General features: G+C 41.7%; 1 protein-coding gene across 1 annotated transcript; it reads left to right on the top strand.

Annotated features, from left to right (window-relative positions):
* The first annotated feature begins 1517 nt into the window (after positions 1–1517).
* On the top strand, positions 1518–31774 carry ADTRP (androgen dependent TFPI regulating protein). Its single transcript, XM_040075760.1, has 6 exons — positions 1518–1681; positions 8947–9081; positions 10557–10658; positions 21133–21248; positions 24976–25127; positions 31058–31774. Exons 1-6 carry the CDS (start codon positions 1529–1531, stop codon positions 31099–31101), a joined length of 702 nt encoding a protein of 233 aa, XP_039931694.1. The 5' UTR covers positions 1518–1528; the 3' UTR covers positions 31102–31774.
* The last annotated feature ends 29174 nt before the right edge of the window (positions 31775–60948 follow it).

Here is a 60948-nt window from a genome sequence, read left to right as displayed (position 1 = left end):
CATAAATGAGGCAGCAATAATTCACTGGGATTGTGGTGGCTGGAATGCCTGGGGGATCTGGATGCAGGCAATCTGAATTAGGGGAGAAGTCAATGAAACTCAGGAGAATACTGAAGTGCCTTAGCACGAGGTCTGTTTCCCAACATGCATGCACATTGCTCTCTGAGTTCATAGGAAATTATCCCACATGGAGCCTTGCATCCAGTAGAAGTGGGAAAAAAAAAAACAAAAAAACCAAAAAAATATAAAAACAAACCAAACCAAAACAGAGCAGATTGCTCAACACTGTCTGTAGGCCAGTTAAAAGGGGAGGAAAAAGAGATCTCTTAGTGCAGTCTGCTCTGCCAAAGCTGAGCCTTGCTCACAGGGCAACCTCTGCAGGGGCAGGAAGAGCATCTTGCCTCCCCATCCTGCATGGGGAAGGTTCAGCTGTGGGCTGGGGTGTGATACCTGCTCCCTGTCAAGGCCCCCACAAGACACTCAGGTGGCAATTACCGCTGAGAGCGCGGCAATTATGGAGACCCTAGGAAATGTTCCGTGTGTTTTCTAGTGCTGGTTGTGGCTGCTTAGTGAGGCAGGAGGAGAGGGAAAAGCAACCATTCTCATGGGAATTTTTTTGTTGCTTCATTTTAGGGTCATTTTGTATTAGTTCTCCTCTTCTTCTCAGCCCTGATGATGCGATGATGTAGTGCGAAGGAAGAGGGGCTGTCTGAAGGTCAGTGGCAGCAAATGAAGAAGCAGAGAGGCAAGACATGTTGCTCAGCACTTCCTGTTTGTCACCCAAGGCCTTTGCCCTGTGTCTCCATCCCTGCCAGAGCTTCAGAGTGACTCAGGGTTTGTCCAACTTGCCATGCACAGCTGTGATGGATCCCAGCTACTGGGAGCAGCGCAAAGGTGGCAGAGCCTTTTCCCACAAAAAATGTTAAGAGCCATAGAGATTTTTAGCCTCAAGGACCTTTGCCTATGAATCCTGTCAGCTTCTTTGCCACCTCCATAGCCTATCAAAAAATCAACTAGATTTTTCTTTCACAGGCTGTTACATTTCCCACTTTTTTTCCTTGGCACAAGGCAAAAACAGTCACAGAGGCTTCCCAAGCTGAGCTGGGGACATGGCTGCACACAGAGCTAGAAGTGAGGAATATGCTGCTTTTCACTCTCTGCCCGACACATGACAGGCTGTTACACAAAATCAGCAGCAAAACTCCCCCCCACTTTTGCAAAAAAATAACCCAACCCCAAACTTATGTAACTCTGCAACTAATCTTTGTTAATCTTGAGCAAGGCATTTAAATCCAGGGAATAAGCCTATTCTTCTCATCCCCCCACCCCCCAGCCTATCTGTACAGCGAAAAGGGAAACAAATAGAAGCAAAGTTCGCAGCCTTGCGATTTTTCCTTTTGAGAAGAGCAAAGTGGCATTGTGTCCCGAGACTGCTCTGAAGCCCTCCTGCCTTGTCTTATCCCATGCACCGAGCACCTTAAGACAAAAGCTGCTTTCAGAGCAGTTGTCAGTTTCTCTTGGCTGAAGCATGGAAATCTCTACGCTCGCCGCGTACCACTGCCTTGCTTTTGTCTGGTATTTTTTCATTGCCTATTCCATCACACACATAAAAATAGAGGAGCGGCCATCTGAAGTGTTCCTTTACGGTGGGCAGTGGAAATATTTGACAGTCCTCAATCTGGTAAGCAAATCGTGTTGTACAGTGATACCAATATGTCTGTTTGTTTGTCTGCCATCTGCGCCTCAAGACATATGCAGCTGGTGTATTTGCTGCTGTTAAACTGCTTCCTTTGGTGGTTTTTACCCCAAAGGAAACTAAAGAGGCATCTGTGCTTGTGCTGTGAAATGTATTCGCAGGTTTCACGCAGAAAGAATATTGACTGGTGAGATGCTTGGTTTTCAGAAAGTACTTTGAAGCTATCTGCCTCCTTGTAAAAGAGACATTGTCAGTGAGGAGAAAGACAGAAAAGTGGGGGCATGTCCAGCCAGTGCCTGTTTTCTAACCTTTGATTCAAAATATTTCAACACTGCTTGGAGTTTACTTCAATTTTTTTAATAGTCTTTTATGCCCTCTAAATTACAGGAAAAGTGAAACAGAGCAGAGCACCGAGCTATTTTAGCCATTCAGAGTACCTGCTTCATTTGACAATCTGTAGAGAACACAAGGGAAAGAAATTCCAGCCTGTGGAGAGAGGTGCTTGTGATATTATGACATGAGTTTCAGCAGTGTTATCAACTGGTTGTACATTTCCTAAAAGCGCACAGAAAAAGAAGGATTGTGATGTATTCTGGTTCTTCTAATGTGCTAACATTTCACAGGATAGAAATCAAAGTGAAAGTACATGAGATACCCAGGAGAGAAGGCTTGTTCAAAGTCCAAGATGTTCATCAGCAACTTGGGGAAGTAGTGCTGGTGGGGTGGAAAAGACCAGGCTTGTGGAGATGTTTCCTACAAGGGAAAAATTTCAGGCACACTTGCTAATTTGAAGGATGACCACAGGGACCTACACAGCCTTTCATCCATCCTGCGAGACCGCCAGACTTAAATATCGGTGGGAGGTCTGGTCTGGGTCATGTTTGTCTCTACTTTTACCCTTCAGAAGGAGACACCCTATGCTGGAGTTCAGTGGAAGCCTAAAGGCTCCCCAGCTCCAAGTGGGGCCTTTTGGAGACCTTTGGGGAGGGGGAATTTGGTGCTCTTCCATCCTCAACCATTCCGTGACTCTGCCAAACATTTGCAACCAAGAGACAGTGAATGGCAAGTGAATAGGCCACAACTATCCAGGGATTCTGGGAGCCCCAGCGCTCTCCTCAATGGCCAAGCCAGCTGTGGAAGGATGAGGACACATATATATCCTTGCAATCGGGTGGCATTCGTACAGCTAATTGCGGTGTTGTCTGTTTATCAGTATAGCCATTTTGGGAGGATAGATGACCTCATTAAAAGACCACCCAAAATTTCAGGCAAAATAGCATCTCCACTCCCATCCCCTGGCACCATTATAATGAGATTTACCACCCAGCTCAAAAGCATGAGATCAAAAGGACAAAGCAAGTAACCAGTCTCTCAGTATTTTGGGAAATATCATCCATCTTCCCTTAGTGACCAGCAGTGGATGGTCAGGGAAAGGCTGCACAACACAAGAGCACGTACAAGCGTGAAATGAAGTTTCTATGGCTTTACTGTCCCAATAGAATACCAAGTAACTCAGCTAAAAAAAAAAAAAAAAAAAAAAAAAAAAAAAAAAAAAAATCCAGGCTAAGGTAGCTTATACCCATTCACCCATTCTAAGCCTTCCGTTCATCTACCTAAAAGAAAGACATGCTTGTTCATACTTCCGGTACTTTTCCTATCATCTGTGCCGTGAAGCAAGTGTGCCTTGTGTGAAAGAACAGTTCATTTTGTTGGTGTAAACCTAATTCCTTGACAACTGAACTGGATGCCTCATTATTTCTGTGTTGTAATCTAATCATCCACCCCTGCTCATGTTCATCTTGCCACTCATTAGAGCGGCATTAGATTATCCTCTCAGTTACTCTTTTCTGCAAGCTGAAAGTCCAAGCCTTTTTCATTTCTCTTCATAAAGGGTTGCCTCTTTCATTAAAGCATCCATGTCACCCTTTGCACCAGTTTTTCAAGTTTCAGGAGTGGATAGGTGGGGTGGTCTGCAGTGATCAAGTTATGAGCATATATGGTTTTATACAGTGGCCTAAAGGCGTTCCCTTGTTTGTAGTGTAATTCTTCTTGACTACTCTTAGCCTTCTATTTCCCTTTTTTGATCACTGGTAGGCATGAAGACAGCAAGTTGAGAGAGCTATCCACACTGAGTCCAATATTTCTTTACAGGATGGTGATAGCTAATATAGAGCCCACTGCTGAAAAATATATAATTGAAGCTGCTTTTTAATTTTTTAATGAAATGCTTTACATTGCACTTATCAACACTGATTTTTGCCTACTGTTTGATCACTCAGGCACTCAGTATCCTGATTTTTTTTTTTTTTTTTTTTTTTTTTTTTTGTCAATTTTACAGCCAGGTTTCTTTGACAGGGAAAAAAAACCCCATCAGATTCACAAAAGTGTACCACCTCAGGGTTTTCTCCCTTTGCCAGCTTATTTACAGATCTGCTGAACAGCTCAGGTCTTATTAAATCTCCATGTGTGAGGGCTCTTGCTCCACTTCCCCAGTCCTTTAACTCCCAACTTTTAACCACTCATTGATCTGATCCCAGTGCTAAAATGGAGCTGCCAGCCAACAGGGAAATGGTTTGGGCTGAAGATATTGCCTATCTCTCATGCAGAAAATGTGGCAACAGGACAGGGTGTGCAAAATTACTCCTTCATGGAGTCCTTCTTCTTCAGAGATTTATTTATTTCAAGAAAGGATTGCCAAAAAATGAAGAGGGATTAGGGAAAGAAATGCTGTCACCTCCCCCTTCTCCTGCTGAACTGGGTAGCATTTTTTGGTAAAGCAGCAGCAAAAGGGTGGCAAAAGGTTCTGGAGCTGCTGTATGAGAGGAAGAGGGTGAGAAGACAACATGTCCCACATGCAGTGGCCCTCTCTGTGGGGCTCCACTGGACCTAAAAGACTCATCCCGTGGCTTGACATTAAGTCACTCCTTGTGGTTGCTGAGGAACATCGAGGAACGAGAGGTGCCTGTCAACCCCCCTTGTCCCCTATGTGCACGCATTGAATTTCTGTCAGTCTGGACACAGTCCTAGAAAGCACCTGGGGATGTCAGGAGCTTTGGTCATGGGGAAGAAGAGCGGGCAAGAGCTTCACTCTGGTTCAGTGGATCTGCTGCGCTGGGCAGTGCCTTGGAGGCTTCCGCAGAGCCAGGAACACAGAGACAGCCTTTGTCCAGCTCTTCTGCCTGTGTCCTGCCAGACTGGGATTGCCTGGCTTCTGACACTGGCTGTCTGAATCACTTGGAAGATTTCCCTCCAAAATTTCACTTATCTCTTTGGAATAGCATTTAAAAATTTCCTTCTGTGGAAAGCTGCTCTGGCCGCCTCACTGTGATCTGAAACGGAAACACTGGGAAAAGTAACATTTTCTGGGGCTGGAAATGCTGCTTGTCTCCCAGTTTTGCTGGAGAGATGCTGGAAGAATTCCTTCTAGATATGACCTTCTTTTAGCACCTCATTCAATTTCTTGCTAGTCATGTGGCTCTCCCAAGAGAGCTACAGCTCTGACATTGCTTCAGATTCATTTTCTTAATGATTCTAGCCATCAAGAGTCAGAGAGGAAATATTTTTGTAGGGGGGGAAAAAAAGGATAACTGGGCTTTGTATCAAGGAGGTTCACTGACCCATTGTTGAAGAAGCAGAAATGACAGATAAAGCCAGTTTTGTATTCATTTTATTCATCTATGACACAAAACGGTGCAAGCGGAATCATTCATTGCCTGAAATATCTGAGCTCATAAAAATCTGCTCACTGCTGTAAATCCATTGGTAAATCACTGCATAGTGAGCACACTGTACCTTTAAAAACTATTAATTGCCTTCCTGCCCCAATTTATTCCTTATGCTTTTGTCTTTAATAATGGAAATACTTTTCAATTGTCCTGAAAGCTGCTTTGTATTTATTTCAGAATAGGCCCAGTATTTAGTAAAGATGTTTTCCAGGACACTATCATGTGAATGGATGTGTGTCTACACTAAATGTTGACTTTCATGTCTAATAACTTGCTCAGAATATTGGATTTATCCCTCCCTAAAGGACAGAGCTTGGAGCCCAATTTATTTGTACTAGTTGTAGATTTCAATATACACATATGGCAAGATCTTATACACAAAAGTAAATCATGTCAGGTTAGTTAAACAGAAACACCCTTTTGATCACTGCACCAGATAAAAATTGAGCTTTGTCTTTGTCACTGTGAGTCTCAGTTTGGAAAATTGATCTGGCCAAATTAAATGTTTCTACAGCACCCAGCACCATGGAACTCTGCAGGGTCTAGCGGGGAAAGCAGCCTCTCTCCAGCAGGGATAATCATATCCATATTCTCCTCTTTGGGTTAATCATTAGCTTTCTGAATGCTTCCAGTCTTCCTTCTGTTCGTGTGGGAACAATTTAGGGAATCCTTTCTATTTACAGCCAGTGGATTTATATTCCATGAGCGCCTGCAATGGATTTGTGAGCGCCAGCAGTGCTGCCTGGGAAATTCACAGGACATCTGGAATAATTTGATGTTTTCACGGATTTGTTTTGTTTTGTTTTTGTTTTTTGGTTTGGTTTTGTTTTTGGGTTTTTTTTTTTTTTAATGTCAACATTTTCCCTTTAGTGGAGGGCTACAAGATTTGGATGCGCCTTTCTTACAACAATAACCCCAGTGGGTTTGGAGCTCAGATTTTAATCTACTGGGGGTGTGCAATGCCTGACTGCACAGTACTAGGGATGATCCTAGCTAAGTTCAGTTTTCTGATTTGAAAACTACTTGTATAACCTTCCATTGCTCTTGGAAATACAGGGTGATCACTAGAGTGTCTGAAACACCTTTGAAACCATGGTGATGAACAAGGGTAGAGCTACAGCAGCCCAAGTCCAAGATCCCGAGGCTGAGTTCAAACTTCTTCAGTTGTTCTCCATGTTTAGCCAGAGAAATGGGTCAGGTTACACATTCAGATAAGAATTTTCCATACACAAGATAACATTGTCCTCCCCTGTGTATAACAGAATATTTACCAGGCTGAGAATGTGGCTGCTTTGGGACTGTTTCTTTTCAGTAATGTTTATTTTAGTTAATTTTGAAGCGGGGAAAGAAGCAGCCTATCCCTGTCCCATGATTAATGTAAGGCTGACCATGAACAAGATAATAATAGTCCCATCCTCTGGGAACCAGGCTTCTCCCTAATTGCTTTATTGGCAATTAGTCACCATGTGTCACTGACTGTCACCACCCTCATGTTCATTTTTCATGCCTTTTACAGAAAGTTACTGCTGACTCTACAGGGTGTAACAAGAGCTTCTGTTTATTACCAGGCTTTTCTTAGCTCTTTGAGGACTTGGTATTGGTGTCCTGGTTGAGGCCAAGGACTGGGACAGACATTTGGGCTGAACATGGGTTTGTGTCTAAGTACACCGTACCCCAGCACGGACTGAACCAGACCCATGACTTGGAGGGCTGAATCCCTACTGACTGAAATGGTGCCTGCTAATTGTGATAATGGGGAGGGAAACATCACACCTGAAAGAGCTGCTTTGAGTGCCTCAGAACTGAACAAAAACCTGTGTGGATTCTGATAGAGCCACTTGGGTTTGGTTTTTGGTTTTTTTTTTAATGTAAAGATTTGTCTGTTCACCCTAGGCCTTGATAGGAAATGTGGGGCTTTGCAGCTGAACTGGGTGAGGCGCAACCTCTGATACCTCGTCCTGGGTGAGCCAGGGCTGGTTACCCAGCCTGTGTCAGCACCTCCCTACCTTCACTGCTGTGGGTCTGCACAGGGAGAGGGACAATCCAACAGTGGTACTTACTGGCTCTCTTAGTGGCTCTCTGGGTTGTGGAAAGGATAGGGAAGGAGGACTCTATTTTTCCCCCGTGCTGGGAAGAAACAAAATGTTTGGGTATGGTTGCAGAAAACTGCAAACTATGGTCATTTTGTTGCCCAGAAAGACTCAGTCTCTGGAAACTAAAGCTTGCAGAAGCCCTTGTTTGACAACAACCATGGTGAAATCATAGTCTCCTCCCCCCCTCATATATTTTGATAATAAAGGAATTTCTGATGGAAAAACATTGCACTAATCCTGTTCCCTCCCAAGCACCACCCTTTTTAGCTTTTTCAGGAACTGATGAAGTAACCAGCCACAACTTCAGAGACGTTGCTCTAAACAAATATCTGATTCAGAGTAAGATCATGGCAAAAGAGATCTCATCCTGAAAGCTGTAGCCCTCTTTCCATTTAAGCATCACTAGCTGATCGAGAGTTTGCAGTAGGCTGCATTTCCCATATTGCATCACTTTGGGACAACATAGCCTTAATAAGTGAACTGATCTGACTTGGTGCTAAATGCAGGACAGTAGAAGTACTTTTCTGCAAGGTTCTATTCTGCCTTTGTGTGTCTGACAAATGTGGTTCATCTTGATCTGCTGTGTAGTGTTAGGAGAGAAAATGAAGCAATTAGAAAAGCAATATTGGTTCAAACCACAATTATATGACAATTTTACACATAATTTGTGCACATATCTAATTCTTTAACAAATTCTCCTAGTGTCCTCCCCAAAAAATCCCACCTTCACTATCTATAAATGATTTAAAGAAAGAAGGAAAAAAAAAAAAAACTTCAAACCAAAACACAACCCCTCAACCCTAAAATTTGTTAGCTGTAAATTGTTTCATTTAAACTTAAGGAAAACTTCATTTTTAGTTAGCAATGTCTGGATCTTTGCTTTTAAGCACTTGAAATCCTTTATTGAATCCCTCTGAGTTCAGCAAAAGAGGATCTGTTTTTGTAACTTCTGCACCTAATTCTCATCTTAGATCGTTTTGAGCTGCTTGGCACAGAGATCAACTGCACTGTGAGTCCCTAGAAAGAGGAACCTGTGTTGGCTAAATAGTGGAAGAGCTATCTAGCAGTTGCTTTACAGGAAATATGTCCTGGCATAATTTGTTCTCTCCTGCTCAGATACATCCAGTTGTCAACCATTAACACAAGAAGCGTGACGGAGCTGCCTTTCAACATGTCCCTTCACTTCACCCATCTGAATCACATCACACATCTCCATTTAGTCTGTTAACTGGAATACTGTTAAAGTTATCTCCTGACCAACTTTATTTAATCAGTTTGGGTTAGTAAAAGAGATTTAGCCAACAGCTATTTCCCTCACACAGGCTTGCAGCTCACGAACAAAACAGCTCCCTGAAGAGCAAGAACAGATTTCATTGAGGAACATGCTAATGAAAGCTGGATGAGTTTCCCTCATTAGGTGTAATTACTTTAGGTTTTGCAGGCTGTCTTCTATGGGGTGTCCTTCCTGGCTGATGTGTTGAGACTAATTAAGAAACTGCGATGTGCTAAAAGCGTAATTTCCAGCAGAGACCTTCTTTTCAGTGTCCTGGCTTTCCCAGTGTCCACAGTAAGTACCCTTTGTCTCTGTATCTGAAAATAACAGTTGCATAAATGGTTAGGGGTGTATAATACCAGAAGTATGTGTATGAAATAGATAAGAACTAAGGGCTTTCTTTTACCACTGAATCTGGAATGGATTTGGACCGTTTAGAAGAAGAAACAATGCTGAGCCTGTCGTGGTTGAGAGCAAAGCCTCTTGCACAAACATCGGGGTTGCTGTCCTCAAGTGGACACAGATTGACCCCAAAGGGTGAATGAGGTGTAACCTCTCTGTTAATCTCATGGTCCGAATAGCTGTGGATTTATCAACTTAGGGTTTTTCTCTAAAGGGCAGCACAGGTCAGGAGGACACGAGAGGAGACCTAAGAGGCAGCAAAACCTCACATCTCCTTCTTTGATGGCGAAGCAGCTTTAAATAAGCACTGGAGAGAAAGAGACTCACAGAAAAATAATTATAGTCACAGCCTACGTCAAATTCATCATGGATCACCTACTCCCTCACAGACAATGCTGTTTATCAAAATGCCGTGGGCTGGACAGGAACTGATGGGTTATTTATACATGTAGGTAAGCTCTGTGAGAGCGATGCCTGCAGCCACCACTGAATCCCAGAGAGCTGAGAAACACTGCTTAAACATGGTCCACAAGCAGCTCAGCTAGCTGGCTCCATAAAAAAGCCCTGCCAGGGATGGAGTCAGAGAGATTGGATAATTATCTTCCCTGCACAGCAGCGTTCACTATGCTGCTCTCATATACCCCCAGGCATCCTCACCATGCCCACAGGACTGTGGCATAGTCTCTCTCTTCCAGCATCTCACACTCCTGATTTCTAACCCCAAGCACAAAGTGTGCTCAAATACAAAGCCGGGCCAAAAATTGCAAATAAGCTTTCAGGTATCAGTAAATGATACCAGGGATCATTTCATCCAGTTAAGTTGTTCCACTGTAATTCCTGCTCAATTGGGGGGAAAAAAAAAAAAAAAAAAAAAAAAAGGGGTGCCCACAGTGTTCAGCTTTCACCTGTAGTTTAGGAATTAGGCTTAAGAATTGTGAAGGTGTGAAGGTAAAGGGTAAGCTTATGTGAACTGCCTTATCAAAATCTGTTTTTACTTTGTTACTGAGCAAAACAAAGGCTTGACAGACAGTCCCTTGAGGAGAACTACTTGACCATCAAAAGATCCTGTCTGCAAAGGGAAAGGGAAAGGAAAAAAAAAAAAATCAGCAGCTAATCTCAGATTCCACAGAAAATGTCAGTGTTGGCAGTTTATAAAGGAAGGTTTTTTCCTCTCAGTATCAACACAGAACACTGCATCTCTGAGTAAATGTGAGATAACATGAGTTTATCTGGTAATGTCATAATTTTTCATGTAAAAAACCCATGGAGACATTTTGCCTTCTCAGAAATTAAAGCCTTAACCAAATCCTATCAGTTATGTTTGTCTTTCATTTTTAAATTTCTTTCATTTTGCATTTTGGTTCCAGTTTGTGTGCATATCCTTTTGGACACTGTATACATACAACCGAGAGCTGGTTTACCCCAAAAGCCTTGATGGAGTCATCCCGCTCTGGTTAAATCACGCCATGGTGAGTAAGAAACACCTCAGCCTCTTGCAGAGAGAAGGGAGACTTTGCAATGTGTGCCCCACCACACCACTGCATTGGGCCGTTTTCCAGAAGAGCTTCACAGCTTTTCCTTTCTCACCTCCTCCTCCCTGCTTATCTGAGTCTGATGTTGAGCTGTACGCAGCAATCAGATGCGTGTGCTTGAAGCTGCCTCAAGAAGCCTTTTAGCACACAAGGAATGTCAGTGAATCGGTGCTTGTCAAACCTCTGAAGTCAATGAAATGATATGTAGTCATAAGGAAAGAAAATCTCACGTATTGTGAGGTCAATAAAGAAATTGTGTCTGCTAACAGAGGTCTCTGAAATACAAAACGGCTATGAGCGTAACAAAGCAGCCCTTAATTTTTAAAAAAGGTGAGATAACAAAAGAGAATCTGACAGCTCTACAGCTAATAAGCTAATGTGTGCACAGTTTTGAATAGCTGGATTGCAATGATTGTTTACAGATTTTCTATAAATACTTTCCAGATTTCTCCTTCATTTGCTCTGGCCGTTTTTATGATGTGTTGAATAATCACATATTTCTCATCAGTCAAGTGAAGGGAGGCTGACAGTAACATGGAAACTGTGGGTGGATTGCAAGGTCAGAGAGGCCTCATGGGGCGAATGGGAAGTGGGAGAGAAGGGAGAGGTTCAGCACTAGGCTGAATCAGAGAAGCCAAAAAATATGAAATGATTGCATGGAAGACTCATGTCTCTCCAGACTTCATTTCTTAAGCACAGTGCCTTGCCATCCACTGCAGTGGTGCCCAGTAAGCTTTGAAGGTAAATCTGGGAGGGTTTGGGGTGTCTGGCTGAGGACAGCTCAAGGTTTGAGCAGCCCCTTGATTTAGACAGGTGCATTCAGAGTCGTGTGACTGGAATCCAAACACACAGAGGCATGTCCGCATTGCTGACACCCGAGTGGTGAACCACGGCCATCATGCACTTTTAACCTCATCACCTGCTCTCTGTCCAACAATTAATTTCCACCAGGACCTTTCTGTGGCTGTCCAAACCTCTGCACAGGTGCAAAAGGGCACTGCTCTTTCTGAAAACCATCACCCTCCAAAATGAAAGATTCTTCATGTCCTCAGCATCATGCTGATCTCAGGCCCAGGATTTAGTATGGGCAGCTGGTTTAAAATCCTCACAGTGGTGAAGGCACTGGGCAAGGGGGGAGGGGGGGTAGCCCAAAGTGAAGCTCAGAGAAAATAAGCTTTGCTGCTTGTTTTAATCCTGGTTCACAGCTGAGAATTTGCCCTTTCCATTTCCACATTTGTTTATGACATGGAAAGGTTGAGAGGTGTTAGGACATACATTTTTATTTCATGTCCAAAAACTCTTTGCAGGAACCCCTCAAACACATAAGTTATAACTTCTTCTTACCCTACCTACATCTACATTTCATAACAGAGTTATTTTGACTACAACAAAAATCTTTTCTGTATCAGAAATGTCAGAAACTAGTGTTAAAAAAGGAAAAACAATTCTTCCTGAAAATTATTTTGACGAGAGAGAAACTTCACATATAGCAAACCTCTCTCACAACCTGGTATTTTATTTCTGAAGCTCTTAATACACTGCAGACATTTTGTGCTTGACAGTTCCTGGGTAGGAAATTTCAGTCACTATCAAGCATAAAACATCTGCTACCAGCATAGACTGATCCCTGCTATCGACAATCCTTGTGTTTTAGAACACCTTCCAACAGGTGCCTTCAGGCTTAGCTGAGACATTTCTTTCTTCCAACACAAAATATCCACTGGGAACACTAGGGAGATCCAGGGACGTACCAACACTTTAAGGGACAATCTCCAAGGTCTGACTGCCAAGCAGACACTTTTTCTTTGGGTTCATTTCCTTGCATATTGCTGCTACATTATGGCTCTGAGATTATAGGCATTTAATGACAGATTGAGGCAGCATATAGCTGGCTTTGGAGGAGAAAGACATGGGTGTACCAGTAGTAACCATCAGTGCCATACCATTTGCAGTGGGAGTTTTGTTTGGTTTTTTTTTTTTTTTTTTTAATCAATCTATTTTAATGTTGTAAATAGGGAAAGCATATGTTGTTATGCAACTGGAGAGTGAACCTAAAAAATAACCATGCAAAAGCACTTCAGGAATACTGAGCTCCTTGGCTTTGTAGTGATACTACAGCACATTCCTTGCAGAAATGAATAACCACCTTTTTCCTCACATGGCCTGCTCTTACAATGGGAAAGAATTGTTGTTTCCCACCTGGTAGCCCAGAGCTGCAGAGTGAGCATTAAAATTTAGCCATATTTTTGCACTCTGAGCAGAAACATTTTGTTTTGCAGACAGTATGGTTAATGGTAGAAAGGAATTTTGCTCATATTTGAAGGAGACCAAATATCTAGGACTATCTAGGTTTCTCTCTTTGCTTTTCTACTGAGTTTAACCCAAAGGCTGGGCCTCAGTTTCCACTTCCATTTGCCTGGGATAATTATGTTTCACCATCTTTATACAAAACCTTGACCTTCGGGGGGGAAAAAAGTCTGCTCTACTTATGTCTCAAGCACAATTATTTTATTCAAACAAGAATTTTGAAGTGGAAGATGGCTGAGACAAAAGATAGGCTGGCCAATTTGTCAAGTGAATTTGTTTATTTCTTTCCCAGTCATCCCTTTTCAAGCAACATCTGGATACTCTCCAGAAGGAGACTAACTGCTGGAGACAGCTTGGATTAAACCATATGCATGTATTATTCAACTTAATGGCAGTATTGGGGAACATTATACTTTGAAGGGTCTGACAGAATTGAATGCTAAATAAAGCGGGCCATTGGTGGGTCAGAAGAGATAACTCAAAAATATTTTGATCTATAACAAAAGATACATATAAATGTTGAGCAGATGTGTTCACAAAAAAGTGTAACGGTACAATTGTGTTTTTGTAAAAGAGGTTTTATATTTTCAGTCTCTTGGTACAGTTCTTCTCAAAAGCACAATTTTCTTTATTTTCAGATTGCAGCTAAGTTGAGTTTGGCCACCTCTTTTTCTAATTTACCCTGTAGATATTTTACCCTTTCACCTTTACAAACCCCAGCATTTTAGTTCCCCGGGCACTCTGCTGACACATGGTTATGAATTGTGCATGTTCAGAAGATTATGTAAGATAAAAAGCTGAGAATGGACAAGGAAAGATGGCAAATGGAGGCTCAGAAAAAAAATCTCTTACCTGGCTGACTTTCAGCAAAGACGGCAACAGATCCCCCACTGCCTGAGCTTCTGAAGCTCCTTTGCACTTTGCCCTGTTCTGGCTAAGCTGCATCTGAAAATAAAAGGAGAAAATACAAAGGCATGAGAGAACAAGCAAGGCACATACAAGCAATTTTCCTCCACTGAAGCAGGCCATCAATCCCCTGACAGTAAGAATGTCAGCAGGACTCACTATATCCCCTCTCATCTTGGAGCATCTTGGTATATACGAGCTGCTTGTGTTCTGCCTACCTAGCTAAACCTCACCTTCCCCAGTGTGCACACAGCTACATCAACAGAAATGGTGTTTTGGATCAGTGCCATTTACTTCCATTTGGAAAAAAATGTAAGTTATGTGAATATAAGTTCCTGTCATGTGAGGGTATCTGTGTGAAAGATTACATCTCACTACAGCTATTTCAGGAAGCTGCTGCATCACTAACCAAAAAAGGGGGCGCAAATTCAGTTTGTAGAGCAGAACCCTCTCGTCCAGGCCACTCGAATTCAACTCCTGTTCCAGGTGTGTACACAAGAACAACCTCAAGTTCATCTTTGACCATCTTAAATGATTCTCTTTGCAAGCGTTATTTAATGCTTAATAATTCTTGCATATTTACACAAGGGAGAAACATTTCCATTTGTTTGCATTTCACAGTATCTCAATTTTAAGCTGTCTGGCAACTACGGACATTCACAGATTGCCAATTATATTCAGCTTTTGGCAAAAGAAGAAGAATGTGTGTGTGAGGAATATGGCACACAAAATTAATCACCCCACACATTTAAGAGCAGAGATGCTTAGCTTTTCCCAGCACTATGCAGATTTTTTTGAAGTTTGCATTTTTGTTGACATAAGCCCATTTCCTCAGGGAGAAAGTATGTGTTTCACAGACAAATGTTATGGCAGGGAATCTTCCCGGGCTGCTGCTACCCCAGCGTGCACAGGTGCAGTCTCCATAACCCTCCCCACAAAGGAACAGCTGGAGAAAAATATTCCACGGCAAAGGATGTGTCACTTCAGTCTCATGTCAGCTTCCAGATGCAGTGCAACATCAGTTTCTTAGACTGCATATCTAATGTCAGGGAGAAAAGCAATTAAAATTCTGGCACTGACATTGAGACAAAACATTTGCTAGTAAGCAATAGGATATTCAGCCAGGGTCTTATTCCCAAAAATGCATGTGTGCAGGCAAGAAACTTTACCTCTGAAGCTCTTTTACCTTTGATCATACAATTGGTCTAATGTTTCATCCATTTTTCACGTTAACACTCCCAAACTACCTACATGTCTAAGAAAAAAGTATTAATGTTGCTATACAGGTGAGCATGAATGGATCTGGAAAGGGCAGAAACAGATAGCAGCTGATGGTTCAGAGAGGAGTGCTGCTGGAATTAAATTGAGCAATAGCTTCCTCACTAATCTGCTACACACTTGCCCAGTAACAGGACTCCCTGTGCCTCCTGCTCTATCCATAAAATAAATCTGTGGTTCCCTGAAAATGTACTGATGGTTGGAAAAACAAAAGACATAGCAACCATAAGAGAGAATGATTTCTTCAACTAAACATGGCAAGGTACTAGTAAAAGAAATAAAATGAACAGTAATTCCTAATCCCTTTCCATCCTGAAAAATAGAGGTTAAGAGAAGAAGAAAAATGTATATGGAGAGACTGCAAAAGAAAATTTTGAAGGAGGCATTTGAACACAGGCAAAATAGCAAAATAAATCAAAAGAGGGAATTAGTTCCAAAATTAAGCCAAGAAAGGAGAGACCATACAGAGATTTGGAAAATTATGAGTGCAAAACTAAACAGAGGTTATGGTGACAGGAAGCTGTTTAGTTTTATTATGCTCAGATAACATAGGCTGTAATTGTTCATGAAGGCATCCAAGGAAAGAAATTTCCATAGACAAGAGGACGTTTCCCAACAAAGAGCTGAGTATCTGAGTAAACACCTCAAGGGACAACCAATGAGCACTGGCTTATGAGCCTCATATGGCAACACCAAAGTGGGTTTTTCCTTTTCCTTTGCAGTAACATACCGATGGGGAAGAGAGGAGCACAAGTATTGGCCACGACTGGTTGTCAGCACACAGGCTCTGCGGGGAATTGGTCTGAAAGGAGAAACACAGGCAGTTTTTCAAAAGCACTTGATGGTCTCCAACTGTGCCCAGTGGAGTTTAGTTTGGCCAGTGGTAACTGTTTGTGAAAAGATCCCTCCCTAAAGTCTCACATGTTAATGGAAAGCAGACATGGAGGGTATGTAAATGCAGACGAATTAGAAACAAACAGCTCTGGTCAACCGAGGCATCATTTCCTTTGCTCTGGAGTCAAACAAGGTCACACCGAGTCAACTGCGACGCACGCGTCAGGAGCGCAAGTGATCTCAGCAGCTCTGGGGAGATTATTCATGGGCTCAAAGATCAGCCTAGGCTGGAGCCTGCAGCTGAGCACAAACTCTACCCAACCCTGTCTTCTCAGCCCCAGGAAACTCACTCTTACTGGAATTCTCAACAGCAAAATGAGGATATGGCATTAAATAAATACACAAATTACTCAAAATGCGGGAAGTAAAAATTCCATATGGTCTTAGCAAACACTGGAAATAATAATCAGAGAGGACTATTTATCTCAGCTTAAACTCGTGAACCTGAAACGTATCCTGGGAAACATACAACACAGGGTAGGAAACAAAAAGTAAAGAAGCAGAGGAATGTTCTTGTCTGCAGGAGATAAGTTAACGTGCCAATATTTGAGATAAAGTTCAGAATATGCTTAATAAACCTTCTTCTCCCTGTATTCATATGCCAGAGTTTGTATGAGCAACAAAAAGAAATTTGTAATTTTATAACTAGTTCAGATTCACCTGAGTTTTTCAAGAAAGAAGCAAAGAAATTAAAATCAACTGGAAAATCTTAATGACTGCCAAAAAAGAGACACAAAGGATTTTAAAATTGAATGTTTGGAAGCAGAATTCAGGCTAGAAGTTTGATTAGTTAAGTAAATGTCTCTGATAATTTTGAAAGTCCCATCACTTTTACCTCTTCACTAGAGAAAGAAATAAAAAAAATTTCTGCTCTTGCAAAATTTGTAAGCTGAAAGCTTTCCTCAACAAACAGAGGTTGTTAGACAAAGAAATACATTAATATTTCAAAGAACATAAAAATAAGTACCAACAGGACCCTTGCCAAGGGTAGGGAAAAGCTCTCTGATTCAGCTCGGTTCATTGATAGCCTGATCAGTACACACAACTATTGTTTTAGCCTGTTTTCCTTACCTAGGAGTGAAATAGGGTTTGGTTGTTTTGTTTTTTTTTCCCCCTCCCTCTGTGATAATTATTTTTGACAGTTTCACTGTTTATATATGAAACTGAGAAACTGTTAATTGAAATAAAAAATGAGTCACTCTTTCCAGTAAGTTTTGCCAATGTTTTGATCTGTGTCAATCTGAGCTTAATTATTAAGTTTTCTTTAAAGGAAGAGGCAAAACTCTATATTTTAATTTGGCCCCATACAAATATTGTGCTCCTCAGACATACATCAGTTTAAGAATATGAAACACTGCTAAGTAGGATTGAAAATATATTTAATGACTATGCACCAGAGACCCACGGTTAAAAATAACACGGATGAGAAAATGCATCTTTTTTTCATCCTTTTGGTTTTTTTGGTCTTTTTAGAGAAGGATATGAGAAGCCTTTATAGCCTTTCAGCAGATCTGATTAATCATGATATACGGTCTATCACTAATGATGTTGCCAAAGTCAACGTCTCTGGGCTGCGCGAGGGAAATCATGTGGAAAGCCAAGAGCGTGTCGTAGGCACAGGGCAGGCTCTGCGCCCCGTAGCCATCCACACATTCCCCTGGTGTCTGCTCTACAAATACTCATCTGCTGTCATAAACTTGCTCGGGTATGCGATAGAAATTCCTCTGTGATTTAACTGTTAATGCACAAATTCGGCTTGGCAGAAATAGACTCTGGGATAGCAGAGGTGCAAGGGAAGATTTTCCCACATGTTTACGAGCCTGGGTTATATGCGTATGTGAGAAGGAATTGGAGGCCAGAGGGGAAAAATTAAAAAAAAAAAAACCTCTGTGTATCCACAAAGGAAAAACAACACAATTTTAAAAAATCATCCTGGGGGTGCTAGAGGAAGCTGAGACATGTTGTAGAAATCTGTCTCAAGAAGGCATTTTCACAGCAAATGTTAATGACTCTACAAGAAAACCACATCTAGTTAATATACATGGCAAAATATATTTTAAAAGATACAATTATTTGAATGGAAACACAGCACGCAGTCATGGGCCAGTGACATCACTGGAGTAGGGAACAGAGCAGCTTGCAGCTTTCCTATGACACATCTTTTTTTTTTTTTTTTTTTTTTTTCATTTGCATTTGCATTTGCATTTGCATTTGTTTTTATAAATCAGGATAGCTCTAAGACCTTTAAGAAACTGCAAAACAAGAGGCAGACAGTCCCACTACTGAAGGCTTTTGCTGTCCTTGGACATGGAAACACTTACATGCAGTGGAAAGCCCATCAAACCAGGAAAAGCAGAAACTTCAACCTCTTGGCTATTCCCAAAAGAAGACAGATTTTTTCAGTTTTGCCAGTAACTTTCATGCTTCTATTGAATTATAGGCCCCTGAGTGTTTTCTCTAACTCCTACGTAAGTGGAGGAGCCTGACAAAAATGAGTAGTAAAGCCTATCAGCCTTTTCTAAACCAGCACAGACTAAAAAGCAGATCTCCCAGCAATCTTTTGCAGGCACTACCAGCCTGCTGCTCAGCAGCAGAGCCAATGCACAGCATGTTGGAGCAGCAGGCTGCCCCTCACCACCCCTAGCCTTTCCCTGTGACTGTATCCTGCTGTCCACATGTTGTCTGTGTGCTGCTGGAGCGTATGTGCTTCCCAGCATGGAGCTACATCTCTCTTGTGGAACACCAAGCCACTCACCCCTGGTCATGGACACGACGGACACGGTACCCTCGCCCATCACACTCATCACTGCATCAATCACTTAGGCCTTTGAAACTCCTCATTTTCCTCTCCTCTCTAGATGCAACAACACATTCAGTGCATTCACAATTGCTGTGCCTGTCTTTGGGCTGTTTCACTCTTCATACTTTCTGGCTCTTTGTGCTGCTCTTTCCTGGGCATGCTCCAGAATACCTGTCAAAATGAGGTGCTCTAAATCAGCGTGCCAGGCAAAGGCTTAGGCTAAAGCCTAAAAATGAGGACAAGGTGCAGGTTTTCCATCACTGCTGCCTTGCCATGGGCATTTTGGGTTTTGTTCAAGGACAAACTATTGTTCAACTATGGAAAATAAACTCTTAAATCTTTTTGAAAGCAGCTTAACACATAGATTTCTGACTAAAAGAAGGTACAGGGATTACATATGAAAACTGTGTGCACTGAAGATGTTTTTCTGGTTAAATGAGTCCAGGAATCACTTGTACTGATAAGAGACTTCTGCAATCAACCAAGCAGGTTGCAGAGCTGAAGAATATCTTTGTGAAACTGAAGAAAATCCCAGTGCCAATGACTGAGAAGAACTGGAACATCAAAGAAATATTTTCTATCTCTTTTCTCTGAAAAAGAATAACTGAGGTGGAACAGTTATTTTGATGGAAAGATAGCCAGGTATGAATAGCAGCTCCTGGGTGTGGTAGGAGGGCTGAGGGAGCACACTCAACTTCCGGGGAGTGGTCACATGGAAGCAGAAGACAAAAGTGGATGTCCATCTCTTAAACAAATAGATTAATACATCATGCTGTTTATAGCTCACTGTGCATGTAAAGAAATTAACGTGCATTTTTCATGACATAGAGCATAAATATAAGGCAATAAAACTTTGACACCATATTACCATATCAGATACCAACCACAGTTTCTGAAAAACACATACATTAAAAATGTTAGAACCATTTCCTTGGGACAAGAGTAATCTTCATACCATGCACTCAGCAGGTTATGCCTTTAGGGAGAAAGACAAAAAAAAAATCCTTAGTTTGACTTTTTTTTCTATTTAAAGGTCTATCTATCTTTCTCTGTTGCCCTCCTCCCATACCTCCCCATCTACCCATGAAACTATTTACATAATTAACAGGAATTTAACCACCTAATCAGCTACAGTTGTTGCTAGAGTTTTCTCCTGCTGCATTTCATTGACTAGTTTTGCTTTGTTGCTCCCGAACATTCTTTAACCATCGGTCCTAGGTATGGCAATTCAAAGTTATTGTTTGTTTGCACAGGGAATACCACATTTTCAGTGGGGAAAGTTCACCCAGGCAAATTATTTTCTGAAATTGTTACAAATCAGTCAAAATTTTGAGGCATTAGCATCCCATGAATCCCTGCATTGGCCATTTAACATCTGAGCCCAGAAGGCTTTCTGCTTTGCCTGCAACATCCCCATGGTGAGGAGGATCCCCCTTGGAGGCAGCTCCTCGCCACCAAACATTGAGTGCTACCAAACCATCTGCCCAGAGCTGAAACTCCTCCATGCTCAGACAGTTAAGTCCTTGAAAATGAAGCTACAATTCAAACTCTTCAAGAAGAAAAAAAAAAAAAAGAAAAAAAAAAAAAAAAAAAAAAAAAAAAGAGAGTAGAAAAACACATTTCTCCATCAATTTAACTCCTTTCTGCTTCTGGGATAAGCTTGTTTGAAGTTCCTTCATCACCTTCAATCACAGCTAACTGAAGACTCCTGTATGTCTACAACCCCATTTTTCCATTTACAAAGGGAAGCACTACACACTGGGATTGCACAGGAGCAAGTAATAAATTACATATTTCTTGTATATAAAATACAATAATGACTAGAGGAGAACATGAAGGCAATCCAGAAATTGCTTAGTGAGTTCAAGAAGCACACTTCTGACATCCTCAACCGCACATAATGTTAGAGTTCAATATCTTTTGTACTCTAATGGGAACTATAAAAAATACAGTGCATTACAAAATGCAAAAGGAGAGTTCACCTATTATAAACATAGACCGTGCTACAGGCAAACCTCATTTTTACATCATATTAACAAGAATATTTTTGTTGTATTACTCTAGGTGTACTTCTTCATTGTAAAAAAAGAAGCATGCACATTTGTATACATTTATACTCAGTACTGTTAAATAATTCTTTGCTTCTGAGCAGGTGCCTGAACTTTGTGATCAGCAATGACTGAAGGCACTGTGATCTGTCAGTGACAGACTCTCTTTTTTCCTCAGCACACAGCTGTATTGCCATTTGCTCTCCTGGAAATCCTTGTCTTGCCGCATCGTTACCCAGCAAAGAAGAAGGGATTGATCCTACTGGGATTTGTTGCTTTTCTGTATATCAGTTGGTAAGAATTTAAGTTTTTTTTCTTCAAGTAATCTACTATTTAAAATAAGGCCAAATGCTGTATTTTACATCTAAAGTTCCCACCCAGACACACGGAGGACAGCAGTCTTTTCTGTGGAGAAATCATTTAAACTTCAGCTGAGACCCATGAAAACTATTTCCAACTGTAAGCAAGGCAGGTTTCTTCAAACACAATACAGGTCCAGAGACCTTACATAGTGTCTCCTGCTCTTGTAAGGCCTCTTATAGGAAAGTAATTAAATTGCCATAAACTCAGGGATAATTTGAGTAATTTCTTCCGTACTGGAGTTTTTACTTCTACTGCTACCATCAAATTTACCTCCACTCACTGTCCTGCTCACTGCAAAACCACCAAATACCTAAAGGTCTGGGGGTCATGGGAGCAGGAGAGGAGTAAAACTCAGTTTAACGTTTGGCAGGGACATGTGGCTGGTTTTAGAAACTTGAGACAGAAAACAATACTCGGAGCCAGGTGCAAACTGGTGGGCAGCAAGGAGGCATCTGCCCCACCACCACCTCCCCCTCCACAAGTGGGCATTGCCTACATTTCCAGCAATGCACCAGTTGATCCCTAACCTCTTGGAGAATGATCGTGAGAGAATAAACTATATCTCCCATGGCTCATAGCCACCTGTCCACCTGCTCTGTGTGTGTCATGCACCTCTGGAGAGGGTTTGCTCATTACATCCTTGCTGCAGTGTCGGGATATGGAGGCACTGCCACCCCACGTAAACCATGGGCAGCTGCCAACAGTTCAAAGCTCTCAGAGGATCCCAGCTCAGGAAAGGGGCTGTATAATTTCAGGGTATGCTGTGATACAACTTTCCAGAGCTGCGGAAACATCCAGGCTCTAGGGTGGAGAATACAGAACACCTGTATGAAAACAAGAGGATACTGGTCAGAGAGGACGCGACTAGTCCTCATGCAAAGACTACTGAGAAGTCACTGGAACTGTGAGGAGATACCTCCTTCCCATTCCTACTCACCAGTTCTCACTATCAGCTAGACACCATCTTCAGCCCAGGGAGTGAAAAATCTGAAATAGAACATAAACTGTTCAGATGAAACACTAGAGTGATTTGAAACCCATCAGAGTGGCTGTGGAAACAGGAGACTTCACTGATACATTACATAAGCAAATTAGGAGCCATTTATTCTAATCCAGCCCAGAGCCTAATAGGATTACGACCAGGGCTTCCTAAATTCCTTTTCTATGTTCTGATTCACCCAGTTGCTTAACACCAGCTTTGTTTTGCTTGTCTTATTACAACATTTGGATATTTGAGACCAGACTGCTCTTACAGCCATGTGAGCTGTGCTTTCCCCTAAAATCCCTATCAGCTGAGCAATTTCATCCCTCAGGAGGCATGGCTCATATCAGGACCTGAATCCACACCAAAGGGTGAAGATCAACACAAGCATCAACACACTGAGCCTTCCCAGAGCTGGTGCTGCATTGTGTTGCCAGGGTCCTGCGGGGAACGTGGTCCTTTAGAGTGCTTGTCCCCTGTATGCCAGGGCCCTGATGACTGGATAAAAGATATTAGGATGTCAATACAGTTTTCAAATCAGCAAGGAACCCCCCTGCCTGCTTGCTTTCATTTTGCCTCCACTTCATGGCTCTCTGCAAACCACAGACAACAGCTTTCAACCAACAGAAAAATTTTCTGGTCTGTGCACCAAAATCTCAACACACATATTTTACTGTTGGTGCTACAACCTGGTGATTTAATAACCCCATTTGGGCACCATATGTTCCACAAGCAACAGAGTCCTTCCTCCAAACTTCTCCTTGGACTGCCACTGCCATCATTGCAGTGCTGATGGGCTGAGAAGAGACTGGTCCTTCTGAGGCAGCAGAGAAACTGAGCAGCCAGTTACCCCTCGCACCAGATACCTGCCTCTGAGCAGGGCGTCACTGTGGCTTTGAACACCCTGCACAGTCATTTATTTGGGTTTGAAAATACAGGTTGGAGTGCTTCATATGAGACACACCAGCTGGCCAAATTGCATGAAGATAATGTAGTTCCTTGTTATAAAAAAGAAAGGTGGTGTCACTCTCTGTTTTACTGTTGGAGATACAATATGAAAAGGAGTCCTGTGCAGTGAAGAACACATGCTGACATTTGCACAGGCTCCACTTAGCACCTGGACTTCAGTGTTTCTGCGCAGTCTCTCAGGGGCCTTTCCTACAGTCTTTTTTTTTTTTTTTTTTTTAATTACTTATGTGTTTCACAGCTCTGTTTGTTAGATGAAAGAATCTTGAATCATGAAAATGAGTCCCTACATTTAAATATGTCCATGCTCAGTCCAGACAGCTCTACTATCAACCCCCTCCATTCCTCCACTCTATCCCTTAGGTGAGGATAGTAAATCTTAATTTATAGGCAAGACAAAACCACCTTTTTATGCCCCACTCCTTCCTTCTTTTACTAGAGAAAGGGAGAAGCATCTTTTTAGCCTTTTTTTTTTTTCCTCCTTAGAATCCTCCCATTCCTCAGTGTCACGACATTGTTTCAGGATAGTGTGGCAGCCCGTTTGTCACTTCTCTCTGAGTCATGATGTTCAGTGTAAGATAGAAGGCTGAGTGACATCAGAAAAAATTGAAATTGCATTCCCATGTTAGCACTGGTGATGGAAAGTATGGCATAATCCTCAGATATGTTTTTTTTAATAAAGAAGTAAACCTTTTAGGACCATTTGGACCCAAAGGTTGGTTTTAGGGAAGTACTGTCCTTGTTAAAATGGCACATCCTGATAAAAATCAATGAAGACTCACCCTATTTCTTAAATTCTTTAGATAATCAATACAAATATAAATAATTTTATTCACAAAAATATTCACAGAAAAGTATTTTTCCTATATTTAATATACAAAGATCACATTTATATTAAGTTCAGGCATTCTCTGCCAACCACTCTTATGAGCCACAAACAATGAGCATATTACCAGCCAACTGACAGACACGACAAGATATTTTCTGAGAATAAAAAATGCAGAAAGAGAGGGCACAATTAGAAGAAAAAAAACCCTATAAAGCAGGCATATTAATCCTCTTCCTTTTCCTTCTTTTCCAAGCCATGCTTTGCAAACAGTTCTGGCACAAAAGGGTGAAGCAACCACATCTGTTTCCCACATAACTATTCCTCTTTTTTTCCTTATTTTTACGAAAGGAAAGGTGCTGGAGAATTCCCTTTGCCCTCTCACTTCCTGAAAACTTCTTTCCACTCCTCAAAACAGTGGTCAACAGCAGAAGGATTGAGACAGGGAGGAACAGCTCTGTGTCTTCACAGACTCCAGGGATCTGGATAGGGGCTGGAAAGCTGTTGTATCTAAAGAGCAACCATATGTGAGAGCTTATTTGAGTAAGCTTCACTTTGCATAGCCAAGTGAACATCCCTGCTCCTGAACATTTTGCCATTTTACTGTGCTTTTACTGCTGTTAATAGCCAATGCCACCAGGGTGACACCAGAATATTGTGTGCATTTCAACCTGCACTGAAACCCATCCAATTTATCACTGGCTCAAGTGTACTTCACAGCAAATAGCCCAAGTGCTGAGGAGATGTATTGACAGACTTTTCTCTAATTTTCTCTGTATCAAGCCTGTTTTGATAACTCAGCCCCTCAGGAGCTGGAAATTTTGAAGTGGTTCTTCTAACTGAATGGTCCTAACGAAAGGTAATTTCTCTCCTTCCTTACCTAGGGTCCTGTGGATTTATTCTGTAACAGGAGAGTGGGTATATCCTCTCTTTGCTTTGTTCAGCCCCCCTGGGCTAGCAGCCTTTTTCGCCGGTAGCCTTGCCGTCATCTTCTCCTTCTACAACTTCGGAGAGTTCCTCAACCGTATGATATGGGGTCAGTCCAAGTTTTCTTCATTGCTTCTATGCATACGAAAAAAACCAAAAAAACCCAAAACCTAAAATAAATTACTGTGATTGCCCAGGCAGACAGGGAGAGGAAGAGGGCGTGAGTACACTGGGGAAAGTGCTGGAGGGCAGAATATCGGTGTCAGATAGTGATTGTTGGGTCCCACCCACATGTTAACAAATAGAGAACAAATTGGAGCAAGGACCCAAACCGTACCAGACAGAGTTTGGACCAGCTTCTTCTAATTTGGCTCATGAAGCACCTCTTAGCAGCGTAATCACTGGATTTTGAATTCCTGCTCAAAGAAGGGTCCAGAGAAGCCACATGTCTTAGGTTAAAACTCTTATACCTGCATCGCATGTTGTTTGTCAGACTGGGGAATAGCAGTGTTTACTGCAAATTTACAGGAATGCAGTAGTGTATCCAAGCAAAAGCATTGCGGCAGCAGCTCCATGACTAAAACAGCACTTTGGAAAGTTTTACAAACTGTTGAGAATTTTTCCTTTCTGCTCTGGTAGTGGTAGTGACCTAAAAGAAATGAAAAGGAGCATCCTTGGACATAATGGGCTGTTGCAGGGGGGGAAAGAAAGTAGTTTAGGAAAACATATTTAAAAAGTGGAAGAGAGAGAGAACTGAGGGACCACCTTTGGGGGTTTGGCATGGGATACTATTATTATTGTTGTTGTTCCTGTCATTATTATTCCTTCCGGTTTCCTCTCCTTTTTCATTCAAGATTTAATTTTTGGGAATGAAAGTCTTTGTCAGGAAAACGTGCATATTTTATTTAGGACAAATGTGTGAACATTTGCAATTTTTTAAACTAGCTTTCTGATGAAAGAAAAAACACTGCAAAAACACCTCTGAAAATAAGTAAGACAACCACCCTCTGTTCTCAGGGAACGTTTGATGCCTGATCCATTTTGCAGAGTCTCACATGCCTGTCAAGCCGAAGCAGAGTGTCTGTAGCTAGTCTCTCACCACGCATACTCAGCTACCTAAAAGCAGCAGATTAGCTTTCAAATGTGCTGAACAACCAACTTCACCGCTTGCTACCTTTGCAGACAAGATGCTTGCTCTACACATCCATGTTTGGCAATTTTGGCCGCATTCTATTCTGCAAAAACATAATATGAGATGAGGATTGCTGGTAAATTAAAACAGATCTGAAGCCTTTCTGCACTAGATCTGGTTTAAGATGCATCACATAAATAGTAACTATTACTAATCAAAGACCGCATCATCACTACATGATGGCATAAGTCTTTATATGAGATATATGATACATCCATGTATCAGATTTTTTTCACCACTGAGCACATATTAGTAATTTTAGGCCTAGAGTATGCCTGCTGCATAAGCTGGAGATAATCAGAATTAAAATAATTTGATTTCCAAAGTGTTAACTGATTGGACAAAATGTTGCACCAAGCAGAGATCAAATTAACTGCAAAAATTAGATGCATATTCCACAGCTGACTAAAGAAACTGGGGCAAGCACTCAACTTTACTGTGCACACAGAGCAGCTGAAAAGCACCCCAGTTGTGGTAGCATGAATGTAACCTCAGAGTACATATATAAACAATACACAATATTCGCCATTGATATCTGGTGTGCTCTTGCGATCCCTGGAGGCCTCATCTGTGTGGTGGGTCTGCCTCTCCATGCATAGTTGGTATTTTTCAAAGGAGCCACAAAACCCTGGCCTTAACAATTACATGGTGTTTTCATCCACGTGCAGGACACTCTCCTTGAGTTACAGTTTCCCATGTTGGTGCCAAGTGTTTTTCTTGATGCACTTCCCAGCTGTGTCCACCCAAGAGAAGAGTGGGACTTCCTTAAGCTGGTATCAATAACGAAGGCCCAATAAGCCCTGAAACATAGCCACAGGGAAGCTATTCCAAATTACAGTGTGCCAGAATTTTAATATATTCCTGACTGAGACAATTTTTTTGGTTCAGCACTGCCAGAGAAAAAAGAGCTGCAAACTGAATGAAGACATGATTCCAACATACCTTTGTTCCCACAGCAAAAATGGCTCCATGTACTTTTTTTCATACTACCCTTTCCTGTCTCTCCTTCCCATCTCAAAAAGGCAGAGGATGCAGTGGAAATAATCCTGCAGAAAACAAAAGCCAAAAACAACCAAACAAAAAAAGCCAACAAAAACCCACAAACAAACAAAACACAACCAACAACAAAAACACAAAAACAAACAAACAACAAAACCAAAACCATCAAACCAAAACCAACCCCCTACACACGACAAAACAATTAGTAGTGGTAGAGGACAGACCTCTTCATCTTTCCATACTCTCCACCCTGCCCACCTCCTCCCTCCCCCAATAGACAAAGCATGTGGAAGAACCCTTTTGCTTCCTCCTCATCCCCCAAAGGCAGTTTGGGTTATAGATTAATGCAGTTATCCTGTAGGTTCCTCTAGGCACATCTGAAAACACTTTGACTAATAACACCTGCAGCCACCGAACAATTAGACCTGACGCTGGTGGGATCTGACAGGGCAGAGCTGCTGGCACCAGGATTCTCCCCAAAGGAAAAAAAAAAAATCCGGGGCTGTTGCTTCTTTTTATTTCTTCCCCACTCAAATGAAGAACGCTTGCCCAGATGTGTTTATTCAAAGGTGTGAGAAGCGATTAACAAACGGCTCCGCCAGAGTGGCAAGCCTGGCTCCCTTCTGGACTTGCATCCTGTGGCAAACCGTGGGCTGCTAATGAAGCTTGCTCCACAGCACACCGTGCTTCATGTGGGCTTTTCCACACCCTTTTATAACTCCAGGCCATTATTATTTTTTCCTAAAACCGGCTACATTAATATTTACTCTTTTTCACACTTAAGGGTATATTTAGTTCCAACTTATTCCAACGTCTATAGATGGCAGCTTCCAGCTTCAATCAAATAAGTGTTAAATCTACGTCCTTTGCTTGACCAAAAAGATGCAGTATCATTTCTGAGAGCTGGAAAATATAGGCTGTAGAATAATATAACCTTTATTTTCCTTTTCAGGATGCCAGACCCTAAATTCATTTCATTATTTATAGACAAACTGTTTCACACAGTATTGGAGGTTTTAAAAATGTATTATCTCTCATGTGCCTCTCCTCTCCCTCCCCTTGCACAGTTGGATTGGTGGTAACTAAGGCAACCCAGCTGCACAGCCTGAGAGGCACAGAAAATAGTACCAGTAATGACTTCTTTTTGTTTTAAATCCCAGAGTTTCTAGAGTACAAGACAATGTTGAGCAATACAGAAACTCCAAAGAGGATAATTTGAAACAATGAGCTGATTCTTTTACTGCCATAAATTTACCTCAGCCAAGAACTTGGCTGCAGGGTCTGAGTACCAAAGATGAACCGTGTGATAGTTTCTCCCGTTCCTGATGGGTGGAAAACATCACACAGGCAACTGACCTCATGTTTCTTCCACCAGTCAAACTGGAATCCTCAAAAAATAAAGCAAAGCAGTGCTCGCTTGGGGTTTGCTCTTATTGGGACAATCAGATCCTTGGGATAAATTTGGATCAAAAGTTCTCCATGTCAGACAGAGCAACCTTTCAAGTGAGGTCTCTTATCTAGAACCAGCATTTGAAGATGGAGCACATTCATTTGTCTCCCATCTAACACATCTGAAAAAAAACCCCAAATAAACTTCATCAGCTGCTTCATTTCAATGCCCTGAAATGCAGCTGGAGAGGAGCTATAGCTAGCAACAGCTACTTGCTCCACCAGTGAATGAAAAGTCTCCTGAGGGACACCTGGCAAATCACTTGCAAGGTTTTGTGTGCCCAAGGCCTCTCCCAGAGAAATGCTTATCCCTAGGCGGTAGAACTGTCCTTTGGGAGAGAAACAGGGGAGAAAAGGAGGCTGATTGTTGGAGTGGGCAGCAGCTCCAACAGACCCACCTGGATGCTTGCCCTCCAGAAGGGAAAGCTTTGGCCAGGAGATGGCTGAGGAACACTGTTGGGGCAAAACAAAAATAAAAGATATTATAATACAAGGGACAAGGCAGCACAACAAGAATAAGAGCCATTGCTCTGAGGAAAAAGAGAAAACTTATGGTGGAATAACTTTCTCATGCTCAGTGCAGAGAGGGATGCGCTCTTCCAGATCTTCTATAAGCTCTTAAATATCTTGGGAAGACATTACTGAAACCTATTTACCTAAGGCTAAAATAAAGTTAAACAACAATCTCCTCTTTAGCCTGTTTTTCCACTTTTTTTTTTTTTTTTTAAGCACTTTTTCATTCAATGCATTTTCCAGAATCTTATAACATATTTTCACAACTGATTATTTTCCCTGAGTTTTATTTTTCTATTTATGGGCTTTTGGAACCAAGCTCCCTTAATACCCTGTAGCCTTGGGAAATCCAGCCTATGTGGCAGCTCAGAAATCTGTGCAATACAAAGCAATACTATAATAAGATTGAATTCTTGATGCTGTCATTATTCCGAGCAGCTGTTGAGATTGCAGAAGCCCAAATGGCAAATAAAGGGATGCGAAGTGCAACAGTGTGGGGTGCGAAGCCGTGCTACCATTGTACTGGTACTGGCTTATCAACAGCAGTTTTTGTATGAATGTCAAAATGCTGATGTTCTGCATGTAGTTACATTACTCCAGACACAGTTTCCACCCTTTGTTATTGCACTGTCCAGGAGGGATTTTTAAACCGAGGTTCCTTTACAGAGGATTTGTTGTATCATGCCTTTAAAAACAAAGAATAAGAGTCCAGAGTCTATCTATTCCTTTCAGTGACCTAATAATGCTTATATCCATAATTTCACTCTATTGCCAATGACGAATGGAACTCAGATTTTACAGGATTTAAATCCTAGAGTCTGTAAACTAAGTATGAATACTTACTTTTGACTCATCCATTAGTCCTAGACGTACCACAAACCTGTGATGGCCCATTTATGTCCTTCATGTTTGTCACTCCCCAAAGCTGCAGTTTATGCCTCAGGCAGAGGTGACTGACTGTGTAAAGGAAACCTGCACTATTTGTCACAGGTCCTGTTTTTGGTGATAAATTTATCTCGTGATCCACTGGAGGCAGACTGGATCAGAACTTCTCACAAACCAGGGCTTACGAATTCATCAGTGGAGGCCAGACATTTACGAGTGCTGGTTAACGTGCTGGTCCTGGCCTGCCAGGTTATTTTCTTTTTCTTTGTGGTTTAGATTTTTTTCCTCACCCATAAATATCTATTTGGTCAGGACACACCAACACAATACAGCAGTTAGTGTTTCAGAGCCTCTGAGGTCTATGGACAAGGAAAGACCATTTAAAGGAGAGTTTCCTGTGAGTGAATGATCGTTGGAGGGGAAGAAGAGAGGCTGAGAGAGCATGCTAGAAAAGGTACCCATAAACAGTTGATTATTGCCACACTGGGTGCCCCACAATAGCACAATAACTGGTGCTTCAGAAAGCTGTGGGATTTCAGTACGTCCTGTGCTGTCCTGACCAGCCACATGGATCCTCCAGATATCCCAAGTGCCGGGATTACTCATCTGCTGCCCTTACAGACAAGCTTTATTTGTAAAGCTTTTCACATACTCTTACAACAAGCTAGTTTGCTTGGTGGCAGATACTTTCTCCCACTGGCAAAGCACCATTATTCTCAATGGGTGTGGCCCATGGCAGATTTCAAATAATTCCTCAGTCATTGAGTAATCTGTTACTTGCTGGGGACATCCCAGGCTCATTTCACTTCTGCAGCACTTCAGCGTTAGCAGCTGGTCCACTTGCAGTTTACTCCTACTCCCAGATGGGTAGAGTTCCCTGGGGATGTTGGGAGGCTGGGGCCAGTTTCATGTCCTCCTCATGCATGATGTGTGAAAAGACTTCTCTGTTGTGCCTTCCCCCTCCCATTCCAAATAATGTCTTCTCCTCTGTCTCCAAACAGGAGATTCAATAGTAATACTGGACCACAAGTGGAAAGGCAAGTGAATCCTCCTCTTGAAGATAAACAACATCTCAATGAATGCTGAAGCCATGAAGTAGAGGAAAATAAATGCAGCTGTGATAAATCCTTTCTCCAATGCATTGCAGCTTCTGGTGAAGCCATTATGACATCAGACATATGGAAAACTGGTGGAAAATATGAAATGTTTGCCTCTTCATGATAACTCTGCAACTGCTATGAATAAGAAAACTGTGTTCATCTGTTTACACAGATTTCTCATCTCTTGCACAACGTACGTGAGGATGTGTCCACGGTCAAAAGCTGTCACTGGTAAACGCACTCCCTCATGAGCCTCGCACGGCTCTGTAAAAGACCTGTGAATGCAAGCCAGCTCTTGTTTGGATTGCCCTTCATCAAGTCTGGAAAAAATCAGGAGGAAAGATAATTTTAACAGTGCTGTGACTTCCAAGCTAGCTAGATAACAAATTGGGCTAACAAGCACTGTAATTAGAAATGTCTGCTCAGAAAGTTCACCATGAAGCCGAGTTCTTCTAACGAGAAACTTTCTGTAATATTAATATGCCTAATATCTCCCCTCCATTTTAACAGGAAATCTGAAGGCAACAGTTTCTTCCTTTTTCTTGGTTTCAGTTAATCTCACAGCAAAAGTAACCTAATTATACAGACTGTATGATTGCTTTGACAGAAAGCATGTTAATTTAAAGCACTGTTTAACATAAAGCTGCCTGCCATATAATTACACTCCATTCACATGTTTACTAATTTTCCTCAATATAGTTGATTTCTGTTATTAGCCTCAACATTTTGTTAACATCCAAAACACTGGAGATCTGCTTTGCAAACTCCAATAAACATGCAAGACTGAGAGTAGCATAAGTGTTCCTTAATGGTCAATGTGAAAAAGAAAAATCTCTCTTATTATTCCTGCATTCAAAGAGGATTTGAAACTAGTTGCAGTACTTAAATGTCTAACTCCATCCTCATTGCCAAAACCCCTCGCTTAGAGCTACTGTGCACGCAGTTCACCGGGGTGTTATTTTCACCTTTCAAATGCCGCTGGAGCTTAGTAAAAACGAAGCACATTGTAAGCTGCCCGTGAGCAATAAAAAGATAATGTGTATACATAAGATTGTTCTTCTCATGTGTTAAGCACCTGATAAAAATTCTAATCTGGGAAGTTAACTTGCTAGGCCTAGACTGTAAACTAAGTGAACTCAATGAGAGATGTGCATGCATTCAATAATTCCCAGCTTATCTAGATAACTCGCTCCAGCTATCTTTGCAAGGGGAATGTAAGCAATTACAGATGCCCACACACAAACACACTCCTCCCTCCTTTATTGTTGAAGCCGAAAGATGCTGGTCAAAGGAAATATATTGGTGAGACAGACAGAAGAAAAAACATGGAGGGAATTAGGGAAGAAGAAAAAGTTAGGGAAACTCCCTGTACAGGTTTGTTGGGTATTTTTGTCTCTACCTCTCTTCCTTTTAAATTCTTTTATTTTGTACTGATACTCCACTACAAACAGTTTAATTGTCAGAAGCTCATGGGCCCCAGCACAGCGGGATAGGTCTTTCCACTTCCAACCAGAGCAGCCAAATGGCCGACCTCACCCTCAGCTCCCGCTCACACCTGGGGTACCTTTGCGATCTGATGTGGTGACTGAGCTGCTGGACCACAGGGCTTTGAGAAGAATCATGGGCGAGGCTTTCATTTCTTTGAAAAGGGCTCAGAAGAGGCACTTCTCTCTGCTACATCCTGTACAGAGAGAACCTGGATTCCAGTCATGCACTTTGGGAAAGCAATGAGGAATGTCTGTCCCCAAAACACAACTGCCGGGGTCTTGGACTTGCTTTGTTCCTTTCTCTCACGTCCACAAAGCTCTGAAAGGAGGAAAATGTGTCATTGCTCACAAACCAACATTTTCCCTGTGATTTTTCAAAAGGCTTTACTGTGTAAGGATCTGGCCTTGACGACATTTACACCAGATTTTTCTTTCCAGTCCATCAGTCTCTCTCATTTCACGTTAAGTATGCAAAGTCAGTCAGAACTGTTTATTTATAGCCGTCGATGTTCACGGCTGTATAAATTAGCTGTTATTACTGAATGAGGTGCCCGCCCACTCGCCCAGAGCAGCTGCACAGGAGCCCTTTCATGCTGCTCCACGGAACGCAGCCCCAACGGGGAGGGAAACGATGCTGTTCCAGGCAGACGAAGGGACCGCGGCTCAAACCCCTGGGCGAAAAAACAGCAATTAATTTTTTCCACAGTGCAATCTGCAGCATGACAACCACAATTACCTAATACTGTTTAGACCTGCCACTTGCATTTGGCAGAGAGAGAAAATGAAGGATTAAATTCACCAAAGGAAGGAAAAAAAAAAAAAAAAACCAGGCTAGAACCTACCCCTGGATTTTCATTTTATAAGATTAAGCGATATTTGTTTAGAGGGGTTGAGGAGGAAGGGACAGTGGGGGGATGGAAATGCAAAACTGGTTGTTATTTGAGGCGGAGCACCATCAGAAAATAAGGACCCATCCCATACACACACACACTGAGCTGTTTCCAGCAGAAACAGCTGGAAAGCAATATCCACCACCAAGAGGAGCTTTCATCTTAACTCACACCTTTGTAACAGTTTACTTCCACAAAAAGCATAGGCAAGTGCTAATTTATTCCCTCCCCAGTTTCCCACACAAATTTCTTGGTTTGGGTCTCTGCCAGAGCTTCAGGGTCACAATGTGACCTCAACAACATAATTTAAGATTGTTCCAAGCCTTCAGTGGAACTACTGAGGATTTACTTTGATGGATACGGAGCCAGGATCTGGCATGCAGAAAATATGCATTTACATTCTACCAAACTGTCTAAAATAGTTGCCCAGGGACGCTGAAATTCAATTTGAGACCTTGTATTCACTTGGCAGAGCACATAATTAAATATTTTGTGCCACAAATTTAACCAGAGTCTCAGGGGTATGCGTAAGAGAAGGCTTAGAATCAACCATGAGAGCCAAACTAAGGCCCACTTCCCAGGAAAGTTATTCAGTAAATATAGGGGGAAAAAAATCATTGCAGTCATATATGAGTTCATAATAATTTTTGTTAGTATTTAATCTTGCTGATTATCTGCAGTAACCTCTTACCTCAGAGGAAGAGGTTATTGGCAGTGTGGATTCATATAAATAACCCCAATACCAAGAACTAAAGCTCCTGCTTACAGCTAAAACCTGTTTGTCCTTGAATTAACCATTTGGAAAGAAGCAACGGGTAAAAACCAAATACAACTAAAATAGGCCACACTTCAGAACAAGTGGTCAAAAGCCCCAAAGCAGAATTTTTGCCTTTTATGGTCTTGATACCCTACACTGCGAGGAGTTCAATGTACCTGAAAAGCAAACCAAATTCCCTTAGGGTTTGATGACAGTACCCTTCAGTTTAGATCCGAGACACTGGTGAGTCTAAAAACAAGAGTTTGAGTTAAACCTCTAGGATATGGCCCAATAATAGTTCTGAGCTATAAAATTTAATGGTTATACTCCGGTGTTTCAAATGTCACTTTCTATCAAATGCTCTCAAAACATTTAAGCAAAGCTTCAAGTTCCTTTCACCTTGAGAGGGTAATTTCTCTCACTACCCGGAGAACAGCACATATACAAGGGAATAACGCTTTATTTTACACCCAAGACAAGCAGAATTACCTCCTCCAAGTATGCAGGACAATATGGTTTCACTGTTGGTATGGACCATGTTCCCTAGGGAGAGAAGAAGGAAACCAATATATACCAACGTAAGACTGCTTTTTGAGATGTTAATTTAAGTTTTTGATGCAGAAACCCCCAATGGGTGTGCCCAAGCGGGAAATGAGGACATGCGTATAAAAGGAGCTCCATGGTTAAGCATTTCTTTCCACCAGGTTTTTCTTTTTCTCAGCTGTGGACAGAGAAGCACAATTGCGGAAGCGTGCTTCAAACAGGGAAGAGCCACGCTTTCCATCGTGGAGTCGTTCAGGTTGGAAAAGACCTCTAAGGTGACTGAATTCAAACATTAACCCGGCACTGCCAAGTCCGCCGCTAAACCATGTCCCAAAATGCCACATCCACGCGTTTCTCTAACACTTCCCGGGACGGTGGTTCCACGACTTCCGCGGGCAGCCCGTTCCACGCCTGACTACCCTCCAGCGCTCCGTGTCCCTATCGCAGCGCGGGGCTCAGCAGCGGACGAGGGACCGCCGCCGTGGCCTCGCCGGTGCCGAGCACCCGCTGCACCGAGCACGGAAGCGGGAGCGCCGCTGCCGCCGGGCTCCCCCGCGCCGAAAGCACCGCGCCACAAGGCGGCAGCTCCGCTCCGGCGAAGGCGCCGGCGCCGCGGCCGCTCCGCGAGGGGCAATTCCCGGAGGGAAGCGCGGCGGGGCGGGAGCGCGGCCCCGCTCCCGAGGCGCCACAGCGCCCCCTGGCGGCGGCGCGGCGCCACGGCCCGGCAGCGCCGAGGAGCGCGGGAGGGAGCGCGGATCCCGGGGCGGCTCCCGGCCCGGCTCTGCCGGCCCCCGGCCCCGGGAAGGGCCCTTTCCCGCCCCGCAAAGCTGCCACATCCTCCCCACAGCAGCGTCACGTGCACTGGTGGGCGATTTCGGCGTTCCGGGGTGCAGCAGCCGGGGGTCGCCCCAACCTTCTAAGCGGCGTTGATGAATGATTCATTAGCAGACGCTCCTGATGGGTTCCCAGAGATGCACCAGCGTTTATCTCTGCGGCACGGGCGCAGTTCTTTGGCACAGGCGGTCTTGCACTCGCGCATCCGTGAGGCCGAAGCAGCCCCGGCCCCAAAGCAAACCCCGCGGTGTCCCACTGCGGCGTCCCGCCGTCAGCCAACACCGCCTCATCCAGTGGAAATCACGGGCAGAGGGAGAGCAAACGGAAAGTCATTTTGATCAACGCATGTAACAATCATGTGCAAGAGGGAAAAAACCAAAAGTTAATAGAGCACATTATTTTTTTCCATAGGTTCGGGTTTGTGGATGTTCCGCACTTTGTTCTTCCCCCCGCCCCTTTTCTTTAATCTTTTTTAAAAACACATGTTGCCAAATGTTTTTGAATCACACATACTCCAAAATGCCTCACAATCATTTGTGGAACAACCCCCAGGCTCCAAACCCTTATATCACTAATGCAGTCTCCTTGTTGCTAGCTTGCCAAACAATAGCCATTGTTCCTGAAGGGTCTGGCCAAAAATAATATGATGTGCAACTGCCTTCCCACTGCTGTCTTTGCAAAACTACTCAGAAGTTCCAGAGATGCCTTTACGGATGATGTACAGCACAAATAAACCCGAAAGGAGGAGAACAATTTGAAAAGCTTGTAGGAACTTTGGAAGTGGGTGGACTGGAAATACGAAAGTTGTAGGGGATGGAAGAGAGAAAAGCTTTATGAGAAAGAGTTTATATTAAATGATAGTGAAATGTTTAGTTATGCAGCTGTTTTCATGTTGTTGCAGAAGTGAAACCACAAATATTTGAATACTCGTATCACTACATCTTGCATATAATTCGTGAGTTTGGTGGTTGTACTATTGCACCTTAAATGATGCTTTTATGCAGCTCTGATTTTGGAAAGAATCATTTCGAATGAGGATTTGGGAGGGTATATAAAATGGCTATCCTTCCTGGTTGGGGAAATACATTATCTGAAGAAGAAATATCTGTAAATCATAAGGGTCACAGACCCACAGCTAGATACATATAACCTGTAGCTTATGGAGAGTCTGGTCTGTATTGAAATCAAAACTTAAGCATTGAGGTGGGGGAAAAAAAAGAAAAAAGTTGAGTTATTTTGAGCTGCCATTCTAAACATTGAATTTATTTCTTAAGAGTAGTTCATTAAATATCAGTGAAGGATCAGCTTAGCTTTTCTGCTATTAGTAGTCCAGGCCACAAAAGAGTCTCCTTCATGAACCAGTGGGACTTCATATTGTTGTTCTCTGTGTTGTACATCTCTGGATATAAAGATCGTTCATCTTCCATCAGCAATGCATTTATTGATAAAGAAAGCCCTGCAAGGCAGGTCAAATCCACATGCATATTGTGTGTGGTGTGAAAATTGACCTTCAAGTTTTCCTTCGATTTCTGCTTCTAATCATTGATCTCCTTAGTCATCCTATGTCTCGGTTCCAGACACTGGTACAAATTCAGAGTTGAACTTTGACTGCAGTCCTGAATCAGAGGTGTAGAAAAAACTGAGCAAGTGAAAAAAAAGTCACCACAACTATTTCAGAGGAAAGCTAATTAAAAAAAAAAAAACAAAAAAAAAAAACAAACAAACAAAAAACACAAAAACAAAAACAAACAAACAAAAAAAACACCAAACAAACAAACAAAAAAAACCCCAAAACATTCTGGCAAATACCAAAGCTGATATTCCTACATAATGTAACTCAATTATGAGGTATTTACTAATCACATCATATTTATTGTTAACAAACTGTTGCAAGTGCCTGCTACAATGGGCCTCTGTTTAGCCATTACTGGCTACTTTACAAATGATCTGCTGTGTTAGAAGGTCACAGAAGAGTAGTAGAGAAAACACTGGGAGTGGGGGGAAAAGGGAAGGATAAAACCCCCAAACCCAAACTGTACAGCCATACAAGACTGAGGGAGAATCTCAGATATGCTCTTTAAGTATCACCATCCCTAATAAGGAAGAAAATCATTACCACCGTAAAGTGCAGCCCGTGGGCAAAGCCTGTGCCGCCCAGATGTACCCCCGCGTGTGTCCCTGGTGATGTATCCATGTACTCATCATGGAAGTATGTTGCACTCAATGTACAGCTGCAGCGTCTTCCTCCCCGGGGGACACGGCATCTATATGTCCAGAGAAACAACACGTGGGCTCAGGTCTGACCCCCCGACCTCCACATGCTGCAAGCTGCTTCCAGAGCTGAGAGAAAGGAAATGATCCGGAGGAAACAATGCAGGACATCATTCCATGAGTGCGCTCTTGTGGTCAACTGGGGAAAAAAACAAAAACAAACCCACAAATGAAAGAGTCATAACAGAAATTATGTTGATCCGGTCATTACACTGACAGAAAAAATGCCATTCCTTTTAGAGGTTATGGTGCCTTTGAGGAGTTTCTGGTTTGTTTTGCTGAATTGCTGGGGTTTGGAGTTTCCCGATTATCAGAGCCCTCCCGAAGCACTCCTACGCTCTCTGTCTGTGCATGTGAGTGCCGTCTCCTATTCCCCAATGAGAAAGGCATTTTTAGCAAATTGATAAGACAGAATTTTCCCATACAGTCACTATCAGGCAATCAGAGCACTGCATGGTGTGTAAGAAATGAAAAAATGTGCTCCAACTTGGTCTAGCCCTCCAGTTCCTCCCCCTTCCTCATCCCAGGGTCAGAGCCAGATAGAGAAACATCTCCCAGTCTACAGCACTCACATTCCTGAAGCAAATGCCAGATACAGCCCTGTGCCCTGGGTTTGGTCCATTTGCCCAACTAAGTTGACTGTTGGGGAATTTCAAGGAAGCAGGAAGAACAGCAGCTGAAGGAATGAAAAATCATCCACTGTATCCAACATTGGCAGCAAGCACACAAAATCTATGTGCATCTTACTTTCTTAGTTGTGTGTTGCCCCATATGCTTCAAGGAGCAACCAGTAAAGCCTGATTTCCCTCATAGAGACTGAAAATATCAGAGACCTGAGCTTGTAATGAAAACCACACTTACACTGGGGTTTGTATAGGAGGGTTTTCCTATGGGAATGAGGCAAGGGGCAAAGTGGAATTCCCTTTTTGCTAACATAGCATCCTATAAAACACCTAAAATGTCCAAAGCATTGAAGAGGAGATTTTGGTTTGGGCAAGAAGTATGGTCACAGAATAATTTAATAATTAACGTAGGGCTTCTTTCATTTCACTCCAGTTGCAGTGAGCTTTCGGTTCTCCTTGGTGTCGGGAGCAGCCAGGGCTTTCCAAGGGCGGGCAGCATGAGGCAGCAGGCCATATCTGTCAACAACTGCACTGTGTGGGCCAGCTTAAAAACCTCTCTTCCTGCCATTGTTATCCTTGAAGCCCTGGAATTTCATCCAAATGGATTTGACCCCTTGCTAAACAGCCTGGGCATACTTCCCTGATTAGGGTATTCCTGTTAGATGAAAAGAAGGAGGGGGTGGAAATGGAAGAGGAGTGGTTTGGAATGAAAGGGGGTGATTTTTTCCACCCCTGCCCAAGCAACTCGAGTGCCCTGCTGCATGCTGGACTACAGGATGAGCATGTGGCTTTGAGGAAAAACATCTTGTCCATTGTCCAGTGGGGGAGAAGGTCTGTGCACCTCGAGTGTGCCCCAAAAGCAGCGACTGCTAAATGGGAGAGAAGATAACTCAAAGGATGCAGTTCTTCACCCAGCTTGTATTTGCTTGTGGAAGAAATTTGTTGGCATCATTTTGACCCAAGCTTTAGGAAAAGTCTTTTATCATGGCAAATTCAAGTCTGAAATGCATTGTCCTTTCCCATAGAACATCTCTCAGTCTGCCCTAATACTTTGTCATGCTTGCAGGTAGTTCTCAAACCTCTCCATCTGTTTTCCTCCTCATTTTTGTACCAGTCTCTGCTCTGCTAAATTCCCTGTACCTTACTAGATGATCTCAAAATTTCATATAACTCAGAATAATCACTGATTAGTATTACCATCTGCTTCCAGCTCTCCCACTTTGTTTTTCTCCATTCTATTCCCCCACCTTCTTACAAAAGAAACTTCACAATTTCTTCCATGACAGGGCTGCTGATGTCCAAGGATAGGCCACTGCTACCACTTCAGCTCTATCACTCAGCACATTCCTCTGCCCATACACGAAGGTGTTCCAATAATCAAACTGGATTTCCCGGAAATAGAAGAGCACTTTAAGCAAAAACTGCCTTCAAAGCACCTGAAACTAAAAGGTCTGGACTGAACATTCCAGACTTAATCAGAAGAGGATCTGGGTCATGCTTCTGGCACAAGGTTTCATTCCCTTTGTCTTCACTGGGCTTTGGATCAATGCATGTAAAAGATATTTCCACTGGGCTTTAACTCTGGCTATTCACCCAACTATGCACTCCTGTAGAGTCGTGTGCTGTTGTGGTTCTAATCAGCGGAGGTTACACAGCTATATCTATTGTTTCAGCAAAGTTTTGGCCACAAAGTTCACATGATCATACTGAGCTGAAAATAGAGGTTATCAAGCAATCAAGTTAAGCACTCTACTTGCCATTAAAGCTCCTTGCTTGTTTCATTCCCACACACTCACCTTCTTGTCCTGCCTTCCCTTCTCCCCAGCAATACTGCCAGCATACCGTTTGGAGCAGTGCTGCAGCGTAGCTGTGAGCAGTGACCCTGCATCCTGTAGGCAGCTGAATTAAATCCTCCCGCTGTACCCATCTAAAGTGACATTGTGACAGGGGTGACACGGGTGTGCCTTGGCAGCCACGTGGCAGTAAATGATATTACAGCAAAGACACACCACTGGAAAGGACAAAGCACGTCAAGTTAAACCTCAAGCCAGGCTGCTCGTAGCCAGTGGATGGAAATGATTGACTGAGAGCTCTCCCTGTGCCAGAACAATAATGAGAGATAAAAAAGGGATTTGGACATTTTTCCCCTTTCACTCGCAGCTAGAATCCAAAGCACACATGCACACAATCAGGTATTTTGAAACAAAAGTGCACACAGAAGATTGTAATTGTGGAACAAACTCTGTTCTTAGCATCACTGTCAGTAGTTGTGTAAACTACAAAACTTTGGCTTCTGCAATTCAATAGAACTTTCATCTTCTTCTGATCAAAAGGTTTATGCCTGATAAGTTAGATGAAGTGATCTCTCTATATGGCTGTTGTCATATTTACATTTCACCCATCTTGAACTGTGTTGTTGAATTAGACCATTTTACTTTTATATTCAGCCAGCGATGGTTTTGGTTCTAAGTAGCTAGCATGAGGTAGTTATGTTTGGATCACAGCGATGCATGCTGATATTCAAAATTTGCAAAAGGTTAGCTTAAAATAGCATATTAATTGAATTAGTTCAATATCTGGAAGCTATTCTATGGATAGTGTTACCTCTTTAAGCCTGGCTTGGCTCAGTTTAATTGTGCCTCTTAGAGATTCAGGTTACTGATAAGTGTGGTCTACCACCACACTCTGCTTTTCGCTGACTTTAAATGCCATGTTGAAAAACTTGTAGCACTAAGAGTATTTCAGCCTGGGGTTCTTTTTGTTTGTATTTTGCTCAGAGACCTCTTAAACCTTATGCTGTTCTCAGAAGCAAAATGATGTCTAGAATCTCTTTTTCTGTCTTTTGTGCCCTATTTATGAAAAATCAGATTTCCTTGTAATTAAGTGAGACTAGAACAGTGGACTCTAAACCAAGATGCCACCCCTATTCAGGGAAGGAAAATTAGTGGCTTGCGACATGGCTATTACACACCATAGAAACAATCTGGTACTACAGCCTCTTCCCAGAGACCACCTTTTGTTCCTTAACTTCTCTCACTACTTTATTCCTTAGCAGCTTCTCCATACAGAGGAGCCTTAAATAGCTCTGCTTGAGCTCTCTAGCCTGAGAGAAAAGGTTGCCACCTATCCTCAAATCTAGCAATGTTCCTTCCACTAAAACTTGTTTAAAGCAAGGTTTATTTGTGGGGCACAGAGGTCCATTATTAGCCAAATACTTTGTGCCTGTCATGGAGTGGTTACCTCCTTTTTCATAAATGCAACCACAGAAAAATCACATTCAGTTTAATTAAATTGTAAGATTTATCCTTTTCTCAAGAATTAAAGGTGTTTCAAATATGATGGTGAAAACAAACTTTTTGAGATCTAAGAGCAAATGAAACCAAGTCCAGAAGACAACTATTCTTGGAATACACCCAAATGAACATTAAGGGAAAAGATGCAGGTAATTCTTTGAGAAGAGGCTAGAGGTCAGATCTGATATAGCAAGCAGAAAATCTTGTTCTTTCTCAAAAAATAAGGGGGGCAATCTGGGCAGGATTCCGCAAAAAAACTGTGCAAGGACTGACTTACACAAAACATGGTAATTCTGAATGGCAATTCTGCTCTTCTTAAGCATCTATTTTGCTTTTCCAGGTAATGCATTGTTAAGCACAGTATTGATTAGCTTTGATTTAATGCAGGTTCTCCTGTGACTACTTACCCATGACAATGAAGATTTTTCCTCCCAAAATGGAAGTAAGAAGCAATAACATTTCAGAGCAGTAGGTATCAAACCCCACGGTGGTTTGTACCTGGAATATAACAGTTCAGAAATGAAAATAAAAATAAATAATTAATATAACAAAATTTAAAATACTTCTTTTATTATACCTACTTTTTTAACTTCCCTTCCTAACTTCCACATTAATAAGGGCTGTAGCTATAATATAGTCTGCAAAGTTAATGGAGATACAAAGTATCAGGTTAGAGTGGTAAATATCAACCATATTTCATTTGACTCCATGTAAGAGAAACACCTAGTTTGCCTTTCCCAAGCAACTTTTTGTGGTTCTTTAGGAACACAGAACAGTTTGTATTTTGTTAAAACTGGTGCCTCTCATGGAGAGAAATGAAAGCTTTCTAATATAGTGATTTCTAATACAATTCATCCATCCCTGCGTGAAATTCATATTGCAATGAAAAATGAGCGGCATAGATTCGTCGTGCGCTGGAGACTTTTTGCTGGCCATTTCATTCCCAAGCTCTGAAAAGGCTTGCAATTAAACCTGGCAGACATAAGAAATTACAAAACATTGGGCTCACACAACACGGAGCTCCTGAGAAAGGCCAGAACAGCAGGCGCTCCCGTCCCAGGCCTCTGTTGCTTCTCAAGGAACAGTGGCAAGACCACGTTATTGCACAGGTACCATTTGTTTAATTAATTCAGTTCAGGCTGTCCTCGTGTGAGGCATCCAGTCGCTGGATGGCTGAGCAGGACGCAGCAGGTGACGCGGGAGGTGGGATGCCATCGCTGTGCCAGACAGCTTTTGTGAGGGCACTCTACCGCTGAAATAAAGGTGATGAAAGATCCTGCCCACCTTCTGCCAGCTCTGACAGTGACCCCGAGTCCTGCTCCATGTCTGTTCGGCCGACTTGTTGCTACACACGTAGAGGGCAGAAAGGAGCAGCCATGTAAAGCCTTGGTTGGCATTCTGGTAAGGTCTTCGGTTGGGTTTGTTCCCCTCGCCTCACCTCAAGAATAATATTTCTGTCTCTGCTACTTCTCCATCTCTAATGGCATCTTCAATGTCAGACACAGAGTAAGAAACAAGTATAACAGAGATTTGGAAGCTACTACAAACCAAGCCCTTTTGCTAAATCTGTCTCTGCATTCCTAATTTCTGTGAGTACAGGTTGAGACCAACATGGGGTTGAAGAGGCATCTAAAAGCCCCATGTTATTTCACAGCCTCGAGCCAAGTTTTCAATTATTTTCTTCTTTTTGTGCGAAAGTGTTCAATGAACTTTAAAAAATCATTTTTATTAGAATTTTTTTTTTAAGCACTTACAATCCACAGAGGTGCGAGGACAGGAGTCGGAACTCTGTGTAATGTATACAAAAATATTTTAACACCAGAGCTGGTGTTATAGTCTTCCTTTCTATTCCGTAACTCGCTCCTGCTTTCTTCTTTTTGGTCTGCTACGTCTTGCACATATTCATGGCAGTCTTCCAGTGGTGAGGTTGCAGCAAGCTTGCAGACAGCAGCCCTAACCTGCAACAGAAAAAGAGCTTCTGTTTATGCCATGAATATCCTATGCCATTTTTAAATGCCACGTTGTTTGGCCGTGGGTTTGGGTTTTGTTTTTCTAATGTATATGCATTTTGGAAAACATGCTTGCTTCCTCAAAGTGCTAAGAAGCATCACAATATCTCATAGGAAGGAAATATAACTGTCTTTAAAAAGTGACAACTGGCACATGAGTAGCAACTGTGCCTCATGCAGTATAATTGCTGGTATTTCAAAAGGTGACTGTAGCAGGGATGTTTATAAGGCGCCCTGCTGTCTGCATGCTATTCAAAAGTTGCTGTGGATTTGTGTGATTTTTTTTTTTTTAAATTTTGTTTGTTTTCAGCTTTTATCTTCTCCATAAAAGCAACAGTTTGACATTAAAGCAGAGTTTGGCGGGCAATTTAGCTGCCAAGTAACAAAACCGTGATCTCACATAGTGTCTCATATCAGAATAGAACAAATAAAACATGGAGATAAAATCTGAAAATTATTTTAAAAGACCTACTTCTAAAATACTGTGGCTCTTTGTGAAAAAACAGCTGTGCAAGAGAGAAGCATAAAATGAGCTTCTACCAAAAATTTTTTTACTGAAATTTCCTCAAGTGCTGCATTTAGATTACCTGCTGTCACCTCAAACAGGTTCATAGGATAATGAACTAAGCCAGGTTAGAAGGAACCTAAGGAAATCATCCAGTCCAGCCTCCTGACAAAGCAGAGTCAGCTGTGAACACGGGGCTTTTAAAAAACAAATCTCCCAGTTCTTTTTGTTTATATCTGAGGCACCATTTAGGACTAGAAGGCAGCTTCCTCCTCATCAAGCATTTGAAAACAATTACATATGAATTTCTTTTTCTTCTTTAAGTACAAGGGTATTTATTTTAATATGACAGAACATGAAGCCTTCTCCATCATGCAGTGAAAAAGGCAGGGAAAGAAAAGCCTCTCTTGGTAAATAAATACATCAGCACATACCAGCAAGGATTCGTGGAGACAATGGAAATGTGGACATCTGACTTGTAGCAGTTAACTCCAGGGAAAAGAGGTAAAAACCACTATTGCCTTCAACACCTATAGTTATGGCTTTGCCATATGGAATTACAGTGATGGAAGCCCAGACTAAGAGAGCTCATAATCAAGCTTTTCAATCTAGTCAAAAGGAGGTGTTGGGGAGAGGAAATGCTGACAAGTAACTAAAGTGTAACTGAGGCAGTATAATGAACAAGAAGTAGCAGAAGAAGACAGAAAAAACCACTGCTCCCCCAACCAAACCTCCCCAAAAAGAAATTTTTATCTCCAGATCTGACTTTGATGCTGTTGTTCACATGTAGCAAACTTGAGTTTAAGCCCAGAACAGCTTAAGGGTTTCCAGGAAAGAAAGTGCCTCAACAACAGAGTAATAAAAAGGTAAGGAAGTCCACATCATGTGCTGAGTTCTGAATGTCTGCTCAAGGAGTGAACTAATGTGCAATGTGATGAAGTAGGAAGCTGCTAATGACAGACGAGCTCCAAACTGGATTGTTCCTGGGAATTCCCAGGTGCCTATCAGATGAAAAAATAATTGCAGCAAGGAAAATGCAAGAAAACATAAAAAAAACCCCAAAACAACCAAAACCAAGAGTATTCTTATGATCTCTTGGTTGTGTAACCATCTCCATAGCCTCATCTTGAGTCATTTTTCCAAAGCTTTGTCAAGTCAATTGTAAATACACCTCCTAAAGAAACAGAATTGCATTGGCAGGGAGAAAGATATGGTGATCCAAAGGGTCTTTTCTATCTCTAATTACCATGACCTCAGCTGGACATGCCCAAAAACTTTTAGAAAGGAATGTGTGTTAACACTTCCATGAGGACATGGGCCCCTGGGGAGGTGAATGTGTAATTGCTCCAGCAAAGAAACATCATCTAACTAGTCAGGAATGAAAAGTTATTGTACACTGAGCCAGTATTAGTCCAGTTGAGCAATTTCTTGTCTTTTTTTTTTTCTTTTCTTTTATCATCAAAAGTCTCCCAATGTGAATTTCAACTAGGATTTCTATCCCACTTAGCAAAAAATCTCCCAGATTTCAAATGTTTTTTAAATTTGAGATGAACAGTTTAATTCAGTGATATTTCATCATATTTTCTAAAAAATTGTTTTATTATCAGATAAGCAAAATTTTGTTTTGGGAAGAAATTGCAGCATGTTTCAGATAGTCTCTTCATTAAGTATGTCTCCCCTCTAAAAATCAGTGACTGTAGTAATAAACAGAAATAATTGTACTGCTATTGTTAACACTACTTGAATGAAAAATAACTTTTCAGGAAACTTTATGAATATTTCTATGCTGAAAAGCTTTTAGCAAAAACCACCCCAGGTTTTAGAAAAATTATTTCTGTTTCTGTTTAGTTTTCAAATAACAAAGATTTTCTGTAAAATTGTTACAAAAGTTTTCAGCAACATTATATGCAAATTTTTTATTTGCATCTTTCTATCCAACAGGTACTTTAAAGTGTCATAAGAGATCTAAAAGAAACAACAACACACTTCAATCATATCCATCTATTTCTTGAGAGGGAGAATGAATTACTGACATTTTATTGTTGTTTTGTTTTAATAAGCAGAAGCACAGCTGGTCTGTTTCGATAGCAGGTCCTGAGAAATTGTCAGAACAAATATTATTAATGACTAAAATGGTGATAGTTGACTGCAATTAGATTCAGCGTTCCCAGAAGAGCTTATTGCATAATCAGTGTGAACCTACGTGGTTAAACCAAATCAAAGGATTAACAAAAATCAGCACAGGAGCATATAACCATGGCAGACCTACGCACACTTCATCTCTGGCTTTCAGTGTCTAAGACCTGGGAATAACATCGAAGAGGAACTATTGAGAAAGTTGGGGGGGCCTCAGCTTGACATGGAGTAACAACAAGGTGCCCTCTAAGTCTGAAATCAGGGAAAGAAGTTGTAGTTTAGGGTCTTTCCCACCTCAAAGCCTGCCTACCACAGCCACTGTAGCCTCGCACTAGCTTAAAACTTGCCGAGACTGATGGGATTGGAAAAGCACATATCTGTGGATATATGCCCCTCTGGCTCTTGATACCGGTTTTGCCAGTACTGAAGATAAATATTCTAAGAGAAAAAAAAAAAAAAAAAAAAAAAAAAAAAAAAGGTTTTTTTTTTAATTTTTCTTTGTTAAAACAGTAAGGGAAAAAGCTCCTGTTTCTTGCTCCACAGTGATGTAACTTTGGTCACTAATAGCATTCAAATTGCCTTAAGAGCTGTGATGGGAAAAGGCTACATTTAAAAGAAAGGTTTGAAAGAGGCATGAACTACTACCCAATCTCTCAGGGAAGTGGAGATCTTTTTATTATCATCATCATCATCATTACTTTGTTATTGCCTTGAGATTAGCCTTAAAAACAAGAGCTATTTTTGAAACTGCAACATGGGTGAAAAATGCTTGGGTACTGAGCCAAGGTTTCCTAGGGCACTGTTCCTTAGCTGGATTTTTAAACAATGTAGAAGACACTTCAAAATGTTTGGGTTTTTTTGTTTTTTTTTTTTCTTTAAGGTAACATACACAGTGCAGTGATCCTTGCAAAGTCTAAACCAGACCTGGAGATGCTCGATTGCAGCTGAAGGCAGGCGGGGCACTCCCTGCTCCAGCATCGGGAGCTGCTCACCTTCGGGACACTAAGGGAAGACACAGGCATGCCAGAGGCACCTGTTTCTGTGCCTCAGAAATCCCTTTGTCCTCCAGGTGGGTGAAAAGGCTGCAGTCAGAAATTTACCCAGCCGTGCTCTTTTAGGGTCACTACTTAGCAGGGTCTCTAACCCCAGCTATGGAGCCCAATTAAGACTGCAACAGATGGAAAAAAACCTGCTGCTTTCCTCCCTACAGACTGGCTTTCCATAAGAGCAGTGCTTTTCTAGAAAGTAGCTTGGCTGTGTTTGTTAAAAATATCGAACTGAACGGACTGCACATGACAGATGCATGTCGGCAAGGAGCTTGAGTGCGTGCCCCACCTTTAACTCCTCGCAAACAACCTGTGTGCAGCTGAATATGAATTTACCCATCTTGCTAGGCTGGAAAGGGTAAGAGCTACAAGGGACTGCTACAGTATAAATCAGGCACATACTGCTCTGTTCTCTCAATTAGGAGCGTGCTTTTAAGATTTGGAATGACAGTTTAATGAATGTAAGATTAAAAAAATGTTTTTACATATTGTTATGAAAATTCTCATTCATTAACAATAAATATATTACAATTGACATTTTTTTTCTGAGGTGGTTAAGGAAAGAAGAGCCTTTCCTGTGATTTTTAGAAGGTCATTACTTGGTGGAGAGGAGACAGTGGGCACCTATTTCCAAAACTGTGACAGCTTCACTGTGTCCTCAACTAAGACAATGATTAAGTGCAAACTGGATTAAAAATGGTGTTCTAGGGGTATCCTGCCAACTGTACAAACACCTTAATGTCTACAGTATTAACATGTGAGAGCTGCAAGATGGTTTGGCAAGGAATTCCTAAAAAGGGATTATTGTTTTCCTCTCAAAACTGGGTTCTAAAAAAAAAAAAAAAAAAAAAAAAAGGGAGAATCAAAGAAAACCTGGCATCTGCCCAGCTGTATATTGGAAATAACGTATGAATTAGCACATTGTAAAGCACAAACTCAGCCCCTGTTTTGGAAGGGTTTTCTGCTTTTCCCTTTGTTTGTCACTGGGCTGCTCGGCACCTGTTTCATACTGTACATATTTGGAATTTTTCGGTATTCATCATTTCAAAGACAGGAACATAAACAGCTCAGCTTTTCCTGAGATGACTCTGTCTCTGTATGTGTGTGTGTGTGTGTGTGTGTATGCATCACTGAAACTTCCTAGACTCAAATGCTGTTTTCTCTTGCCAGACTCGCCTGTGGGTCTTCCTGAACAGCAGGCACTTTTTCAATAGCAACTTGGAGATACTGAGGGAGAATAGAAGGTCATTTTCTAAGACAGGATGCCAAGAGGACAGGAATTGAATGGTTCTGGCTGGCCACTAGACGCCATGCAAATCAAGAATGCAGCGTGGTCCCCAGGGAAATAGTTCATGAGCCTGGAGAATATGATAAACCTGCAAACCAAAGCCTTCTTAGGCAAGTGCGATAACAATGTGTCACATTCCAGAGGAGTGAAAAACAAAGGTTGCAAAAGTCCTTGCAAAGCGGCACTCCCTCAAGACAACTGCTTTCAAGGAAAAGGAGATATTTGGCATGTTCTGTCACTTCTGGCTATTTTCTGAAAACAACAGCGAATGCTTTAGGGTCAGACTTTAAGCCTCTATGTAAGTGACAGCAGAAAAGAGCTCTAAGAATCTCTAACCTTTAACAGGTTAAAAAATTAACGTACAAATGCAGCCACGTACTGAAAAAAAAGTAAATGCCAAAATAAGGAGGTGGTAAACAGATATTTCCATAGTACATTACAAATAATTACCTGTTTTAATGTAGTGTTAGCCACCAGCTAGGCTAAGCCGTCTCTTTTAATTGCTTTCTTACCTTTTTCATTTGCATATTGCACTACTTTCATAAATAAGTAGTCGCTTCATTGCTGCTCATAAATTGAGAGTAAACAGTTCAAGATATGTATGCTTCTGTTTGCCATTGTTTAGGGACCACTCTGTGCAAAGAGATCATGAAATAACTGCACTGAGGAGATGTTATTTACTATTAATTACTGATGTCGGCTGACTAGCCAAGTCCCACAGCCTGCGGACGAAGGGGACAAGGAAGGGGTCATCAAATATATCACTCTCACTAAGGTGACAGACAAAATCCTGACGTGTGTGTATGATGCACAAGATTCCACTGCTAGAACATAACTTATGGTGTCCTGAATCAAGGAAGGAAAGATCAAGTGTTCCCCAGAATTTAGAAAGTAACTACACTGTTCTTTTGTGAATCAGATCAAGCTTACTGCCTCACCCTGCTCTCAGCTTTGAGGTTTGCTGCTCCTCTTTCAGATCTGAAGGATATCTGAGCTCATGTGCTCCTTTGTTCCAGATATTCCTGCCAACAGCAGTACAAACAGCACAGATCTTTGTGGTGTTGCTTCATAAAATTTCTTTGATATCATCAAAGGTCCCTTCTGCCAAGCAGAGTATCACAGTGCACCTCATAACGTGCCGCTTCTGCAGTGGGATAAAGGCCTTTGTGCCAAGCTCTAGACCTAGAGATGATTAGCTGAATTGCAAAGGAAAAAAAAAAAAAAAAAGGTAGAAAAGCTGGGAAAAAAAAAAAAAAAAAAAAAGCGCAAAACTGAAGGCTGGAAAGACTGCCAAGATCACAGCTGAGCTGTCTGAAGCAAGGCCGTGCTTTTCACAGGGATCCCAAGAGCTGTTAAGTCAGGCTAAGGTAGGCACTGACTCCTTATTCTCAAAGGCACCCAGGATTTATGCATAGGTGAGTATGAAACACACATTCACATCAGAAAACAGCTACAAAGAGAGCCTCTAGAACAGGACCTGCTGTACAAGCTGTAACACCATACAACCAGGAAACCAATGGTGTTCTAAAGCAGGTAGATATCCTGTAAAATAACTTCAATTCCTGGCATTGTTTCTTAAGGCATATTTCTGCCTGTCTTGCTGTTTATGTAGTGCTCTATTTCTGACTACAATTACATGACAACCTCTCACAGCCCTTAGAAGGAACTGTTTGGAGCACCATATTTTGAAAAATTAAATGAAGGCTAGCAAGTTACCAGTCATTCTCATCTTGCAATGGCCAAAAATTATCCTCAAGCACTCCAGCAACTTCTAAGAACAGAAGAAGTGTTAATTGGATCACAGAAAGTGCTAATAAGCTCTTTGACAAGAGCAGTTTGCCTTCATAACTGTCTCCTGAAGAAAAACCCAAAGGTTACCATTAATTTTACTTTCTCTTATCAGAAGTGCATTTAAGACAATCAGCCCTTTGCTTCGCTGGTAATCCACGTAGTGAAAAATCTTTCCCTTTCTCCTCTGCCTCCATCTGTACTTTCGAGGAAACATAGAGCCTTAGAAATAGAGGAAAGTTGCAATGTCAGTCATTCACTTTCACAGACCTCCCCTTCCTCCCAATTAATGTCTGCTGGCAGTAGTCTGCCCACTCTGGATAGGCAGAAAAACTTACCCATCAACTGCCCAGAGCGTTGCAGGGGTTTGGGAACCAGGCCAGGACACTTTGTTGTTTCTGCAGGGAGAGAAAATGCAGTCTTTGTGAGTACCTGAGTTGCGTAAGAATCACAGGTCTCCTTTCCTCCATGCCCATCTCTATCCTGGGCAGTCATCCAATTTTCCAACAAAGTTCAAATCTCCAGGTGATTTTATCTCTCAGAGTCTCACATATACCAGAGATGAGTATGAATCTTGGGCTGGGATTTGCAGCCTGAATTTTCCCTATCACTCTAATTTGCTCACATTTAATCTTCCAGTTTAGTCTTACCTGCAGGAATTAATACATTTGGGAAAAACAAGAATAGCAAATTAGAGCAGTGATTCAAAACCTGCCAACTAAAAATAGATCAATTTTCTATTCAGATATCACTTATAGCTGAACATATGTATTCATCACAAATCTATAGAGGTCCAGGCTCTCATTTTCTGTTTCCTCATACTTAAAAACTCCTACACAATTATTTCCTATATGATTCTTTCCTTCCTACCCACCCCAGCCACCGCCCTTTCTGGTAGCGTGCCAGTTCTGTTATTGTTCAAAGGTGAAAAACAAGACCTATCCCAGGAACTCACTCTGGCAAAGCCTAGCCCAACATGATTAATTGGAGAAGAGGGAAATAGCCCAGTGCTGGGGCCTCTGAGCAGGGCTGGTAGCTCTGGTGCGGCACAGGGAGCCACACATCGCTCTGCTTTCCACTCGCTCCACAGCCGCAGAGGGGACAGTCCTGCCAGGGCAGAAAGCTGTTCACACTCAAGGAGGACAAAGTTACGTTTGGGATTAACTTCCTGGCAAAGTAATAATGAGGTTGCCATGAGGATGCTCTGGGGTTTGAGAATGAAATGGGGGGTGAGCCATTAAGTTGTGAGGAGAAGCAGTGCTTCCCTCCCACGTAGCCTCAACACACAGCTAACGATTTCATCCATTTATACCGTTTGTGGAACAATTTGACTTGGCACCTGGGCTGCCCAGGGGCAACCTGCAGCTTCTGCAAAGCCACCTGCAAAATGAAGCTGAATAATGAAGTTCTGAATATCTATACCAACTGGAGACCTGCTCCCCCAAGTATTACTGGCATTCCGTAAAATTTCACTGTTGAAATTTCACACTTCTCTTTCCAGTTTACAAGATCAACTGCCTGGTACTTTGTTTTACTAGATTCTTTTTTTCCCTGAGAAAATAAGTAGACACTATATGGAAGTGAATTAGCCTTCATTCAAAACATGTTTTGCAAAAGGTTTGATTTCATTCAGCGCCAACCAGAAGACAGACAGTGATCTTATTTATGAGGTCTAGTTCTATTGTCCAGGTGTAATTAGCTGATTATTACACTTCCCATTTCCGTTATTGTAGATCCTTAATTCTTTTTGTAACATGATGTTCTTTAAAAGATGTTTTTCAGAGCAAGCAGAAGACATTTCTATTTGTCCTAATTGTTCAGGAAATTAAAACTGCCAATATTTTTTCAGCTAATTAGCTTGAAATACTTTGTTTGCTACTCCCAGAACTGACCTGTAACATCTTTGTTGCTCTTTCTCTAAATCACCAACTGCTCATTTGCTTCCTCTTACCGCCTACATCACTCAGCAACTTTTTCCACAGGACATTTCCTCTCAGCAGTTGCTCATTTGCCCATAACAAAACATATCCTAATGGGCACATTGAGCATTTTTTCTCTCCAGATATGACATAGCACACTGTTGCTGACAGCAGAAGTCACTTCTGCAGGAATAGAGGCTGCTGCTTCACGTAGCAGGAGTAGGGGCGTGCACTGCAGGCACAGGTAGGTAGGATGCTGAACAACTACTACTTCATGTTCACTGTATTCTTTAAATATTGTGGTTGTAGGGGAAAAAGGAAGAAGGGAAAAGGTTTAGGTCTTTGCCATTGCTGCTTTAGGCAGTAATTAGTGCGATCAATTTTGTAAGTCACAAGAGTTTTTAGATATCTCTGTCAGCACCATATAGGACCCATCAATTAAGTCTTTCACATGACACACGAGTTTTAGAGGCCTGTTTTAACAACACTTGTCTACACTTGATCTAGGCTAACCACTCCCATGTAATTTCCTGTAGACCCTCTTACTTCAGAATTACTCTTCCACCTTAATTTGATATTATGGAAGTCATCCATAGGAAGCCAGGCCCTACAAATCTTACCTTGCAAGCCTCTGTGGTTTTTGAAGTGCTTGAGATTGTGCCTGTTCATAGGCAGTTTGTTTCTGTAGCCATTGCAGCTGGTACACCTTATCCTTCTTCAGATCCCAAACTGCTGTCACAAGGCTAATGATTTAAAGCTCAACTGACCCCTTCTTCTGACATTGGATTGATGCCCCCGCAAAGTGTGCTGTGATGGGGAATCATGAGTGAAGTGAACTTCCTAATGTATGGTTTGGTTTTACTGCTGCTTCAGTGGAACCTGGAGTGCTTACTTATAAAGGTCAGTGGCATGAAACATCTATCAAAATTTTTTCTCTGAAAATAAATCAGAGCAAGCTTAAAATAACAGTAATTCTCCTGAAGGGCCGACAAATACTACTTGGTACTAAGACAAGGAACACTCTCTCTATCCATAAATCAAGATGCCACAGAAAGAAGCAACAGGACTTCCTCATATTCTCCTTTCCTACACCTTCATGCCTTCTCTCGTGATATCCTTGCCCCTGGAAAACGATGAACACTTACAGGGAGAAAACTGTTCTACTGCCAAGCCTGTTCAATACACGTCATCCTTCAGATTGTACTAATAGCTCATTCCGGTGGCATTTGCAATATGAACAGCCATCTGCAAAGCCTGAAGTCATCAGTATACTTCTAAATATATCCTGCATAATTGAGAAGTTTTGAAATGGCCATGTCTGGGTTTGGGGGTCTGTTTCTTTTTTCATTTTTTTTCTGTTGTTTGGTTGTGGCTTCTTTTTATTCTAAGTGTCTGTTGGTTTAGGAAAAACGTACTAGAGATTTTAAGATATGCATATTGGCAAAAGTAAATTTAAAACCCTGTACATGTGCTAAGTAAAGCTGTGGTAGTGCTCATCTAGCTAAGGAATATTGTTAACTTAAGCTATTATCCTAGAATTGCCATTTTCTAAAATAACCCCATGTCTCAGAATAAAAAAATGGGACTACACCAGTACATCTTTCCCCCTTTCTCCACTCCAGCTGCAACACAAAGTCCTCATGGCAGGAAAGCAAATGAACAACAATATGCTGTAAGATAGACACATTTGCAAGAATATTGTGCATCTTCAGCTTGAAATTCCTTACTGCTTTCTGGCAGACTGCCTTTCCTAGAGCCTCGTGGAACAAGAAGGAGAGGAGATTTTACTGTTGTACACCCATAGGTTTCTCCTCATTCCTAAACTCCAAGAGGCACATTCTCTATTGGTGTCCTTTTGTCTGGCATAAGTCAGTTATTTCTTTCCTTTTATATAACTGAGTCATGAATGCATAGAGTCAGACAGGTTTTGCATGTCCTTAAAGCACCTGGAGAAAGCTACCCAGAGGTAGGAAGAAAACAGTAATTTTATTTTTCTCATAATATAATGGTGGTTTTCTTATTTTAATTAATTTTTAAATAGATTTTTAAAAGGTAGTTACAGGCTGCATAATTTCTGTCTAAAGCTGCATGAACGTAAAGTTCTCTCTTCCATAACTAACTTAAAGCATCCAGCCAAAAGTAAGCCTAGGAGAAAAGGAATATCTGACAGTTCCTATGCATAGCATCATATTTGTAATATCAGCTATCCCAGGCAGTTCATGACAAATAATTTTGGATATCTTGCAGCAAGCGTTACTGGAACTGGGGATGGAGGGAAAAATAATGCAGGGGCATGCAAAAGCAGCTGCAATTTCACATCAGAACATAAATGAAAACATAAAAAAAAAAAAAAAAAAGGAGGCATATAGTTAGCATGGGTGCCAGCAAACACAAAACATGTATATGACCTGTCACACTACTGAAACTAAAAACCTTTCAAGTGCTCTGTTAAGACCAACAGAATATCATTGTGCGTGATGTGGGACTGATACACACTGGGAATTACTCCTTCACCCCAACTTGTGTTACTGTAATAAATATATGTATATATGAGACAGGGCATACCTAGAGAATTATCAAAACATCCCAGCTGACTATGGCAATGAAAAAAAAGCATCCCGTATTTTTACTTAATCTCATGCTCACTGTAAGGGGTGAGCTACTGGAGGCCAGGGGGACCAGCAGGGAGCAGGTAGGTAGCAGCCTTTTTAGAAGAATCCTGCTGCAAAATCTCACCAAGGACCTGTGAAAGAGAAGGCAGCAGAGTAGCAGCTGTTAGAGAGCAGGAACGATTGAGAAAGAAGCTAGCCTTAAAGATATTCACACCTGGAACTTAGGTCAGTCTACCACTGACCACTCCCTACAAACCACTCCCATTTACAGAAAAGTGCTGTTTACAGAAAAGCAGAGACTGTGCAGGGAGTAGGGAGATTTCACGGAATACTCACTGCCACAGAAAGGAGCACCCAGAACTTACACCATGTTTGGCTTTTGTAGGGCTCTTTTTCACTACAGACTAACAATAAATGTTATGATACTTGGCCCTGTCCCCCCAAACAGTGCATGCTCTCGTGTCGAGCTCTCAGCCTTTTTTTTTTATACAACCATAGGAGCCAAGCAATTCAACCTTGCCCCCATTAAATTACATGTTTGTGAAACTGAGCCTGGAAAGGGAAATTTCCTGGCAAATACAGAAGAGAACCTGGAAAGATCAATTGATATATCCTGTTTGTGACCCATCTGTTATTCATAGGAAGCAATTGGGCAGACAGTTTTGCAATCACTAATACTTTCACACAGGTGCAGCACCATCTGCCGCTGCTCTTTCTGGCATGGAGCTATTAGATGTTCAGTCCTAACTCCCTGATTTAGCTATAGGATGAAATTGGTAGGTTGGACCTTTACAAACCAAGGGAGGCCAGTGTCAAACATTTGAAGGAAGATCAGAGCCGAGGAGATTTAAGAAGCCTGAGACTAGGCTGTACCTTTCAGACCTGCGGTACAAGATTTGTAATAGGCATTTTTATCAAAGAGCAGATATACCTTTAAAAGCCTCAAATGCACATTTTTACAAGTGAATAGGGTTCATTGTTTAGCTAACACTGAGACTTCACTAAAGGAAGTTGTCACCTTCTCTCACAGGGTTAGGAAAGTCAGGGAAACCAGCTCTTGACCAGCCGTAGCTGCGCATGTTCACCCTGACTGCTCCGCTGAGGAGCACTGGGTACTCAGAGGGTTAGGCTGGACTGTGAGCTCCCACAAGATGGATATCCATACTCATTCCTCCTGTGCCTCCCAAACTCAGTCTGACCTCTGGACTTGTATGGACTTGTTTTGCAATAGGTCAGACTATTCAGCCTTTCGTATGTTTTGTTTTTAAATTAAGGTGTGATGTCTTCAAAACTCATAGCTCTACAAGTTTCAGGTTCAAAACTGGAACTGTGCGAACTTACTCAATGGCTCCTCTACCACTTGTAAGTTCTTGTTTTGACATGGAACAATGATCCTTCATGCAACCTCAGGCATTAAGTAACTGCTTGCTTTACTCTTTTTGTTTAATTACTGGAGTAATAAATCTCTCCTTTACAACTTATTTAAAGTACCTTCCAAGCACATGATCCACACGCTACATTGTTTGTGCTTAGAGGCCCCTCAGCAAAAGCAAGAGCATTCAACTATTGAATTGTAAACTTACTAGAAAACTCACTCTTCAAACTTACGGTAAAAGGCAGAATATTGCTGTTACTGGCATTGTTGAAAGTTTACAACAGGGACTCACCATTTATTTTTTTAACTGGAAGTTTCCACGGGGTATCTAAAAGATGTTTATAGCTTAGATTTAACAGATTTCACCATGTTGAAAGAATTAGTTGGATGACTTCAGTTAGAAGAAGCACTCCAAAGACTGTTTAACCTATTTGAAAAAGGGGGAAAATAACCCAAATAAACAACCCCCTACAATTTTTAAAGTTGGAGATCTGAAGTCTTCTTTATCTTATTAACCTACTTGAAATCTGTACTCAGAACCTGACAAAAATACAAAGAGCTATCTTACTGATCCAACAAGGAGTTAATTTGAAATTAAAAGGATTGTCATAGGCCAAAGTTCGTATTTTCCCTCTGATTGGTTCCAGGATAGTACATTATTATAAAATAAAATTAAAAAAAAAAAAGTCATAAATTTTCAGTATGAAAATTGTTGGCTCTGCTCTGGGCGTATGTAATCACTGTAATTGCTGGACTCTTTAGGCAGAAAAGTGGAAGTATGGGGGGTTCAATGCTTGCATGATGAATTCAGGCACTTTCCCTCTCTTCTGTAAAGCTATTGGGGTTGAAGTTCACTACAGAACTGTTTGGAATCTTTCTCATGGGCCGCAAAATCCTGTGAAACAGCTCTGCTTCCAGTGGGAAATGGTAAGTTTCTCTTGCAGTTGACTGAGATTTTAATGTGACTGATAACTTGGCTGTTTTCAGCCTGATCTTCCTTTAGACACACCAGTCAAGATACTAGTTGACCAAGATCCTCTCTGTCTGCAAAGTAATTACTCTGACTGCCAAACCCTTGGGAAGTGCCTTGCAAAGATTTAAATGCTGTCTTGGCGCTGAAGTGCTTCTTCCTGAAGTATCTCATATCTCAGTCTGACCAATTAGAAAGCCAAGGAGGACTTCACTTTCCAAAACACAGAGAAAGGAGAGCACTTAATGCAGCGGCTGTGCCCTGAGAGAGGCAAGCCTAAAGCTGGCCTAAGGGATTCTGAGTCCCAGCTTGCACGAGGGAACGCAGATGGCAAAGCCGTCACGTTCAGCTCCTGAAAATCTCCTGGTTTCACAGGCCCACTCTGTCAGCCTGCAAAAGGTGTGGAGCTAGAGCTGCACTGCATGGGAGGAAAGGAGGTGCTCCAAAGAAGCACCTGCTGTGGCCAGTCAAATACAAGTATAAGCTCAAGAAGAGAGTCCCTTCTGTCCCAGTTTGTTGCCCACTCCCACTTTTACCGTTTCCTTACTACCTCTCACTGGCAAAATCTTGTGCCATGAATTCCTGACCCAACACACTACTGCTCTGTTCCTTTATTTGGAAAAACCCCCACTACCACCACCACCAAAACCACATTTATTTTCCGAGACAGGTAAAGGGTAGTCTAACATTTAAGTGTTCGAGACCTGGATTTTCTCATATACTCCTGTAGTTTTTAGTTTGAAGTTTAGAAATATTTGTGTCATACAGCACAATGTTAAACATGTGACCGGGAATGAATAATACCTTGAGTACCAGACATCATAAAAGAAGATAAAGTGAAGAGGAAAAATGTGAAAATTAATAGTTTCAGTCTGCCCTAAGCTTTTAAGACTATTTACCTTGGTAGACATAATATTCAGAAGCAGCATTAAAACAGGATTATTGCTCTGGTCATTATCTGGAAGTGCAGCGTGGGAGGGAAGGGGAGAGAAAGGAGGAGGAAGAGAAATCATGGACAGGCCAAGATTACCACCTAGTGACAGAACTGCTGCTTTGCAGAGGGTTTGCATAAACATCAGCCAAACTCCTGGTGCCGGGGAAACAAACCATCCAACCCTTATACAACAACAGTCCTCTAAAGGAAGGATCGTATATTGCATCAGGATTACGAAAAAATCCATAGCATACGACTCGGCACAGTGAAGTACGTAGTACTTGTTCTTTTTGTTTGCTTGTTTTAAAAACGATCAAGAAAAATACTTTCTTGTATTTGTGTAAAACCAATGCGGCAAAGCATTTGTTCTAATATTCCCCAAAGTAACAATTTAGATTAAAATAACTTAAATATTATTTGAACTTAAACAGGTTTTTAATTCATTATTTTGTCATTAGTTTATAGAGGCATGAGTTTTCTAAACCGGAGGGATCCCCCAAAACACAGAAAAAGTACTACATGAGAGAGAAAGTGTTCCTTCTGCATGAGGGAAACAGCCCTGGGTGTGCACCTTTGTGTGGCACCTGACTCTGAAGGAGAGATGGCTGAAGTAGGAAGATTGTCTGGAATGTGTCTTTAATTCTTCCATCACAATTCCTTTCTTTCATATCTCACTGTTTTCTTTCCCTTCCTGTACAGAACTGACGTAATTAAAGATGCTAAACTTGAGGCATGATCTCTGATGTGGATGCCTACCTTTTTATATTCAGAATAATAAAACTCTCCTAGCCTTCCAGATGAAGCTCATGCTGCCTTTCTTGTTATTGCAGCATCCTTTTCCCCCATTCTGAGAAATACACCTTTCCTTGCTCCCTTTCACACTCTACAAGGATCCTCACCGTAATTCAGTGCATCCTAGTCTTGCCCACCCCGTTTCTTGCTCTGCTTCCCCATCCTAGCTAAGTTCCATGCTTTTATTTCAAGGTATTCCAAAGTATGTGCCGCTCAAGCCATCTAATGCCCTATCAGGGCATTTTCACCCACATCCAGTGAGCTTGCCATGTCACTGTCTGGCAGTGACTGACTTCTCAAGCCCCGTCATGCACTGTCCCTAACCACTCAAGTTACTTAGCTAAGTAATATCAGCCTCTATTTTGATTTTTAGAAACCTATTTTCTAAACCCCATCATTTTAGCATGCTGAACAATGCTACTGCCTTGTACTTCCCACCCTGCCTTTGGATGACTGTTTTCTACAGTCATACACTTAGTTACAGCCTCTTTGGTGTAGGTCCTGTGCATGCACGCCAGCACAAGAGGGGAACAGTCAGGGAGTAAGGCTCTAGGCTTAGGAGCAGGGCTGCACACCTCTCCCAGGATAGTTAGGGAACAACAAATAGCCTCTAATGATGGAAGGTACTTGGAATTCTATTAAAAGCAGAAGCTGTTCTCAGCAAGGTTTGGATATGGAAAGGCATCTATTAGCTGTAACTGCTCCAACACTAAAGAAAGAACAAACAGTGCCGGCATTAGAAACATTCTTTTCTAAGTCACCAGTATTTAATTATTCTTTTAGATAGCACCAGGGACAGTTTAGGCAGCTCTGAAGTAAAATGCAACCACAGTATGAAGGTGCTGCTCAGCTGATAGTCAGGCACTGTGCAAAGGGACAGCTTTGTCTGGTTCTGAAACAGTTTTGTTGGGATAAATTCCATGTTAAATAGGAAGCTATATGCTCAGACTACTGATTACTCTGGCTCCCCTTCCAGTGATAATATTTCAAGCTGCTATTCTACAATAATATTTTCAGTCAGCTTTTAACAATTTTAAAAAACCCTGATAGTGCCAGTATCTATCATGCTTGGAATGTCAGTAATCAGTGTTGTTCCATTATCCATCAACAGAGTTGGGCTGACACATGCCGTAATTTATTTGGACAAAAGGAACATTCTTGAAATAAAAATCATGTTCTCGTGGTCCCTGAATGATTTAAACTTGTATCCTATTTTACAGTTGAACAAGCTTCACCTACATGTACTTCTGTGCCCAATTTTACTAGGAATATTCGAAAAATAACAAATACTTCTAAAAGAAAAGGTAGACCCCACTACCATCCACAAAGTATAGCCAGGAAGCAAAGCTCAAGTAAATATGGATATACATATTTAAGTGTCCATGTTTACATGTATGTTTGTAGACATATTATATATGTTATAGTATGTAGAACACTAACACAGTTTTATTCTGGTTGCATCCAACCCACCAGGCTAATTACTTTTGGTATTCTAAATTTGACATATAATTTCTCTCGTGTGTCAGGAAGAGTGAAACTGATTTAAAAACCTTTCTGTGCAGCAATGTTAGATGCAATGCTTAACAGCATTGCCTGAAACTAAGCTCAGAAAACAAAAAAAATCTGTTCTTTGGGAGAATACGTGCCTTAAAAATAAGCATATCTTATTTTTTAAGAAGGAAAAAAAAAATCAGTTGTGAATGAGCCACTGTGGGGTACT

Source organism: Hirundo rustica, chromosome 1 (genome assembly GCF_015227805.2).
Source record: "Hirundo rustica isolate bHirRus1 chromosome 1, bHirRus1.pri.v3, whole genome shotgun sequence".
NCBI classification, from domain to species: domain Eukaryota; kingdom Metazoa; phylum Chordata; class Aves; order Passeriformes; family Hirundinidae; genus Hirundo; species Hirundo rustica.
Note: the sequence above shows the minus strand (reverse complement) of the source record. Positions and strands in the feature narration are given on the sequence as shown.

Coding starts and splice junctions, on each gene's coding strand:
- ADTRP (XM_040075760.1), top strand. CDS start 1,529: ATGGAAATCTCTACGCTCGCCGCGTACCACTGCCTTGCTTTTGTCTGG. Junction 21,249..24,975: donor GCTTTTCTGTATATCAGTTG/GTAAGAATTTAA, acceptor TTCCTTACCTAG/GGTCCTGTGGATTTATTCTG. Junction 25,128..31,057: donor CCTCAACCGTATGATATGGG/GTCAGTCCAAGT, acceptor GTCTCCAAACAG/GAGATTCAATAGTAATACTG.